Raw genomic sequence first — 67687 nt, 5'->3', positions numbered from 1 at the left:
TGACTCCTAGTCCAGTGATCTTTCTCTCATAGGAAGTCTCGCTAAGCCCTACCTCCAAGCCTTTCCAGCTCCTGTGGTGGCCCCAGGGGAAGATGTGACCATCCAGTGCAGCATTCCACCACACTCATACCTCAAGGCTGTAACATTCTTTCTACAATAGGGACAGGACCCAATCCCCTTACAAAACAAAGCTGGAGAGGAGACAAAGGTTGATTTCTTCCTTTATGCTGTGAGGAGAAAGGATGCGCGAACTATAGCTGCACCTACTGGGACACTCCAGGTTCTAACAGGGTTTCAGAGCCCAGTGAAACTCTGGAGCTCCGGGTAACAGGTGAGAGGGGGATCAGGACTGCACATGAGAGAGCAGAAGGAGAGTAATCATGGTCTAAAAGTGAGACAGGAAAGTATAGGAGGGGATACCATGAGGGGATAGTGTGAGCATCATGGGGCAGATAGCCTGAGAAGGGCAAAAGCGATATGGGGATGGGCTACCTCAGCCCACACTGCCTGACCCACATACTGGGGCAATGGATGAAGACAGGACCAACCTGCCAAGGAGGTCCAAGGAATAGGAGAGTTCAACCACTGCTCCTTTCTTGGGAAGGATCCCCTGAGAAGGCCCTGAAAATGAAAGCTTCTGAGTGATGAGTAAAGGGTCTCAGGAATCTTTCCCAGGATGGCCAGCTCCTGTGTCTTCACAGGGGAAATTGGACGTCTAATGTCTCTGCTTTGACTTTCAGATGTCCTACCCAAGTCCTTCCTCTCATCCATACCCAGCCAACTGTGGTTTCAGCAGCAAATGTGACCCTCTTGTGTTGGGGGCCAATTCGAGGTGTGAGATTTGCTCTCTACAAGCAGGGAGAGGAAAGTTTTGTGAGCATCAGAGAGACCACCCACCATGGGGCTGAGTTCCCCTTCAGCCATGTGAACATCAACAACATGGGGAATTACAGTTGCCGCTATTACCTTGGACCAAACAGCACTGTCTTGGCACCACCAAGTGATCTCCTGGAACTTACAGTGCAAAGTGAGGAAGAGTGAAAAGAAGTATCCTCTGGAGGGTATCCATGACCTCTCCCTTACCCCAGGATGAGAAATGTAGCCCCAATGCCATGCCCCCCCCCCTTTTCCTCTGATTTGTAAATCTGGGAGATGAGGCAATGTTTCTCGTGTATCTTTCCCTGGGCCATGTGGGCAGTGGATAGGGCCTGGGACCTGAGGATTCACCTAGATTCCCCCACTCCCCTCTTAGCAGGGATACACCCTGTCAGCACTCAGGTAAGACTGAGGCTAAGAAGCAGCACTTTCAGAGTTTGGGGATGAGGGCAATGTTCTCAGACCTCCCTGGTCCAAGCCCAGCACTAACTCCTGAAGGTGTTGATGGGCAGGATGGGTGAAAAGGGGAGAAGTGCTTGTGGACTGATCTTCACTTTCCCCCCACATCCCAGGGTCCAGATGTGTTCTGATCACATTCCGCCACATTTTCATCCTCTTTCTACTCTTTCTTCTTTTGGCAGTCTTGGTCCATCAACACAACCAGACAGGTGAGTTTGAGGACAGTTCTATCCTGAGACTGGAGGGAATAAGTACTGGAGTTGAGACTTGGGGCCTCAGATTCAACATCTGTGAAACCAAGGGCTTGATCTGGGCAATCTCTAAGATACCTTCCAGAGCTAACCTATAGGAGACTAACTGAAAGTGGCTCTCTCTCTGTCTCTGTCTGTGTCCCTCAGCAGTGACTTCACATCAACAGATCCCTAGAATGTTGAGTGGTGCAGCTGATCTTCCCCAATCTCCTTGACCTAATATTCTAATGTGACCCTGCACCATCCACAATGAGCATGTAGGGGTCTGAGCATGACTTTCTCCCTGCCTCTACCCCCATCCTGTTCTCTCCATGGATTTCCAGGTTACCTGAAAGTCTCTCAATGTATCTGCTTTTCCAATAACCCTGGAGATCCACATGTGGAGGGTCTTTTCCAATGACTTCTATCTTCCCATTATGTGTCCCAAGTATTTAAGTTTCAGCTTTTGTATTTGTCCTTTCTGAATAGTCTGAATAAATTTCTTTAAGTATAGACTGATTTGTCCACCTTACTGTCCAAGGGACTTTCAAAAGTCTTCTCCAGGACCACAACTCAAAAACATATGTTGTTTGAGGCTCAACTCCTCTCATAGCTCCAGAGTGACTGATCTCCATTGCTACTGGAAAGAATATAGCTTGGAGTCTATGGACTTCTTATTCATTTCTTATTCTGAGTGATAGTGCCAATGTGGGGATTTGGGAATGACAGTGAGGATGGCCAGCCCTCCTGCCAGCTCAGGGTGCCATGGGGCATGCTAGAAGGAGCATCCAGTACCATGGAGGGCATCATTGGCGGGGCCAGTTCTAGGAGGGTCTACTTGCTGTGAGTAGGTGGAGACAGTGGAGTAAAGAAGCTCAAGGAGAAAGGAGAAGTTTTTTAGGGAGTGATCCCAGTGATCATAATGGAAAGGGAGAGTAATGGAGGACTGGGTTTGGGGAAGGATGAATGTGCAGGGAAAAATGGCAGTAATGTGGTGGACAAGAGATTTCTGGTAGCAGTCAGAGATCCTGTTGCACTGAGATCAGGGGAGTGGGAGGCGTGAAGTTGCTGCTTACTGTACTGAGCATGCACCAGAAGGCTGGAGGCTTACTCTCCAGGGTTCTGTGGTGAGGGAGTGTAGCCTGGGTTCAGGGGCCAAGCTACCTACACTAGGGATTGCCCATTGAAACCTCAACTCCTCTGGAACTAGCCTGAATTCACACTAGGGGCCCACTCTTTGGTTTCTTTCTGACATAACCAGAAGACCCTTTGCAGAGAGAGTGTTCCCCAGGTGGTCAGGCAGGCCCTGTGTCTGAGGCCCAAGGCTCTCCATGGCCCTGTCTCTCATTTCCTGCTTCTCCCTAGGTGAGTATCAGGGCTGAGCTGGGGGAGGAATGACATGGTACAGAGATGGACACAGGGCCAGAGAGAAGGTTCTTGGCCTCACTAAATCCTAGGTCTGTATGGTCATCTGAATCTGCCCTACATTAATGTCACAGAAGAGTTGAGGGAAAGCAACTAATTTAAGAGAAATGGCTGGAAGCAGTTTGGAATCATGTATAATCTGAGCTTCTCTTCCAAGGCTATGTTACCTTTACCTGATTAGGGCACAGAGAGGTGAATCTTTCCCCCAAGCACCATCTTGTTGAGGTTAATCAGGGAGGGAGAAGGTGAAATGGGTCCAATCTATCTTTTTCCCAGGGCAATCAGGTAGGGAAAAGGGGGTGTCTATCCATCGTTCCCAGGGTAGTGAGGGAGGGAAAAGGGGGTGTCCAACCATCCTCCATCCATCTATTACTCCCAGGGTCATCAGAGAGGGACAAGACAGGGATGGATCTTAGATAAACGGGTATAGTGATTTTTTATTTTTATTTTTAATGTTCTACAATCAATACCATAAAACTTAGATTTTTTTCCCCCTTACTTACCTCCACCACCCCCCTCCCTCCCAAAGACGGCATACAATTCTATATAGGATCTACACATACTTTCCTATTGAATACGTTTTCACTATAGTCATGCTGTGTAGATGAACAAAAATAAGTCGAAGAAATCATATAACAAATCAAAACATAATACACACACACAGAAGAATGATCTGTTACATTCTGCGAATGAATTCCATAGTTCTTTCTCTGAGTGTGGAAGGCATTTTGCCTTAGAAGACCATTGAAATTTTTTTTTTAAGTTCTTGTGTTGTTACAAAGTTCCAAGTCTACCAGAAAAACTCTTGCACACTGTGGTCGTTGCTGTGCACAAAGTCCTCCTGGTTCTGCTCCTTTCACTCAGCATCAGGTCATATAATCCTTCCAGGCCTCTCTGAAGTCGTCTTGTTCATCATTTCTTATGGTGCAATAGTACTCCATTACATTCATATACCATAATTTGTTCAGCCATTCCCCAATTGATGGGCATCCCCTTGATTTCCAGTTTTTGGCTACTACAAAGAGAGCTGCTATAAATATTTTTGTACATGTGGGACCCTTTCCCATTTTTATGATCTCTTGGGGATACAGTCCTAGTAGAGCTATTGCTGGGTCAAAGGGTATGCACATTTTTGTAGCCCTTTGGGCATAGTTCCAAACTGATCTCCAGATGAGCTCACAGCTCCACCAACAATGAATTAGTATTCCAACTCTCCCACATCCTCTCCAACATTTATCATTTTCCTGTTCTGTCATATTTGCCAATCTAATAGGTGTGATGTGGTACCTCAGAGTTGTTTTGATTAGCATCTCTCTAATCAAAAGTGATTTAGAACATTTTTTCATACTATTATAGATATCTTTAGTTTCTTCCTCTGAAAATTGCCTGTTCATATCCTTTGACTATTTGTCAATTGGGGAATGATTTGTATTGTTTTATATTTGACTCAGTTCTCTATATATTCTAGAAAAGAGGCCTTTATCCTCGAGATTAGCTGTAAAAATTCATTCCTAATTTACTACATCCCTCTGAATTTTGGTTGCATTGGGTTTGGTTGTGCAAAAACTTTTCAGTTTAATGTAATCAAAATTATCCATCTTGCATGGTATAATGATTTTGAAGAAGGGCCAGAGTTTCATAAAATTTAGAATTGAAATTGGTCTAACCCCATTTTCCAGATGGGCACCCTGAGGTAAGACACATGAAGCAACTGGATTCCACAGGTATTAACTTAGGAATTACAAGCAGCTCTTCTGATCATGGACCTGGTGTTCTTTATACTCCAGCTCTTTAGCATCCCCTAGGCCTGTGCGAGAGAAGTGTTTCATACTTCATGGCCCTCTGAATGTAACCAACAGGAGGATACTATGCTGAGAAACCTCTTTGATTGAGTTATAGAATAATCCATCAATGGCATAGACCAAAAGTGACCAACGAGTTGGAGGGAAGCTTTTTAAACCTTTGAATGAAAACCTATGATGAAATGTTTTGACCTTGGTTGGAAGAATCAATTAACCTTCTGGAGCCAGGGCACTCAGAGGTGATCAGTACATGAGCATTCTGGCCATAGCCCAGAGTGAACCTTTGCAAGGCTCTGAGGAGGTGATGCTGTCACCTGCAGCCTGGGAGTGGGGCTTGTCACATTCCTTTGGGCTCATTCTCCCAAGACATTTCATCCTTTGGTGAATCTGATTTTGTCTGGGTTTCCTTTTCCTCTCTCCCAACTTAATTGTTCACCCCTAATTTATGGAATAATTCTACAGCTTAATCATAGAAGCATATCTTACCTGATCAGTGAGTGTAAGCGAAAAACGTCTAGCTAACTAAATCGATTGTGGTTGGGCAGGTGGAACAGCCCCTCTTATTCTCCTAGTACCCTCCTTCCTTGCATCTGTCAAATTCTTGCCTTACCATAAAACCCAGATCAGACTCTGCCTTCTCCATTGAACATTTCTGAACAGCCTCAGGCAGTAATAGCTTTGCCCTTTGTCCTTCTTGTAGCCGCACATCCATCCCCACTTCTTAAATGGATGTACCGTGGTGGGGTTTTCTTCTCAATCGTTCTCTGTTTCAGGAAACAGAATGTTGTGATAGGAGGAGAATGGAATTAAGAGGTTCATGAGCTGCCTTCCAAACCCAGCTCTGCTTCTAGGTTCCTCTAGGCTCATCAGTGCTCCTCTTTATTCCGTAGTTTACTGTTATGTAACATGACAAAGTTAGACTAGCCCATGTCTAAGGTTCCTCTGATTTTGAGACTGATGATGCTGCTTCACCCTAGAGACTATGGGCCCCTGAGGCTTGAGACTGAGTTTGAGCTAATTGATGAGCCTTCCTTACCTGCTAGGAGACAGGGAAGGAATCTTGGACTTAGAATGAGAAGCTCGAGTCCCTGGGATAGTGTGAGGAAAACCCTTGGAAACAGTTGAGATGTGCCCTAGATGTGGGTGGTCAACGTCATCACCAGAGCTGCCACTGAAGAAAAAGCTAAGGCTGGTTGGGACAGAGTGTGGCTCCATGAAGAGAGGTATGTGTGTGTGTGTGTGTGTGTGTATGTATGTATGCATGTGCACATGTGAGTAGCAGTGCACACACATGAATATGCTCACATATTTTTATAGACACGTACATTATGTGTGCTTATGTGAGTACAAATGTAAGTGCAATACATATACACATCATTGTGTGCATACATACATGTTGCTTTGTGTCATTGCATGCATTTACATATGTTCATGAGCACTGGAAACTTTGTGAGAATGCTCCATCTCTGTCTTCTTCTTCCATATTCACTACTCTTATTCAGAGACTTCCAGGGCCCAGAATATCTGTGAGGATGGGCCAGGCTGAGCTTAGTTATCTAGACATGTACAGTGGGGAAGGACTGGGCCAGGGGACTAAGGACATCCCTCTTCCTCCCTCTCAATCTCTCATCTGTCATTGGTCATTAGTGTTTGGGAAGGGATGGAGATTGCCTTTACAGATCCTTCTGGATCCAGTCCAGTCTTCTGATGCCTGAAGAGCTGGGGGAGAAGGGCAGTGGTGGCTATAGATCTGGGGCTAGATCTCAGACTTGGATCAGTCTGTCCTCTGGGGGTGCACAGCCCTTTACTTAAGACTGTTGAGGTCCTCAGCCCTGCAGAGACCTTAATGAACACTCTCTGTAGTGCCACCCTGTAAGGGATGGCAGGAACCAGAGCTGCCTTTCTTGTGAAGGGTGGAGTCACCAGGGCATCAGAGATCTGAGAGTCCCTGGGGATTGGTGGAAGGGAGCCTGGGAGAGTTTGGGCACTCACTGAGTTTTTAAGAGGCAGGAGAACCTGGGGCAGAGATCTCTGTGGTCATTGATCCTGAGACAATGGCCAGCCTGAGTTGGTGGGTTGGGGATGGGGGGGGCGAGCAAGCCAGGACTAGAGCTCAGGTCCTGGGGAGTGGAGAGAACTGGAGGAAGGGCAGATGCAGGAGCAAGTCATCTGAGGACCTGTTAATTTCCTTATCACTCTTGACAATTAGGCACTAAACCCAAGACGTGAGCACCCACTGAAGGAACAAGTTTGTAGTTGGTGCCTTCTAAAATGGAGGCTAATGGAAGGGATGCAATAGACAGAGCACCGGGGCCTGGAGTCTGGAGACCTGAGTTCATATGTGGTCTCAGACACTTGCTAGCTGTGTGCCCCAAGGTGAGTCATTTAAGCTTTGTCTGCCTCTGTTTCCTCAGTTGTAAAATGGCATTTACTACCCAGGGTTTTGAGGATCCACTGAGATAACATTTGTAAAGTGCTTAGCAAAGCACCAGGCACAGAGTAGGCACTATATAAAGCTAGTATTTTCATTATCAGTGACTGTGATGAAGATAATAAATTCTAGTCCATGAGATCCAAGACCTAGGCATTCTGCCCCAGTCACAGATTTGTCACTCACTGACTCTGGGGCTTTCTTTTCTCCCTTCCTATTCATATCCCACATATCTCTTTCTTCCCTTCCCCCTAGAGTCTCATTCCAAGCTGTTCCTCTCAGCCTTGCAGGGTCCTTTGGTGCCACCGGGGAGGGGTTTTCAGGGGAGGTCATACTGTGGTGCAGGAGGCCAGAAGAGGTATATGAGTGGTGAGTGACATTCAGTCTATGCAGGAAGGGACCCTGGGACCCTTATGGAAGAAGGACCTTGGCAATTCTCAAACTCATTTTTCCCTAAAGTCTTGGGGAGTCCAGGACTCTGGGTACTATGACAGCATTTACATGTGACAACAAGCCCACATGTTAAGTCTGAGCTCAGTGAAGCCCTGGAAATCTGGGTGATAGGTGAGAGAGAGGAGGACCAGGACTGGGACTCGGAGCAGGTTCTGGTTTCTTGGGGTGAGAGGGTCAAAGAACACTTTTGCAGAGGTCAGTGTGAAAAGTTATGGTGAGTGCCATGAGAGGACAGAGGGGGAGCCAGGGAAGAGACCATGTGTGGAGGGGGTGCTTTAGGCAATGCTGATTGGGTTAGGGTGGAGGCAAGGGCCAACTCTTTACTCCCAGAGAATGAGGAAGTTTGAGCATCTCCCCCTTCCAGGGAATATCTACCTCCCTCTCTAGCCCTTCAGTATTCAGGTAGTGCCCTGACCACAAGGTGGTCATGCTGGCATGTTGCTGACCTCACCTTGTAGAGGTCATGAACAGACCCCACCATTGAGGACTTTCTAATCAAACCTAGGAACTCAGAATGGGGATAGAGGCACTCTGATACTCTGCCGGATTGGAGTATGGAAGGAACTCAAACACTGTAACAGAAAAGAGAACAATCTAGATTTTCTTTTTTAAGGTTAGAGTTAAGTTCCCATGAAAGGAGAAGGGCAAAGAGGGTTTAGGGAGGGCAAGGGAAAGTCATCCTAGGTAACTAACTCCCGCCTCTCTCAGGGAAGACTTTGAGAGCTTAGTCTTTATGCTTTCACCTCCAGACACCCTTCCCAATCCTTCTCTTTCAGCCTGACCCAACCCCGTGGTGGCCTCAGAGAGGTATGTGACCCTCCTGTGTTGGGGGCCACCTCAAGGAGTGAGGTTGGCTCTGTACAAGGATGGAGATGAGACATCTATGACCACCAGTGACCCAACCCAAGATGGAGCTGAATTCCCTTTGATCCATGTGAACATCAACTAACGTGGAAAGTATAGATGCCTATATCTCTTTGCGGTAGACAGTCCTGTCTTGGCCCTGCCCAGTGATTCCCTGGAACTTATAGTTCAAGCTTAGGGGCAGATATCTGCATAGCTCCCTTGCCTTAAGACTTGGTACTTTGTAGGGAAGGGCAGGGGAGAGGAGGTTGGAAAGAAGGGAGAGAGCAAGAGAGAGAGTGAGAGAGAGCGAGAGCGAGAGAGAGAGAGAGAGAGAGAGAGAGAGAGAGAGAGAGAGAGAGAGAGAGAGAGAGAGAGAGGGAGGGAGGGAGGGAGGGAGGGAGGGAGGGACAGGGACAGAGACAGAGACAGGGACAGAGAGTGAATATGAAAAGTATTTAATTTTTATGTGCTAAATACTGTAAATATGAAAAGAAGTTAAAAAGCCAGTCCCTATTCTCAGGGAGGTGAAAATGGCACATATAAGAAATTACATGTATATATATGTGTATATTGTATACAAATCCACAAACACCCATATATACACACACATATACAATCATAAAGCAGGGGAAGAGAGGGTCACAGAATGTGGTAGAGTCTCCAGATTGAGAAGGTTGCGGACTGTGAGGTAGAGAAATCCAGAGTGAGCAGTGGACTTCAGAGTGAAGTAAGCATGGCCAAGGTTCCTCAGGAGACAGTGGTTGTGTCAGGGACTCTCCAGTCCTAAGAAAGCAGCTTGTAGATCTGACCTGGACAGAGGAAGAGACCCAAGAGAGACTTTGCCTTTCCCCTCGATTATGGGGCCATGTTCTGCATGGATGTCAGGCCGAGCACATGGCCATTCACCCCAACAAAGTGTCTCCTTCCTTCCTGGTAATATACATTTCTTCATTCATTATTTTAGGAATGCAGGGTGCTCCCTCTCAGGTGCCAGGTAAGTGTGAACAGATGAGGCAGAACTCACAGAACTGGGGGCAATATCTTCTCATCTCTTCAGGCCCAAACCTAGCTCTTACTACAGAAGATTGGTGGCTAGCCTGGTATCAATGTTCAGGAGAATGTTTGCAGGTTATTAAGGGATCAAAGGGAAGGATTTTCTGAGGTCATTGGAGTCTGAGGACTGATTTCTCCTCACCATCCCTGTCCCCACTCAGCAGGCAGCAACTTATGATCACCATTGCCTGCAGCTCCATCTTTTTCCTCCTTCTGGTCTTGGCTTTCCTTTGCTATCATCACACCCAGGCTGGTGAGTTTAGAGGTAAAGAGTGAACTCCATGAGTTGTAATTCACTACTGATGTTGGAATGAAGGCTGGGACCTGTGTTTCCCTATTGGTGAACTCCCTAGATTCTCTTCTAGCTTGAAATAACATGATCCTTACCACCCCTATTCTCCTTCTCCTTCTCTCTCTCTCTCTCTCTCTCTCTCTCTCTCTCTCTCTCTCTCTTTCTCTCTCCCTTTTCCTCTGTCTCTCTTTTTCCTTCCTTTCCTCCCTCCCTCCCCATCACTTTCTCTCTCTCTCTTTCTCTCTAATCCCTCTCTTCCCCCATCACATGAAGAATTCTATATCAGGACAGAAATAGTTTAGCTTCTCAATGGCTAACATCTTGCTGTGACCCTGTGACCTCAACTCTAGTAAGAGACTCTGAGGCAAGAGTATGATGAGGTTTCACTAAGCACAACATGCTTACCCCTCATCCCCTTCCTTCTCCACTCCCTTCCAGGCTTCCTATGTTATCCTTAGTCTATCTGTATCTTTCCCCCTAGACTTCAAACTATCCTGTGGGTAGGGGTCATTGATGTGTGTTAGGGCAAGAGATGATACCAGGAGCTCAGAACCTGACAGGACCTTCTTTTCCCTTTAGGTACAGAGTTGTTCAAGTGGAAACAGATGGAGACATCTCAGTGTTAAACCTATCCCATAATCCTTAAGTTGAACAACCCTGTCTTATCTTTGGTATCAACATTCTCCCTGACTCCCCCCACTGTATGCCCATATGCTTTGCCTCCTGGCTTTTTCTTTCCGCAATATCTAAATCATTAATTTTTCTTTCCCCTTTCTCACAACAGAGCCCTGTCACTCACTCATGAAAATCCCTTGGATAACGAAGTTTGAAGACACCCAAGGACTGGTCTTTACCTAGTTGAAGGTTCCCAAGTGAGAAGTGAGCAGCATCTTCTAAGCTTCTCACAGAACTCACATTTGATGCCCCTGGTTTTGCATTGATGCTCACACGTAAACCTCTTCTTTTCTCCAAGGAGTAGTAAGGAACCTAAAGCATATTAGCTTTTTCCACATGGATTATCTGGTGGAAGGTATACAGTTGTGTCTCTGACTTATTTTGTATTGACTTATATATAATTATAGTATATTTATATTGATTCATCATATCTGAACATGAGTACTGACCTATGAGAGAATTTTGTCCCTTCTGACAATACCCATGAAGATCTAAAGTTGTGAAAATGTGATGTGGCTTTCATTAGATATTATGTTATTTTAAGTACCCCAATACAAACTGTTACTCATTCTGACCATTTTGGTTCCATGTGGTGAATATGTGAGGAAGATAGTGACATAGATACGCAAAGGAATCAGAATTGAACCATCTCAAATTGCTGTACTGGAGTTTGCTAATGGACTCGCCTGTAATGCATTCTCACCACATTTTTCTCAATTTTTAAATTTTAGAAAAAATTATAGAATTAAATACTAAACATTAAATGCACAATAAGAAAGGAAAAATAAATGTTATAAAATTAAATATTAAACCTAAATCATAAAACAAAAAAAGAAAAAAAAACATGTCATGTGCAGAATAGAATGAAGGAGAGGATTCAAAACATATAGCAATAAATTTCCTTTTCTAGAAAACCTATGTTTTAAATATTACATGTTGTGTTAAGAACTATCCATCTTTTATTTTTGTAAATTGAAAATACAAATGTCTCAAGCAGTCACAGAAGCAATAAAAGACATAAATAGAAGAACTGTGTGTGGTTTTGTGGTGTGTGTAGTTGGTAGGAAAGAAAGATGGAAAAAGAACACACCAAGGAAGAAATAAGGAGGACAATGTATTAGAATATGTGAGAAGAAGCAACCATGGAGAAAGGAACAGGGGAGCATGCATTACATGAATGTCACTCTGATCTGAGTTGGACAAGGAAGGGGAAATCACAGTTCCATTGTGCTGATAGTATTCCTTCTCTTTAACAACCATCTTTTTCTATATAAGAGGAGGTTGCAGGGGAAGGACCCCAGTCTCAGCTTCTCTGGGAAGGAAGTGGTGGATCACCAATCCAGACACAGAAAGAACTGATAGAGAAAATTGATCAAGAAAAATAAAACAAGCAAGGCTTCCTAGAGACCAGATCCAAAATACCTCTGGAACAGTGGAGAGACCGAAGCTGGGAATGAGCATTGCTCTGTCTGAATAGGTGTCTTCAAAAGGGAAGATTCAGTGGTCTTTGTAGGAAACCTAAATTGGTGGGTACAAAAATAGAAGGAGAAGATAGATGACAGAAGAATTTCAGAGTGAGCTTTGATTGGCTGATTTAATTCAACAGACTTTTATTAAGCTCCTTTTAATCCGGATAGGAAGACATTTGTATTTTGAAGGGTCACTCATTTCTTTTTTCCCTACTGGAACAAAATGAAACCATCATCCACTGCCAAATTGCCTGCTGTATTTATCTTTTTAGGATTCTCTTGATTCCTTGGTACAAGTTTTGAAGTTTCTCTTCTAAGCTATTTATTCTCCTTCCATTTTTCCCCATTGAGGGCACTTATCACATGGACACATAACTCTACATGCTTCATTTCTTGCAGCTACTCCTATAGTCCTGTATTTCCCCCATGAGGGTTTATCTATCCTTGTACTTGCCAATTACTCTCTTCTAGCTTTCCTTTGGGGTAAATCTATGTCTATAATGTTTCTTTCTAGCATTCTATCCTTCTCCTGGTTACTCCTATCTATGGCCTCAGTTTCTGATTTGAAACCTTGTTCCAGGATAGATTCTGCTGCATTCTCTATTCTTAGATACAGTTGTTATGTGTTATGTGATCCTTATTTTGATTTCAGAATCTTCTATCAGTGGTTTTTTACCTCCTGTTTCTGTACCTGAGATCAAGGTTGTGAGAAACAAAAGAAAGAATCCTGTTTCCACAGAATTAAAAACTACTTCCAGGTTTTCAGGAGTGATAACAGGATGTAAGTCAGAAATGACTAGTTCTAATCAGATCTGCGACCTAGTAGAACCAGGCTTTTGATTATGTAAAAGGTCAGAAGCCTGCACACATGATTTAACAAGCTGTTTCAGGGGGAACATATCAAGTAGAAGAAATTGGAAGAGGTGTTCCAGGAAGTTGAATCTAGGCAATATAGAACAAAGGGGGAAATTTGAATTGGAAATAGGGCATAAATAGCCTTGCATTTTTCTGAGCAAATGTGCTCCATTAGGGAGTTACCCATTCACAAGGAATGCAGAATAAATATAAAATAAAATAGCTTTCCTGACTTCATGATGAGTATTTTCTCTCTTGAGCAGCCATGGTGCTCACAATTTGGGGGCTCACCCACGATCCAAGCATTGGAAAGGGGAATGCCTGCCATGGAGAATTGTTGATTCTCAACAGACTGATCCACAAGGACTGTTTCCCTGCTTTGGAGTGCAAACTTCCTGAGACTCATTGTTTTTTTTTTTTAGTTGCTGTGAACCCAGGAACATGGGTAAAATAGCAATAGAGGTATATATTATGCAATCAGAAGACTATGTGCACAGGTGAAGGTAGAGAAAATTGACTTTTATGTATCATTTTGACAGTGGGAGCATCCTACAAGTGTGAGAGGGGTTCTGGTAAAAGTGAGCAAAGTAAAGGAGGGTAGCCTATCTGGGGCCTGTCTCATAAAAAGACAGTGTAATGGTAAAGTAAAAAGGTCTTAGCCCAGGAAGGTAGGTTGGGGGAACAAGGAAAGAAAGGCACCATGGAAGGAGTTGAGGAAACCCGGGTAATCATCCTTTCAAAATAGTCACTTAGTGGAGGGTGGGGAAGAGACAAAAATAGGAAAGGAGCCAGTAAAACTTACCCAGCCTGATACCTTTCTTTTTCTTGATCTGGCTACTTCTTAAACAACCCTATTCAATGAATGGGCATTGCCTCACCCTAAGTGAGTACCTGCAAAGACCTTGGCCTAAAGGGCCCAAAGTCTCCCAGTGCATCCTGGGTCATCTCCAGTCATCCTGAGGAATATCAGGTCTCTGGATTCAGATGACTCTGGAGGAGAAGTGAGGCCAGTGACCTACACAACACTCCCTCACTCAAAACAAAGTCAAGTGCAAGTCATGTCATCACTTCTCTGATGGCATGGTCTTCTTCGGCAATGAAGGATGAACATAATTTGTTCCATATTATTTGCTATATAATTAGCAAAAAAAACTCCTCCAGCACCCAGCCAAGAGTGAAAGGCTGAGAGTTTTGAACTCAGGTTTAATTAGGTCTCAAAACTGAATTTGTATTTTAGGTTTAAATTAAATCAATGTATTTGATATGAGACAGTTTCCTTAAAATTACAAAATAAGAGGATTTTCTATCTTTAAAAATTTATCACTCTAGGATAAAATCTCTTTGCAGCAGGTTGGTGGAGAAATGTGGCTCTCTAGGTACATAAATTGCTAAGCATTTAACTCCCTCTAGTTTCTAAGGGGCAGAGAAGCAGGATGAAATTGCATGTGATCTTTTAAATTTTATTTGTTATATAAAAGAAAATGGAGGTAGTCTGAGTAAATATTAGGAAAGGGAGAGATAAAAGCTTGAATGAACATATAGAAGTTAGAAGAGAAAAAGGAATATTTTGGAGAAAGATGGATGTGGGCAATAATGAGCCCATGTGCTCTCAGTTACTCCCTCCCCCATCCTTCTTCAGATGATTTGGACATATTGAGTCTGATTTTGAAAACCAATAGACAAAGTTATGAAATGTTAGAAGGAGTTATGTCTATGTGCCTTTTGGGCTGAATCTGTTAGAGAGTTTTATTGAATTTAATTTGAGTATTGACTATGGTAAAAGTATTGGTTCAACTAATTAATAAGCTGCAAAGGTGTCTGCTTAGCGGGGAAGTTGAACACACCTTGTTAGCATTGATTCAAATTCCTTAGGTCTTTTTGTCTGGGCTAAAGCCTTTAGCTAATCTGATTCAAAACATTTTTCTAAAACGTTCCTAGAAGAAATGGGAGTAAGGAGTTGAAATTTCTAAGGCAGCTCTTTATCTGAAGTTTAAAAGGAGGTAGGACTTCAGTTATTTAAGGAAATAGAAGGAAAGTTTATTCAGAGACAGGAATATACATCCATGTTTCTTTTTATTTATTTTATTTTTTTTTAAGCCAAAGAAAACAAAGTTTATTAAGGATTTGCCTAATTGGGTTGCCTCTTAAGGAGCCTAAGTATTTGTAACGCTTGTATTCACAAGCTGGCCAGATAGAATCCCAGCTAGACAGAGTCTGAGCTGGATTGCATCTGAGCACCTTCATGGAGGCAAGGTGTGACTTAAATACAGAAAAGAGTGTAGGAGGGATCTGGGGGGGGCGGGGGGGTCTGGCAGTCCAGGGTGATGGGAGGAGGGGTTTAGGAAGGGTCTTGAGAAGTCCAAGGAGGGTCAAAGACTGGAAACACCTGGAGGCTATCACCATGTTTCTTTTTAGGGGAATAAATGAATTTGTGGATAATATTTCCTCTTAAAATGCCAGGAGTATTCGACTTAGTAATATAAATAAGTGAAATGCTTCCATATTGTTATTTGTTATTATGATTGTAAAGTGCTTGGCACAATGATTGGCGATGAATAAATGCTATCTGAATGTGAACTATTTAAATAAAATAACTTTATATGGGTTTTCTTAGATTTGCTAATGTTGATGAGATATATAACTTTCTGCATAAAGCATTTCAGAAACATGTCTGACTAAAAATCAAAGTCATCAGATGGGTAATTAATTTTGGTTTCAAGTTTAAATACATGATAAATATTTATGGCATTGTTATATTTCTAAATTTACTTTTACCGTGTAACTGAGTAAGCAGTTGTGTCATCTGTGTTAGAAAAGCAATTTCTCTTTTGGTCTAAATGTTATTAGATTAAGAATTGTACTGTTCAAGAAAAATGATGAATGAGTTAAGAAGTTGTTAAGTCATTCTATCTGACCGTGTAAGAAATTATAAATTTCCCTTTATACAAAAGGAAGTTTCAGTTAAAATTGTTTTGCTATAAATCAAATATTTACAAAAGTATATTCGTGAAATGAAATTTGGCAATTATGCAAAGACTTTGTTTAAGACCTCCTCTTGTGATTTTTGTCCATTATGTTCAAGACCAGAGAATTTAGGAACTTTGTGGTATTTAGGGTTTAATAGCATCAAAAGCTGGTTTTAAGAAAGGGAAATATTTTTATGAAGATATGTTTTGCAAAATCTTTTGTATAATTTTTAGAAGACCTATTAAATTTCTATTTGAAAGCCAATTTGTTGTAGTAATTTGATATTGGTGACAAATTATGTCCAAATCTACTGTGAATTTTCTGAGTTTCTGGGTGAGACCTTGACATTTGGGAAGTTATGCTTATATAGAGGCTTTATGGGGAATGAAGTTGGATGATGGGATAGGAGACAAGAATTTTATGGTCCAGTATTGGGGGAAAGTCGTGTGGTGTTTTAGGATAAGGGGAAAGATGCCTTCAGGTTAGAGAATAAACTAGGAAAGTGCCCTTAGGGCACTGTTTGTATCATCATCAATGTCCTCAGATTGTCTTTAAATGGGTGCTTTGAGAGAAACAGAATCATTGCTTCATGTTCTAAGTACCCCAAGAAAGGACATTAGTCTTAATCAGTGCTCCACTCTAAGTTTTTTAAAGGTAGAGGTAAAATAGGTGGAATGACTCAAGACCACTTAACATTCTCTGGAAGTTTTGAGATTGAGTAATGAGCCTTGAAACAGCATCCTTACAATTTTGTCATACCCTTCCCCCACTCTCTCCTCCTTAGCCAGGAAGATTGCCAACAGTCTCGGGGTTTTTCTATTTATCCCAGATTGGATTAAATAGAGAGAGAGATTTACCTTTGCCTACCTGGCAAAAGGGAAGGAGCAGCAGCTACAAGTGAGGGCCCCACAGGAAATGACCCTGAACCCCTGGGTCTGGAAAGCCTGGAAGCAAGACCTAAGCACCTCAAAATTAGAAACTAGACTCCCTCAAAACCTGGGTAAGCCTGCTCTCTTAAAGTTGTGGTCTTAACATATTAATCATAGCATGATGTCCCTGAGTGGCAGTAGGTTTTTTTCAAGTTTCAAATGGGTAAACTTTCATAGATGGAGATCCCAAGGAAGGAACTTGGTTGGCTGAGAATTTGCACATGTATAGAAATGATCTCTACTGATTAGCTGTTGGAAGCATAATGTAAGTACTTGAAAATTTTCTGTTTTCGTTGAAGCAGTTGGTAAATTGGTACTCTTGTATGAGAATAATTAGGTCATTGGAAAAGTAATAAAGATGTATGTCTGTATGGAATAAAGTCCTTAAAAGTTTCAGAATAATGTAAGAATAATTGGGCATCGGTACAACTGACTGAAGGACCCAGCTGTTATTTTATTAATTATTGAAACCAAATTACAGACATCTTCAGTTTGGGGAAAAATTTCAGTGCAATTTTCTTACAGGGTTGTAACTTGTGGAATATTTTTTCATTGATGGAAAAGTTAACTTCATTCAAAATTTGTTACTATTATATTTATACTGTGTGTTCTGTGGTACCCAAAGATCTAGAAAGTTTTATGGGGAGAAATGGGAAATTTGATTTTATGTTGTTATTTAATCAGGAACTAGCACAAGAGTGGAAACACAAGCAAACTACTTCTGGCTTGCTTTAAAGATGTTCCCTAAGCAATGTGAGATTATCGTCACACCTGAAACTCATTATTCGAACTTGCTATTCAAGACTTTATTGGATTGTTAACTGTTATTCTGAGTGTGACTCCAGGTTTGATTATCAAGAAATGCTGTTGAACTACTGACACATGATGCCAACAACCATATGGGATGCACCTAATGAAGTGCAGAGGGTGTTCTCATGGGAAGTTTGGGGGAACCACTATTCTGCATGAAGTGAGGTAGGATTCTCCTGACTCAATTTCCACACTGTGACACTTGGAATACTTTAAGCCTGGCTCAATGCAATAACTGGAATTGACTTCTTCTGCCTGGAATTTCCATGAAGTTAGGAAAATGTTGTTCCCTTCTTTTGTTATGTCCCCACTCTTTAAATGGCAAATTTCTACTATCAAAACTTTTGTAAGCACAATAGCAAATCCATTAAGTAATAGATTGTACTGGAACATCTAAAGTTACTATAGTAAGATATAAATATAAGATTGAGCTATTTGGTTTAGGACTTTAGGCCAAACAACAACTAACTATTTAGCCCTGACATCTATTACTAGTACATATTTCTGTTATCAGTTAGGGACTTTTAATGCTTCATAATGATATGGAGGCAATTAGGTGAAGAGCTTGTGAACTTGGGGTATTATTCTGCTATTTAGCTAATAGCATACTTTTACAATTATCCAGTATGATATTAGTTAATATCATACTTAATACAATTAGTTAATATTAAAAGAAAAATGGCTTGTCATCTATCTTGTGAATGCTTTAAAACAAGCATAACATCACCAGAAACTGGAATTGTTTTATGACTTGATTTGTACTGTGTTAAAATTGAGTACTCAGTGTATTTATGTATGTATTAGAGCCTGTTGTTAGGAAAATCTCATCCTTCTGATGGGGGAATGAATAATGGATTAATGTAAAGTATAAAAAACTGGGTTCTAATGAGTAGAGACATAAAGGTTGCATGATGATTTCAAATTATGTCAAGATCAGTTTTGTAGGAGAATGGACAGAAAAACATGGATTCCTATAAGAAGATGACAAGAACATGCTAAGATGCTGTGATGCTCTGCTGGGATGGGTGGAAGAGTGTCCAGACCAGCGAACTTCGTCAGATGATATTTCCCCTCTGCTCCACCTCCCTAGACTGATGTATGAGATGAGACTTTTAAATAGACAATTTATTGCTTTACCTTTTCTTTTGGGTCCCTGTATCTGTACTTACAAAAGGGACTGCCTCCTTTGATTGGTCAATGTGTCAGTCAACTTCTCCCCCTTCCCATATTTATTATCTCCATCTAAAGATGATATGGATGAGGAGAAGAATTCATATGAGGAAGGGAGTGAGGAACGAATAACTATGATGTAAGAAATATATGGAAACAGAATTTGAACAAAAGAAAAAGGAAAGAATTGTGAGAAAAAAAGAAAGAATTCTATTTCCTCAGGATTAATAACCACTCCCAGCTTTTGAGGAATGATAGCAGGATGCAAATCAAAGGTGACTGGTTCTAATTGGGGTGGTGACTTAGCAGAAGCAAGCTATTGATTAAGGAAAAGGTTAGAAGCTTGTATGCATACTTTAATGAGTTGTTTGAGGGGGGAAATATCAAGGAGAAGAACATGGAAGATTTTGTGCAGGAATTTGCATCTAGCCAATGGGAAACAAAGGGGGAAATTTGAATTGGGAACAAGACACAAATAGCCTTGCATTTGTCTGAGCAAATTTGTCTGCTCCATTAGGGAGTTATCCATTCACAATGAATGTAGAATAAATGTAGCATAAAAGAAGAGCTTGTCTCACTTCAAAATAAGCATTTCTTTCTACAGCAAGTATGGAAGAAGACTAGTCCTTGGTCCCGGGTTTTTGGTTGACTATCCCCAGTCATGGCATTGTTGTTGTCTTTTGCTACTTTGGGGCTTCCTACATTGGGACACTGGCATTGTTTTCCTATGTTTATGCCTGAGCTCATGCTGGCTTCCTGGTGGGCCCTCTTTTTCATCACTGGATTTTAGGGAAGTCTTTTTGTGCATTTGTGGAAGAAGCTATTTGGAGGAACATATTAGTCTTCTTTTAATTTCTTTACCATTAAAAAATATGGTATATTATTTTCAGTAATTGTTAAAGTACATATGAAATAAGCTAGTTTCTTCTATTTGCTTTTACACTGCCATCTGAGCTAGAACTCTCAAGAAATCATATTCATTGATAAAAAACATTGGCTTGGAACAGGAAATCTCAAACTCATAGTTACTCATAAGGCAACTCTTGAAGCTGGTATTGCCTTGGAAATTTTTCCTCCCTTAGAGAAGGCTAGATTAAGGAAGTATACCTTCTGAGGAATCAACCTATTCTCTTCAGTAAAGGTTAGGGTTCAAGAAGCAGTTTCCTTGGAATTGGTGCAAACACATGCCTTTTATGGTCATGTTCTTCAGCAGGAGCCAACTTTCATGTTAAAGACCCTCAGGGGTGGACTGATATTAGCTATCTAATAGTTACAGGTTCCATTTGTATAATCTGATGAGTTTATCTAAGGCTAATGTTCTATCATCCCAGAAAACTGACAGAGAAAAATTTTCAATTTGATGACAAACAAAAAATGGCCCTTGATTTTTTATCCATTTAGCATTTATGAAACTTCTAACTCTGCTGTTAAGTTTTTGAAAAAAACCCTCTGAATAAATGACAGCCTTTCTCAACCTTTCCTTCTTTCCTCCTCCCCCAACATTATCTATGTTCCACTTCTATTTAAGTATTGATTCCCTTTGGTGGTCCCTTTCTTATGGGAGGAATGTTTAGAAAATACCACACTGAATATTTGTAACTTAGTTCTGCGGAATACTTTGCATACAGAAGTTATCCCCAGTCTCTACTGAAGCCCAGTAAGTAAAGAAAATTTTTATTTGAATGAAGTATGGTTCTGAGCAATCTTGAATGATTTCTTGCTGCACAATGCCATTGACCTCTTCCTTTTTTTTTACTCTTTCACTGGAATCCTTGTGCAAGGCTCCATGTCAAATGTTCACCGAATAATGGCATTTTTGTATCTAGTATTACTCTATTTTTAAAAATGAGTTTTTGTTGGTCTTTTATTTTTTTACATCACCACTTCCCCCAGCAGAGTCTGTCTCTTTCCTCTTCAAGACAGCCATTCTATACAACAAATCATAATTCTGCAAATGAAAATGAAGAGGGAAAAATCAGCATAACTCAGCAACACAATGAAAAAAGTCTGAAAATACATTTTATAACAAGCATTTTATATTGTTATAAATGTGCATGTATAAATACATTTTATAAAATGCATTTTATAACGCTTATAGATCTCCCACATCTGTGAAAGGGTGGGATGGACCTGTCTTCTTATGTCTCTTCTTTCAAGACTTTCTTATATTTTATAACTGTGCAAGATTCATCTGTAAAAATTTTATCTGTGTATGTCATCATTATGTTTACATTGCTTGCTCTGCTGATTGTGTTCTGCATCAGTTCATGAAGATCTTTTTGTGCTTCTCTATGTACATCACATTCCTTATGTCTTATGGCACAGCTATATTCTCTCATATTCACATACCACATTTTTTTTTTACCATTCCTTAAATGAAGGACATCTATTTTGTTTTTGACTCTTCTCTCATACAAAGTGTTGCTATAATATTTAAGTGTATGTAGGGACTTTTTTCTTGTCAGTGGCCTACTTGTAGACACAAACATAGTAATAATTCTCTAGGAGAAAGGATGTATTTATATATATTTGTATATATGTATATGCATGTATGTCCACTCACTTGCATGAGTACATATTTTTGTATACATATATGTATATTTATGTATCTTATCTATCAAACTCTTAGCAGAGAAATTTGATGCAAAAATGTTTTCCCCATTTGATTACTTCCTTTCTTATCCTACTCGCATTAAATTTGTTTATTCATAAGCCTTTTGTCTTCATTAATCAATGTTAGCTCTCTTATCTTTGTGTTTCTATCCCTTTTTTCCAATAAAGACATTTCCTGCCCATAACTGGGACTATATAAGCTTCTTCTTGTGTAAGGTCACACATCCCTTTAGAATGGATTATTGAATATAATGTGAAGGGTTGGTCTAAGCCTAATTTCTGTCAGATTGCTTTCCATTCTTCTTCATTCATTATCAATAAGATTTTTCCTAAGTAATTTAATTCATCTGATTTGTCAAACACCTCGTTGCTAAGCTTCCTATTTTCTGACTCTCCCTGGCCCAGGTAATCCCACTGACCTTTTTCTCTCTATTTTTAAACCAACACTACATGTATAGATGACTACTGCTCAATAATGCAATTTGAGGTCCAGAAGTCCTATTACCCTTTGGTTCCCTGTGTTTTCATTCTTTTAATTTTTTTAAAATTTAAACTTAAGTACAAAATGAGAAAAAGAAATAAAGCATTGCCATATATACAGTAGACTGAGTATAAGAGAGGATTCAATAGAAAAAAAATGAATTTCCATTAAAAAAATATTTTCAAAGGTACCCAGTTTTTCTTTCCTTCATTTTTGGTTTTATTTTGTTTTCTTCTGTGCACTTTTAACTTTATTTTTCCCTTTCCCCCCCACTGGCACCCTAAGGAGGATTAAAATTAAGGATGGATATATATATATACCTATCTCTCAATTTATCTATAGACATAGACATAGACACTCATATATGTACATGTAAGACTGTACTATGCTTATTTCCTCCTATCATCTGTTTTTTCTGAAGTTGGAAAGCATCTTCCTTCATGGACCAAGTCTTCCTAAATTTTTCTAAATCACTCAGTTCATCATTTCCTACACCACAGCAATATTCCAACCCAATGACATCCTATCTGAGAGAATATCTATGAAAAGTTTTTCCCCAATGTTCTGCATTCCTTCTATCCTTGGCTACACAGGTTTTATTTATATGACACAATTTTAATTTAAAATAATCAAAATTATCCTTTTTACACTTCAACAGCACTCTCACCTTATCATATAGTTTAATGTCTGATATTGCTGAACTTACTTCCTTAGTATCTTTTTTCCTTGTTTTTTGAAATTTCTGACCTTTTGTTCTTCCAAATGAACTTTGTTATTAATTATCTAACTCAGTAAAATAGCTTTTAATAATTTAATTGGTATAACATTAAAAAAACGGATTAGTTAGATAAAATTGTTATTTTAAAATTATATTGGCTTTCCTTACTCATGAACTGTAAATGTTAGTTTATTTGTGATTTAAATTATTTAAATCTGAGTTGATTTGTAAAAAAAGTGTTTTAAGTTTATGTTCATATTGTTACTATGTCTGTTTTGGCAGGCATACATTCAAGTATTTTATGCTCTCTATGCAGTTTAAATGGTCTAAAACAATATTGGATGACCTTGCTAAACTACATAGTATAGTTTCTCTATTTTCCAGTTTTGATTAAATCCATTCTAACTTTAACTTGGCCTGAGCTTATGATTACTATCCTTGCTTTTTTTTACATACTATCTTCTACTCTTGCCCTTTATTTTTTGTGTGTATCTCTCATTTTCATAATGTTTCCTCAAAGCAACATATTGTTGAATTCAAATTTTAAATCTGCTATACATTTTGGTTTTATGGCTAAATTCATCCCATTCACATCCTAAACTACAATTATTTGTGTGTTTTCCTCCTTCCTATTTTCCCTCATTATTCTTCTCATCCTATTTACCCTATCTTTCCTCATTCTTCTGCTTTACTTCTGGTTGTTGTCCTTCATCCTCAAAGAGGATCAAAATTACATCACTGTGGTAGAGTCAAATTTCAATATGTTTGACTGTGGATGAACAGATCAATACAAGCTTGAAATACTGTACCACAGGTTAGGCAGAAATAGTCTGTATGAACATTTGGTGTGGATACTTTAAATTTGTGCATCCTGCATTTCCTTTGAGCTGTTTCAATTCTGCTTTGCTCATAGAGCAGAGCACCTTTTTTGATGTGGGCCCATCATGCTGAGTGGTCCTGTGCCCATGTCTCCCACATTGCACAGTCAATTCCAAAGTTCTTAAGGGAGATCTTGCAAGTGTCCTTGTATCACTTCTTATGACCCCTATGTGAATGCTTGTTCCGTGTGAGTTCTCCATAAAGCAGTGTTTTTGGCAAGTGTACTTTTTGCATTTGGACAACATCAGCAGTCAATCGGAGTTGCGCTCTCTGAAGCAGAGTGGGAAGGCTTGGCAGCTTAGTTTGAATAAGGGACTCAATGTCTGGTACCTCATCCTGCCAGGTTATGTTCAAAATCTTCCTAAGATAGTGCAGATAGAAGCAATTCAATTTCTTGAGATGGTGCTGCTAGACTGTCCAGGTTTCCCTGGCAAACATCAATGAGGACAGCACAATGGCTCAGTAGACCTTCAGTTTAGTAGTCAGTCTAATATTTTTTCTTTCCCATTCTTTCCTTTGGAGCGTCTCAAACACAGATCTAGCTCTGGAAATGCACGAGTCAACCTCATTATCAATGTGCACATCCCTAGAAAGTATACTGCCAAGGGAAATGAACATAGCATTCAAAACTTCTCTCTTTGCTGTAATAGAAGATTCCACGTATGGATGGTGTGGTAGAGACTGATGGAGAACCTGTGTTTTCTTTGCGTTAATTGTTCAGTCAAAATTAGAACAAGCAGCAGAGACCTGATCCATACTTTGTTGGATCTCAATTTCAGAGGCTGCATTGAGTGCACAATCATCTGCAAATAGAAAATCATGCACCAATACTCCCTCCACTTTGGTCTTGGCTTGCAGCCTTTCCAAGTTGAAGAATTTACCATCAGTACAGTAGCTGACTTTGATGCCATGTTTATCCTCTTTGAAAGCATTTGAAAACATCATGCTAAAAAGCATAGAAGCAAGCACACAGTTTTTTTTCACTCCATCAGTGACTAGGATGTCATGAGAGCATTGTCCGTTATCTAGAACAGAACCAACATGCTATCATGAAATCTATGTGCAGTGCTGATGAACTTCTCCAGGCAACCAAATTTTGACATAATTTTCCATAAGCCCTCATGGCTAATGGTATCAAAGGCCTTGGTCAGATCTACAAAAGTTGCGTACAGTTGTTTGTTCTGCTCCTGGAATTGTTGGGCCACAAACACCCTATCAACTGTTCCTTGACCCTTTTTGAAGTCCCACTGTCTCTCAGGTAGATGACCATCTTTGCAGGTGAAAGATCAGTCTATTAAGGAGGACTCTGGTAAGATTCTTGCCAGCAATGACTAAGAGACCCCCACTCCCCCCGACTGTCACAGGACAATCTATTTCCTTTACCTTTATAGAGAGAGACAAATAGAGGCATTCTTGAACTCCTGGGAGGTAACCTCCTCTTGCCATGTAACCTGGAATATTTCAGTCAGCTTTTGTATGAGCAATAGACCCCCTACCTTGTAAATCTCAGCTGGAATGAATTAGCAACAGGTACTTTGCCACATGAAAAGAGCCTAATGAGATTAAACACCTCTTTTTCAGTTGGAGATTCAGCTAGGGCGGGATTGACTTCAACTTGTGGTAAATAGTCAGTGGCCTCAGCATTGATTGATGATGGTCTATTGAGAACACTATGGAAGTGTTCAGCCCATCTCTCTGGGATCATGTCCTTTTCACTGATCAGTTGGCTCTATCAGCACTGAGTAGCTGACATGCACCACAGAAGATACATTTCTATCCACCACGTTGCCCTTCTATTCTTTAACCCACTCATCCCTCTAACAGTCCCTCCCTTGCCTTCTTCCTCGACCTTATCCCCTTGCCATCATTTCTTTCTGAATTTAGAAGACTTTTTATCTATCTATCTAGTTCCTGCTTTAATCCATTTCTGATGAGAGCAAGGTTCCAGCACCTTCTCCCTACTAGCTTTTATGTCTCATTTGTATGAAATAATTATGCCTTTTTATCTCTCCTGACACTGTTTTCTTTTCTTAGATTCACCTCATCATACTCAGCTCAGCCCACAGCTTTCTTTCAAACTATCTAAATAATGATGAAAATCATAAGAGTACTGCTACTATTTTCGCATATATGAAGTAAACAATTTAACCTTAGTGAATATCTTATAATTGGTCTTTCATGTTCACTTTATATTTCTCCTGGATGTTACATGCCAAAATTTCCCTTAAGTTCTGGGACTTTTGTCACAGAAATTTGAAAGTCTTTGAGTTCATCAAATGTCCATTTTTTGTCCCATTCAGAATTGTATTTAAGTTTGCTAGGTAAATTACCCTTTGTTACAACCCTAGTTCTTTTCTTTACTAGATCTAATATTCCAAGACCTGTGGTACTCCAATATAGTAGCTACTAGGTCTTGTGTTATCCTTGTTATCGTTTCATGATATTTAAATTGTTTTTTTGTTGCTTCCAATAATTTCTCTTTAATCTGGAAACTTTGGAACTTGGCTAGGATATTCCTTCAGGGCAATTTTCCTCAATAATTTCTTATAACATTATATCGAGACTCTTTTTTATCAAAATTTTCAAGTAGTCAGACAATTCTTAGGGTATTTCTCCTCAATCTCTTTTCCAGATTGGTTGTTTTTTGGATGAGATGTTTCACTTTCTCTTCTATTTTTCTTTTGATTTTATTTATAATTTTGTGATGTTTTAGAATATGTTAACTTCTGTTTGCCCAATTCTAGTTTTCAATGAATTATTTTCTTCATTAAGTTTTTGATTCTCTGTTTTTAGTTGGTTGATTTTCTTTTCATAATTTTCTTGATTTTCTTAAATTGCTATAATTCCTTTCCTATTTTTCCTTGATTTCTCTTATTTTATTTTTAAAGAATTTTTTAAAAGTTCTTCCAAGAATTCTTCTTGTGCTTGGGACTATTTGACATTTCTCATTGAAAAAGGAGTGGCTTTTTAGCTCCATTATCTTCCTCTGAATATGAACCTAAATATTCTCTATTCCCATAATAACTATCTATGGTTGGGGTCTTGTTCCTTTGCTTACTCATTTTAATTAGTTAAGTATTTTTCATTTTACTTTGTTTTTAGCAGTTATCAGTGTAATCAAGTTGTAGTCCTGAGGTGTGGGGAATGATGCTCTAAGCCTCAGGTCCTTCCTACTATAATTTTCTGACATGTGTCTTAGGGCCTAATCTTGGGCTCTCCTCTCCTCTTCCAAGCCACAGCTAGGGCCCCTAGTCACACTGTCCCAGAAATGATCTTGCTCCTTGTGGTCTCTATGATGGCTGCAAACAGCAACTGTCCTCTTTGTCCTGGAACTGAAACCAGGAACACAGCTCTCCTGAAATTGCCCACAGCCTGCAGGGTCTCTGGCTTTCCCTACTGCATTCACCATGTGTGCACTAGATCCTTCCCCCCACAATCACAGCTTGGTACATGTCTGGTAAGCAGAGCTGTGCTTAGTGTCCCTCCCCAGGGGAAGGTCCTTTAATCTTCTACTCAACTATCAGACCCCTACACTGTCTGGGAGAGGAAAGTTTCTAATGCTGAGGCTGCCTCTCAAGCCAGCTGCTCCCAAGGCTTGTTGTTTGTTGATTCTTCAGAGTCAACCTGTTCGTACTTCACTCAGACCAAACCTGGAAGACAGATTTTTCTTGGGGTTTTCTCAAATTGTCTTAGGAGGACAACTCCTTTACCCTGGGTTTATTTCTATTGCTCTGAAGTGATGCTCTGTCTTTTTGGAGAGCTAAAATTTTCTGAGCTATGCCATCTTCCCAGAATCCTCTCTTGTCTTTGCCTCTTTTCATCATGTTCTTTTATATGGAGAATTTCCTGATCTCTATCTACCTGCCATACTCCTTCATTTTCCTAATTATACATATATACATATATGTAAACACAATGCAATATGTATATTTATACATGCATATGTACATAGGAATGTATTTACATAATATATGCACATAAGTATATATACATACCACATGTGTATTGTGTGTATGTGTGCTTACATGTACTGCTAACATGCATATTTTCTTTCACCTGATAAAAGGTAAGCTCTTTGAGGGCAGGGAATGTTTCATTTTTGTCTTTGCTTTCTCATCATCTAGAACAATGTCTGTCACCTTCCTAATAAAAGTTTGATTGATTGAGTTTAACTCAAGGGACCCCAGGCAACCAAGTTCTCTGTTTGTGAACCTAGCTGTGTCACATTCATCACCCTTCTATGGGAAAGTTCCCAGTAGCCAGGAACAATGAGAATTAGTCCTTAGCTGACAGTTACTCTTCAGTGCATTTGCTATTTCCTGGAGTTGAGTTTAAGTATGGCTTCCTGATTTCTCATTTACCTCCTTTCCCTGCTCTTTTTCATTAGACTCTGGGGTCAGGTTCTGAATAAAATAAGACAGGGAGATTATCTTCCTGTCCTAGCTATAGATATAGGAGATCAGAGTTGTGAGGGATATCTAGGAGTGTGATAGTATTTAACAATGAGCTCTCTAAAAAGTAAACATGACACACTTAAATTTAATTGAAATCATTAACAGTTTCCCCATAGGTTTCTGAAGTACAGACATCCAGTAATTAAATCACTAATTGGAGCCTTTGCTGATTTCCAAAGTATAAATGCTCACACTGGAAATTTAATAATCTGCTTTATCAGGATGTAGCTCCAGTACAGCCATGGATCACAGTGTGTCTCTATACATCTCTTTTTTCCTGACTGGGGTGTCTGAAGCAATTTCATATTAATGTGGTCAGGACTAGGTTTTTATACCTTGGCCGGTGGTCTTTCCTCCTCTCTCCTTGCTTTTGATTCAGATGCCCATATTGGACCCATTTTCTCTTCACCTTACATGGCTTGGAACATTCTCCTTTACCTTGGGGGGGGGGGTACTCATTACTCAGATCGTACTGGATGTTTTTCCTGTTTCACTAGTTCTTTAGACATGGGGTACTAGAAGTGAGATCCTGGATCTCAAGGGTTACTGTCATCCATGTCTTTCCTCTTAAGAAATGCCAATGGCAGAAAGTAGGAGGGGTAATTGACCGTACTCCCTAGAGCTCAGCTATAAGAGTCTGAAATTCAGAGTAAGATAGCTCCCTGAGAGCCAGTTTTAAGGTTTTTGCTCTTCTTAACACTGGCATGATCCTTACAAATAGCTTGACGCCGAAGCTAGCCCATTTCTCCTTTTCTTATAGGTGAAGAAGGTTTGATCATGCTCCTATGGCAAGGCCTAAGGTACCCATGCTGCATCTCAAGTGGATATGGATACACAAAGTTGGCTTGGCTGGTTTTGACCTGGATCATGGTCATAGATTGAGGTCATACTCTTATTACCAGGTCTCACCTGTTAGCTAGGGTTGCTGACAAATGACCAAATCACTTAGGAAGCTCAAACTTCCTTTTTAAAAGCAGTTAACACTCTTATTCTGTGATTCAGGTTTTCATAAATTGAGACTAATAAAAACAAGACAGGTTTTCAGATGACCCAAAGTTGCAGGAGGAAGTGATAATTGATGAATAAGCAAAAGGAATGAGGATATTTCCTTTTCCCAGGGAAACATAAACACTATGATACATGAAAGACAAACTAATACAATAATGATTATCGATAATATCATATCTTCTTGTTCCTGGTAACCTCAATGTCCATTTTATCAACAGATTTTATTTTAAGTTTTCATTGTCACGTGTAGTTTTCTGGTCCCTAGAAACATTTTCTCTTGAAAATTTTGAAGTAGTCCTTATTGTCAAGGTAGCTCTAAGGGATCTTCATCTATCAGATCCTCCTTGGTTTCAGGTCACCTACAGAAATCCTCTAGGTAACATTGGTAAAATCTGCCAGTGACAACACATGATACAATTTGGGATTATCTCAAAAATTTGGTTTTCTAATAACTCATTCATGTAGTGAAAATCAGCCTGAACCTCAGTGTATTAAGAACAGAGATATAAGAAGAACATCAAATTACAATCTGAAAATTGACTTGAAAGTTCAGAGAATTTCAATTTTTATATATGCCTTGATCTTTCTGTCTTTACTCAAAACCTGTATGTGCACAACATAAAGAGGCTGAAGGAAGAATCCTTTTCTAACAACAATTTGTTTAGTGCTTTATTTTTCCCCAGTTACATGTAAAAATAGTTTTTAACATTCATTTTTTCAAACTTTGAGTTCCAAATTCTCTGCTTTCTTCTCTTCTCCCCACCTTCCACTGACAAGGCTAGAAATTTGATAAGGTTTATATGTGTAGTTATGAAAAACATTTCCATAATAGTCATGTGGTGAAAGAAAATATAACCAAAAAAACTTCTCAGGAAAAATAAAGTGAGAAAGGAAAATCTTAAAAGGAGAAATTACTTCACATAAATGGGCTTTTAGAGAAAGAATTAATAGAAAGGAAGCAGGTAGGGGTGGAGGACTGGTGGTATTGGAACCTTATTCTCATCTGGATTGTAGAGGCAACAATGTTTATATCTGAAAATTTTTAGAAGTCTTCTGAGCTTCCAGAGAGGTTATAAAACTGGGGGATAAGTGGTGGGAGGGAGAGACTTTTAAAAAGAATTACTTTAGGAGGGTGTGGAGACAAGATAAGGGAGGGAATTCTAAAGGGGTGGTTAAATAAGCAGTAAAAAGGGAAGGGGAGAAGATAAGGTAAGAGGGATAAACTAAAAAAGAGAATACTGAGAAGAAAAATAGTAAAATTAGAGTGGAGGGAAATTCCCAGAGAATAATCATAACTTTCAATGCAAATGACATGAGTTCACCCATAAAATGAAAACTGACAGCAGAATGGATTATATATGACGCTACAACAATTTTTATGCTTACCACATTGGCTAAAATGATAGAAGGGGAAAGTGACAAATGTTGGAGAGGTTGTTGAAAAATTGGGACATTAATTCATTGTTGGTGGAATTGTGAACTTATCCAACCATTTTAGTGGAACAATATGAAATTATACTCAAAGGTTTATTAAAGTACCTATACCCTTTTTCCCAGCAATACCACTACTTGTTCTACTTATAAAGATAACTAGGGAAAAAGGAAAATAACCTAGAAGTTCCAAAATGTTTATAGCAGTTCTCTTTGTGGTGCCCAATTAATGGGTATCCTCTCATTTTCTAATTCTTTGCCAGTAGAAAGAGCAGTTATCAATATTTTGTACAAGCAGGTCCCCCTTTTATCTCTTTGGGATACGACCTAGTGGTGGTATTGGGGAACAAAGAATACACACAGTTTTTATAGCCCTTTGGTTGTAGTTCCAAATTGCTCTCCAGAATGGATGGATTATTTCACAACTTCATCCACAATGGATCAGTGTGTCAATTTTCCCATATTCCCTCTGACATTCATCATTTTCTTTTTCTGTCATGTTAGCCAATCCAATAAGTGTGAAGTGGTATCTCAGAGTCTTCTTAATTTTTGTTTCTCTAATTAATAGTTATTCAGAACATTTTTTCAAATGACTATAGATAGATTTCATTTCTTCCATAGATGTAACTTCCAATCCATACTATTCAGGGTCACTTCCATAATTTGCATAAACAACAGCAAAACAACTTTTAAAATCAGATTCACTCTTTACTATAAGCAAACTTGTAAGTTATCTCACTTTATCTAGATGTGGCTTCAGTTCCGCATCGAACCACATCATTATTTTAAGGTTCTGTCACAGGGTTCATAAGATCTTTTGACTCTACCTGTATGGAAAGTCCCAAGAAACTTTACAAATAACAACTTCAGAGATCTGTAATGCTTTCTTTACCCCAAGTAGCTAATTATTATTGTTTATTTTAAAACAAAATTGGCAAAAATGGAAAATAAATACTTAATAGTTTCAAATATGTGAATACATTCTTTATCAGCTCAATTCATAATCTTGCTGCTTCCAGATCAAGAGAAGTTGCTTTCTAATGATACAAGTGCAATACTCCCTGGGTATCACTTTTCACTGGAAAAGTGTTTCTCATACAATGATTTTCCCTAAATCACAATACGAGAAGAGCTAGAAGCTTAACAGTAAATAGACAATATTATTCATTTAAAAAGTGTAACACAATTTCTTTGGCCCATCAAATAATATCAATTCATTTGAATGCAATTCTGAATCCTCTTGTATAAAAAATCATCATCCATCAATTTGACATTCTATACTAAGTGCATTCAAAAGCCAGTATGGAGTAGTAGTAATAGCAGTCATAGCCATAGTCATAATAGTAGAAGAAGAAGTAGTACTGTAGTAGTCACAATTGTCGTTTCACTTTTCCAGTTTGTGACCCCATTTTGGGTTTTCTTGAGAAAGATACATAAGTCGTTTGCCACATCCTTCTCCAAACCATTTTACTAATGTACTAAATGGGGTTAAGTGATTTGCTCAGGGTCATACAGGTAGTGTCTGAAGCCAGATTTCAACTGAAATCTTCCTGACTCCAAGCATAACACCATATCTACTTTATCAGCTAGCTGCCCCATAGAATTACACTTAAAAAAATAATAGCAGCTAGGATATATAAAGTAGTTCAAATATTCTACCACTGTGCTAAGCACTTTACAATTGCTGTCTCATTTTTTTTTCCTGAAAAGAACCTGGAAGGTAGGTGTTAATAATATCCCATTTTACAGACGAAGAAACTGAGACAAACAGATTTGCTCAAGATCACACAGTGAATGCATGTCTGAGACTGGATTTGAATCCAGCTTTTTCTGATCCATGCAGTTTCTAAGCATATGACCTCACTACCAAATAGTGACTGCACTTTGCTTTAAATTTTTAGAACTATACTAATCCCCGATATCTCATTGTAAATGAGAAAATGTTATGATTTAGTTTCAGGACAAATTTCAGCTAAATCAGATCTGGATTTAAAATTGCAAATGGATATATTAAAAATCTCAGTTTTCCCAAGTGTCATTAGTGGCTAACACCTGAAATTTTATAGGTTACTGTTTTCAGTTAGTTCACTTTCAAAGGCAAATTGGCAGTCTCATATTCCCATCCATCTCTTTTTGGAGTCCATTAAACTCTACAGATTGTGATCCATCCCAATGATCATTCAAAGGAAAACTTTTAGTATGCTACACTCAACTAGTTCCATGTTGCAAAATTTATTTCAATAGTTTACATTTGCTAAATATTAGAACTTGATAAAATGTTTATTTTCTGACTGAAATTGAGAACAGGCCTTTCTTCAAATCCTTTTTTTCATATTCTTCTCACTTCAATAACATAAAGGAAAACTTGCTCAAACCTCTCTCCAAAACTCCAAACCTTTAACTTCATGTTACCTTCCACTCACACTGTCAGTGTAAGGAGACTCCATGTTCCTTTAATGTTCTATCCTTATCTCTATTTGCTCAAACTTCTCTCTTGTGGCTCCTCCCACTGACCCCAGGCTTACATTAGACTTTGCCTCACAGGTTGTGTTTGCCTTTCGTTCTCAAAGCGGACCATGACATCTCCTCCTCTTCCTCCTGTGTTCTACCCAGAGGAAGGTACACTCCATCCCCAAAACTTGCCTTTTTCCACTGGGTTTACTGGCTACATTTCTTGCTCAAAGATCAAGCCTCAAACCTAATTCACTCTGGATCTCATAAACTGTGCAACAAGTCCCCACGCACATAGAACAGAGTGAATTTAAATACTAAATAGTAATTGTTTCTCTTTTACCCAGGAATCCTGAGGGTCTTCCTCTCCCAGTTTGATTTTTTTTTCATTAAAGGGGCCATCCCTTGAGTAACTGCTTAAAGAGGCCTATTTATTGAATGGGTATATCTCACTCAAAGTGTGAATCTCATAACATCTTAGCCTAACATGGCCAGGGGTCTCCCATTGTATCCTGGGCCATCTCCGGTAATCCTGATGAATATCAGGCCACTGGACCTAGATGGCTCAGAAGAAGAAAGTGAGGTTGGTGACTTTGCACAGCCCTCCCTCACTCAAATCAAAGTCAACTGCAAATCATGTCATCATCTTGATGTCATGGTCCTCTTTGAGAATGTTGGAGAAACACAACCACTACCACCACAAGACTTTGAGTATTAACTTCAGAACTGATTTTTCCTTTTTACTCTCATTGCACACTTCACTTTACTCTTCCTATTTTTCTCAAGTCCATCTCCTTTCATTTCAAAATTATATTCCAGTGTAACTTTACTCTGAATCTCTCTTGTATGCATTTGCTTATTCGGTACCAATTAATCACTATACATTACATATTGATTTGTACAGTTTAATTCAGCTTATATAACAACTACCAATATAAAAAATTTAGTACTTTATTTTCCCTCAATTGCACGTAAAACAATTTTAAGTTTTGTTTCTTAAAATTTAGAACCCCCAAATTTCTCTTTCCCTCCTTCCCCTCCATCCTCATTGAGAAGGCAAGCAATTTGATATGTTATACATGTGCAGTCATCTAAAACACATTTCCATATTAGTCTTGTTGTGAAAGAAAACACACAAAAAAGAAAGAAAAATATTTTTAAATGTATCCTTTGCTTTGTATTTATTCTCTCTATTTTTTATCTGGAGGGAGATAGAATTTTTCAGTATAAGTCCTTCACGTATTTTTTTGGACCATTGTATAGCTGAAAATGTCTGAGTCATTCACAGCTGATCATTGTATGTTATTGTTGTAAATGGTATACAGTGTTCTTCTGGTTCTGGTCATTTCACCTTGCATCTATTCATCTAAATCTTTCTAGTTTTTTTTTCTGAAATCTGCCTGCTTATCAATTCTTATAGCACAGTATCACACTCATACACTACAGCTTATTTAGTCTTTCTTTAATTGATGGTTATCCCCTCAATTTGTAATTCTTTGCCATGACAAAAAGAGTTGCTGTAAATAATTTTGTGCGAATAGATTCTCCCCCAGCCTTTTTTCAAGGTTTTAAAAATTGTTTTCTTCCAATTAATTATATTTTTCTAATTACATAGAAAGAGAGTTTTTAATATTCATTTTTGTTAGATTTTGAGTTCCAAATTTTTCTCCCTCCCTCCCTTCTCCTGCCCCTCCCAAAGCAAGCAAGCAATCTGATAAAGGCTGTACAGGTACCATCATGTTGAACGTATTTTCATATTAGTGATCGTATGAAAGCAGAATCAGAACAAAAGCTTTCCCCATTTTTCTCATCTCTTTGGTTACAGACCTAGTAGTGTTATCACTGGATTAAAGGGTATGCACAGTTTAATTGCCCTTTGGACATAGTTTCGAACTTTTCTCTGTTATGGTTGGATCAGTTCACAACACCACCAACACTCTCTGCTTGTGATTTGAAGGCAAGTAAGCAGCCCTTGAAGAGCTACTTTCAATCTACAGATACCAACTAGGCTCTGTAGACACTCACTGGTTCATATAGCATCATAGCCTGCATGCCTGGATCAAATTCCATTCTGTTAAAGGGTCATTGTGGTCAATTCTGAATCAGTTTCACCATTAATTTCTCTTAGAGTTTGACAGTTCTGAGGGGGAAAGGATGGGAACATGTGTTCCAAGTGTTTGACTGGGTTGAATGTGTGCCCAGTTCTGATGAGTCAAAGTCTGAGGAGGGTAAGGTCATGGTACTGCTGCCATTCAAGGACCTCTTTAGTCTGGCCAAATTAGAAAAGAGGTGATCCAGGGTGAGGAAGAGGTCTTGAAGGCATGGCAAAGCAGGGATTCCATGGAACACAATGAGAAGGGGTATGGTGGAGGAAGAAGGAAAGAGCAGAAGGAGAACCAAAGAGGTGCTAATTGTGGATAAAAGTAAACCTCAGGGAGGCTTGCCCACAGCAGACAAGACCTTTGAATCACAGGACTTCAGGGAGCAGGGAGGGTGAAATTGTTGGGAATAATGGATTAATTGGAGCCTTTTTCTTAAGATTCTTGTGATGAGGGAAGGTAGGTTTGGGAAGGTGAGTCCATTGTCCAAATATTAGTGTGCTGAGTGTAGTAGCAGCAGTGATCCTTGAGGTCTGTTGTGTTACTGGAAATCGGGGCTCCAGGGTCTGGGCTCACTGCTTACATAGGGCCAGGCCTGGAGCTTCATCCAAAGATGGTAGGACAAGAGAAATGGACCAAGAGGGCCCTCAGCTCTCAGAGAGGCCTTGTAAAGAAGGCTGAGCTCCTGGCAGCCATAATCATGACCTCAAAGAACTTCATCCTGATGACACTGAGTCTTATCATGGATGCCCTGGTGCTCTTGACACTAGGCCTCTCCCAGAGGTCCTGGACCTTTAACAGTGGGCATGATGACTTATGTCTTGGGTCTTTCAGGGTCTGCTATCTGAGACCCTGGTCCTTTGTAAGGTTTGATGTAAACCATCCTCTATCTGAGCTCTTTCAGAGCGGAAAATGTGTGGCCTGTCAGGGGTTGGGGTAGCAGTTCTTACTACCACATCCTGGCTCCAGCTCGTAGTTCCACTGCCTCTTCTTCTCTGTTCAGTTAAAGGCACGACCTTCAGACTGGACTGAGGAGCCAGCATGTCCCCCACTTTCATCTCCCTGCTGCATTTTGGTAGGTCCCAAAGCTGGGCTTGGAGGATGCCACTTTGGGTGAAAAGTCACTTTGAGGAAGACTTGACCAGAAAATTGGAAGAAAGAAAGTGACTCTGAGGCCTAGGGAGAAGCGTCCTGGACAGAGGAGAGATCAGGCATCCTGGCTCTCTCCCCTTGTTCCTGGCCAGGATTGACTGAGCCCAGAAATTTCTTTGTGGAGAGGTGAGGAGGGGCAGCTGTGAATTGGAGGAGACATACATGATCTGAACTTATTTTACAGGACTAAGCCTGGGTCAGACAGTGAAGCCTCATAATGGTAAGTGTTGCTTCCAGAACCATCCCCCCTCCACTCCCCTTTAATCTCAGTGTGTCACAGAGAATAACAAGAAGACAAGGTAGGAGAACATGAGGTGACTCTGGGAGAAGCCTGAGAACCTAAAGCTGAAGATGCCAGTGGGCAGGGAGCAATTTCAGAGAAGTCACGTTTGGCCTTCTCCCCACTGTTCCCTCTCTGGGCTGTACCCAGAAACTGTGACCCTATGGTGCCATGGGTCACTAGGGAATGAGAACTTAGAGCTGTTGAAGTTAGGAGATGTCTGAGAATTGGGAAATCAGGCAGGAAACTGATCTCCCTTTAGGGATTCTGGGAGCCAGAACCATGTACGGAGTTAGGGCTGCACTCTAGGCAGGGAAGTTGATGCTCCGAACCTCTTGAATACCATGGTAAAATGTGAGGGGAGAAGGAAAATTTTTTTAATGGGAGGGTGGTTTGTTCATGCTGAAAACTGAGTCCTAGAAGGAACATGTCTAACAGGCTGATAGCCCCCAGTGGCAGTGCTAAAGGCCCCATGGTCTTTGCTCCTGCCAGGACTTTGTTCCCACTTGTAGATACTGGGCTCAAGATTACAAGAATCAAAGACTTTAGTGTCAATTGGACAAAACAATATGGATCTTAATACACAGACCAGAAATATATTTTTAAAAAATGCAATGTACACAAGCTCCCACCCTCCCAAACCCCCATTCCCTATAGACACATGGACACACATACATGTATATATTTGTTGGGGAAGTTATTACTTACTGGTGGAGGAGGGAGCAGGGAAGGTATTTTGCAGGAGTGCTCACATAAACAGAGTTTTGAAGGAAAAGAGGGATTCTGAGAGGCTTAGCTGACATGGGAGTGCAGTGCAGGCATTGAGGACAGCTAAGGCGAAAGAGTGCATCAGGGAGATGTAGCATTGTGTGAAAAGAATGGTATGAATGTGGTGTTGGCTTCCCTGTAAAATGTGGAAAAAGGAGTAATGGGCAATCAGATCAGAAAGATAGATCAGGCCTAGGTCATGGAGGGTTTCTAAAGTTAATGAAAATGACTTTTGACATTTCACTGACAGGGAACCATTGAAGTCTGTTAAATAGTGGAGTGAGGGCATCAGATCTGGACCTCACAAAATTTGCTTGTGCAGTTGTGTGGAGGGTGGATTGAAGAAGAAAGAGGTCTGAAGTAGGGAGATATAAAGAGATGATTCTAATAATCCCAGTAAAAGGTGATGAGAATTAAACTTGGGAGTGGAGAGAAGGGAACAGATGGAGGTGGACAGGCCAAGATTTGGCAAATGTTTGTCTGTGTGGGGTGAGGCTGTCTGAGGAGGAGTCAGGTGTAACAGTGCTACCCTGGAGAACTTTTTGGAGAGCACCCAAGAACAACTCTAACTCTGATTGACTTGACATCCCCTTCCCCACCCCACTTGTCCTGATCAGGGTCCCTGAAAGTCAGGAGACTGAGCCTGGAAGCCAAGTTTCTCCTGAATAATGAAGACATCAGAAAGCCTGAAGGGGACCCTGGGAATCTCTCTACACCTATTTTGGAGTTGATGGGGACCTGAATTAGGGCTTCAATGTGGGCTAGTGAGGATGGGTAGGGAAAGCCCACTCAAGTTTCCCCAGTGTTCCCCAACGTGGCATTTTTTTCTGCTCAGAGAGTTAGAAGATAGCTTTGTGTTGAGGAAAAATGGGAGGGTTTCTATTTCTGTGCATTCATTACCAAAATGTGTAAGAACCAAAGCTTTCATAATAGTGAATATGTACTCTCCCCGCCCCACCCCCCCCCCGCCCAAGTATTTTCTTTTGCTCTGTAGCTCAGAAGGTCATGAATCATGGGCAGCACATGAAGCAGCTGGAAGGAAGGCAAGAGTAGGAATGATTTATAGAAGAGGAAACGCTGAGGAAACAGCTGAGCTGGTCCATTTTCTGTAGCCAGCACGAGCTCTTTTTCAATCACATTACAAAGTCAGAGCAATAATGTTCTACTCAGATGTGACAAGAAGTCAGATATTTGTGGAGTGCCGCTGAATGTTTGTTGCAGCACACAGTCTCACAGTTGTGGTCAGGAACTCAAAAATACATTTTAAACTTGAAGGGGTTTCCAGGTAACCCATAGTAATAGCAGTTAACATTTTTATAGCAGCCTAAGGTTGGCAAAGCACTTTATTTTTATTTTTAAATGCATTTATCACTTAACATGGCACTTGTAAATAGCTAGTAGAACAGTAAATATTTTACACCATAACTAGCTATTCATTTTCATTATTTGATTTTTTTCTCTCAGCCAGAGAGCTTGTAAAAATCCTTTTTTGGGGGGTCTTTCTGTTTTTAACTGTATTTTTAAAAAAATGAATTCCAAATTCTTTTTGATATTTCAGCTCTCTTCCTATCCAGTGAGAAGGCAAACAATTTATCAGTTATGTATGTGGAATCATGCAAAACGTGTTTTGACCTTGCAAAAATGGAAGATGATGGAAAAAAGTATGCACTGAGAGTTCATCAGTTCTCTCTCTGGAGGTGGATGTCATTTCTCATTATAAGTCCTTTGGAATTGTCTTAGATCATTGTTTTGATCAAACTCTTTCACAGTTGATCATTATTACAATACCGCTGTAAGTATGTACAACATCCTCCTGGTTCTGCTCACTTTAACTTGCAGCAGTTCAGATAAATCTTGCCTGGTTTTTCTGAAGACATCCCTCTCATCATTTTTTTCTAACACGATAGTGTTCCATCACAGTGTATGTCCAAATTTGTTTATCTATTTCCCAATTGATGGGCATCCCCTCAATTTCCAAGTCTTTCCCACCACAAAAAGAACTGGTATAAATATCTATGTGAATATGTCTCTCTCTCTCTCTCTCTCTCTCTCTCTCTCTCTCTCTCTCTCTCTCTCTCTCTCTCTCTCTCTCTCTCTCTCCCTCTCTCTCTCTGTCTCTCTACCTATCCATCTATCATCTATCTATTTTTATACATATATGTGTGTATATGTGTTTTTCCTTGTCTTTTTAGGGATATAGATCTAGTAGTGGCATTGCTGACTGTGGGCAACTTTATGCCCTTGTTTGAATAGTTCTAAATAGTTCAGAATGAATGGTTCAGTTCATAAGTACACCAACAATGTATTAGTTTCTGTATTTTTCCACATCTCCTCTTCAAAATTTGTCATTTTCTTTTTCTGTCATGTTAGCCATGTGAAGTCATATCTCAGAGCTGTTTTAATTAATATTTTTCTAATTTTTAGTGACTGGGAGAATTTTATTCATATAATTACTGATAACTGATTTTTTCCCTCTTGAAACTTCTTTTATTTCTTTTGAGCATTTATCAATTTGGAAATGTTTTATTTTAATCAACTTGCCTCAGTTTCCTACATATTTGAGAAATGAGGCGTTGCTTAGAGAGATTTGATGAAAATACTTCCCCATCCCCACCCAGTTTCTTGCTGCCTGTCTACTTTTGGCTTCATTGGTTTTATCTGTGGAAAACTCTTTTCATATCATGCAAACAAAATTATCCATTTTATTTCCTGTCATCTTCTCTTTCTCTTATCTGGCCATCAACTCTTCTTTAGTTCATAGATCTGACATGTACAATTTTGCATGATTCCTTGATTTGCTTATATAGCAATATATTTAAATCATGTACTCATCTTGACCTTCTCTTGACACATGATGTGAAATGTTGGCAAATACCTACTTTTCCCCAGACTGTTTCCCAATTTTTCCAGAAATTTTTGTCAAATAGTGAGTTCTTGCCCCAAATATTTGGATATTTGGGTTTAATCAAACACTAGCTTACTATGCTAATTGACTACCTTATATTGTGTACTTAATCTATGCTACTGATTCATCATTCTATTTCTTAGCCAGTATCAGTTTGTCTTGATAACTAATGCTTTGTAATATAGCCTGAAATCTGGTCCTGCTAGTCCACTTTCATTCACATTTTTTCCCTTGGTATAATTATTTAATATTTTATTTTTATCTTCCCCCAGTTATATGTAAAAACCATTTTTAATATTCATTTTTAAAACTTGAAATTCCAATTATTCTCACTTCCTCCCTCTCCACCACCCCTCCAACCCACAATGAGGAAGGGAAACAGTTTGATGTAAATATGTAATCATGCAAAATATATCCGTAATAGTGTAATGATAATTTAAAATGGGAAGGTCTTTCCCATTCATTTATAGGGCCATGTGACCTGCCTGGGTCATATGGAAATCTGAGTCGCATGAGTCTGAGTCACATGAAGCCTGTGGTAGAAGGAGCTTGTTGAATAGGTGGAACAGGAAGAGGCAGAGCTAGAGCATGGCTGAAAGGAAATTGGTCAGAGTATAGTCAGAGATAGGAAGGATGCAGGCAATCAGGCAGCTGGCTAGCATGAGTGAAAGAGCTTGTTTGTGATTTTGTTTAAGGAAGCTGGTTTGTGGGAAGCTTAGCAGAGGGAAGGCTTGGGGATGGTGTTGTCCTCTGCATTGTTATTGTGTATAGATTTTTGTTGTTATGATGGATTTGGCTTTCTGGTGTTGAGATTTGGCTTTCTGGTGTCTGAATAAATGTTTTGGTTCCGTCTTCCTTGTGGAGAGCCTGTTTTATTTCACGATTCGGAATTGCAGTGGGACATTTATGGCCACCATAGGCACTGTGAATATCACATTGGTGCTACAAATAGTCACGTTGTGAAAGAAAACATAGACCAAAATGAAGAATGTTAAAAAAAAAAAAAAAAGCATACTTCAATCTGTGTTGGGAAACCATCAATTCTGTTTCTAGGAATGGATAGCATTTTTGATCTTAAGTTCTTCAGAGTTGTCTCACATCACTGTATTTCTGTGAATAGCTAAGTCATTCACAGCTAATCATTTTACATAATTATTGTTAATTTGTGAGCACTTCATTTCACTTTGGATCAACCCATGTAAGTGTTTCCAGGTTTTTCTGAGAGCATCCTGCTCACCATTTCTTATACCACAATAGTATTCCATCATAATGATATGCCAGAACTTGTTTAGTCATTGCTCAGTTGATGGGCATCCTCTCTACTTCTAATTCTTTACTCCCAGAAAAGAGCTGTCATAAATATTTTTGCACATATAAAATCGTTTCCATTTGGTTTTTTATCTCTTTTGAGATACAGACTTAGTAGTGATATTGCTAGGTCAAAAAGTATGTGTAGTTTATAGTCCTTTCTATACAGTTCCTAGTTAATCTACAGAATGTTGGAATCAGTTCATAACTCCACCAACAGTGCATTAATATTATTTCCCTCACATCCCTTTCAACATTTTCAGTTACCGTTTCTGTCTTATTTGCCAGTTAGAGGTATGAGGTAGTATCTCTTAATCTGCATTTCTTCAAATTGTAGTGAGAGTATTTTTTCATGTGGCTATAGATGGCTTTGCTTCCTTTGAAAACTCATCATACATTTTGATCATTTATCAGTTGGGGAATGGCTCCTATTTTTATAAATTTGACTCAGTTATGTATATATACATATATACTATATATACATATATATGCATATATACTATATATACATATATATGCATATATACCTATATATACATATATACATATATACATATGAGAAATGAGGCCTTTCTCAGAGAAACAGGTTTAAAGTTTTTTTTCACATTTGTTATTACTAATTGTATTTCCCTCTTTCCTATTCACCAATGGCTTATTCTATTCTCTCTCTCCTTTCATCCCTTCACTCCTCAAAATATTTTGCTCCTGACCACCCCATCCCCTAATCTACTCCCCTTCTGTCAGCTCCTCTTCTTTTATTCCCTCCCACTCCTACTAAAATAGATTTTTTTAAATAACTAATTTGGTGTGTATCTTATTTCCTCTTTGAGGCAATTTTGATGAGAATAACGTTCACTCCCTCCCTCTCACCTGCCCCCTCTTTCCCTCCACTGAAAACTTTCTCCTGCCTCTTTCATGTGGGATAGTCTACACCATTCTTCTTCTACCTTTCTCTTTCTCCCAGTACCTTTCTTTCTCATTCCTGAATTTTGTTTTTCAGATATCATCCCTTCATATTCAATTCACACATGTGCACTCTATCTATACATACTCCTTTTAACTACTCTGACAATGAGAAAGTTTTTATGTTATGCATATCACCTTCCAATATAAAAATGTAAACAGTTTAAACTTATTAAGTCCATTATGATTTCCTTTTCCTTCTTTACCTTTTTATGCTTTTCTTGAATCTTGTATTTGAAAGTCAAATTTTCTATTCAGTTGTGGTTTTTCATCAAGAATGCTTGAAAGTTCTCATCTGATTGAATGTCTGCTTTCCCCCCTGAAGAGTATTTTTAATTTTGCTAGGTATTGATTCTTGGTTGTAATCCAAGCTTCTTTGTCTTCCCGAATATCATATTCCAAACCATCTTATTTTTTAAAGTAGAAACTGGTAAATCTTGTCTTTTTCTGACTGTGGTTCCACCATACTTGAATTGTTTCTTTCTGGATGTTTGAAATATTTTCTCCTTGACCTGAGAAATCTAGAATTTGGTTATAACATTCCAAGCAGTTTTTATTTTAGAATCCCTTTCAGCAATTGGTGGATTCTTCCAATTTCTATTTTACCCTCTGCTTCTAGAATATCAGGGTAGTTTTCCTTGATAATTTCTTTCTTCTTTCCTTCCTTCCTTCCTTCCTTCCTTCCTTCCTTCCTTCCTTCCTTCCTTCCTTCCTTCCTTCCTTCCTTCCTTCCTTCCTCCCTCCCTCCCTCCCTCCCTCCCTCCCTCCCTCCCTTCCTTCCTCCCTTCCTTCCTTCCTTCCTTCCTTCCTTCCTTCCTTTCTTTCTTCCTTCCTTCCTTCCTTCCTTCCTTCCTTCCTTTCTTTCTTTCTTTCTTTCTTTCTTTCTTTCTTTCTTTCTTTCTTTCTTTCTTTCTTTCTTTCTTTCTTTCTTTCTTTCTTTCTTTCTTTCTTTCTTTCTTTCTTTCTTTCTTTCTTTCTTTCTTTCTTTCTCTCTCTTTCCTTCCTTCCTTCTCTCTCTCTCTTTCTTTCTCTCTCTTTCTTTCTCTCTCTTTCTTCCTTTCAACATTCATTTCCACAAAATTTTGAGTTCCAAATTTTCTCCCCATCTCTCCCCTCCCCTACCCCAAATTGCCTTGCACTCTGATTGCCCCTTCCACCAATGTGCCCTCCCGTCTAACACCTCTCCCTTCCCTTATCCTCATCTTCTGTCTTGTTGTGTAAGGCAAGATAAATTTCTGTATTACCTGTATTTCTTATTTCCCAGTTGTATGCAAAAACAATACATTTGTTCCTAAAACTTTGAGTTCCAACTTCTCTTCCTTCATCCCTCCTCACCCATCCCCACTGAGAAGGCAAGGAATTCAAAATAGGCTATGTATGTGTAGTTTTGCAAATGACTTCCATAATAGTCATGTTGTGTAAGACTAACTATATTTCCCTCCATCCTATCCTGCTCCCCATTTTTCTATCCTCTCTTTTTGACCTTGTCCCTCCCCAAGAGTATTTACTTCTAATTGCTCCCTCCTCCCATTTGCCCTCCCTTTCATCATGCTCCCCACCCTGCTTATCCCCTTCTTCCTCACTTTCCTGTAGATTTTCATACCAAATTGAGTGTGGATGTTATTCCTTCCTTGAGCCAAATGTGATGAGAGTAAGCTTTGCTTTTTCCCTCTCACTTCCCCTCTTTCCCCCTCTGTTGGAAAAGCTTTTTCTTGCCTCTTCTGTAAGAGATAATTTGCCCCATTCAGTTTCTCCCTTTCCCTTCCCAATATATTCCTCTCTCGCCCCATAATTTTGTTTTTTTTATATACGATCCCTTCCTATTCAACTCATCCTGTGCTCTCTCTCTCTCTTTCCATATATATATATGTATGTGTATGTGTATGTATATGTGTATGTGTCCATGCATGCGTGCGTGCGTGCATGTGTGTGTGTAATCCCTCCAACTCTGGAATTTGACTACAATATTCCTAGGAGTTTCTCTTTTTGGATCTCTTTCAGGAGGTGATCAGTGGATTCTTTCAATATTTATGTGGCCCTCTAGTTCTAGAATATCAGGACAGTTTTCCTTGATAATTTCATGAAAGATGATGTCTAGCCTCTTCTTTTAATCATGGCTTTCAGGTAGTCCCATAATTTTACTATTGTCTCTCCTGGATCTATTTTCCAGGTCAGTTGTTTTTGCAATAAGATATTTCACATTATCTTCCATTTTTTCATTCTTTTGGTTTTGTTTTGTAATTTCTTGGTTTCTCATAAAGTCATTAGCGTCCATCTGTTCCATTCTAATTTTTTAAAGAACTCTTTTCCTCAGTAAGCTTTTGAACCTCCTTTTTCATTTGGCTAATTATGCTTTTTAAAGCATTCTTCTCCTCATTGGCTTTTTCAACTTCTTTTGCCAGTTGAGTTGGCCTATTTTTAAAGGTGTTATTTTCTTCAACTTTTTTTTTTGGTGTCTCCTTTAGCAAGCTGTTGAGTCACTTTTCATGATTTTCTTGTATTGCTCTCATTTTTCTTCCCAATTTTTCCTACACGTTTCTTACTTGATTTTCAAAATCCTTTTTGAGATCTCCATGGCCTGGGACCATTGCATATTTATTTTAGAGGTTTTGGATGCAGAAGCCTTAATTTTTATGTCTTCTCTTGATGGAAAACATTGTTCTTCCTTATCTGAGAGGGTGAGAGAAAATACCTGTTCACCAAGAAAGGAAACTTTATAGCCTTAGTTTTTCCCCCTTTTGTGGATATTTTCCCAACCGGTTACTTGACTTTTGGGTTCTTTGTGAAAAGTAGAGTATACTCTGGGGATCTGTAAGTTCTCAGTTCCTCCAAGGTGGCAGTTGTGTATGTGTTCGTCTTTCATTGCCAAAGAAGACCATGCAATCAGAAAAATAATGACATGACTTGCACTTGACTTTGTTTTGAGTGAGGAAGGGCTGTGCATGTCACCAGCCTTACTTCTCCTCCAGAGCCACCTGACTCCAGTGACCAGATATACATCAGGATGCCTGGAGATGACCCAGGATGAGGCAATTGGGGTGAAGTGACTTGCCTAAGGTCACACAGGTAGTGAATGTCAAGTGTCTGAGGTGAGATTTGAACTCAGGTCCTCCTGACTCCTGCATTGGTGCTCTATTCTCTGCACCACCTAGCTGCCCATTCCAAGGTGGCACAATCAAGGGGGGAGTGGTTTACTCTGTAGCCTGGCTTGTGGCTGAGATTCAGATCAGCTGCTCAATTCCCCCAGGGGCTTTAGGCAGGGGTGGGGTCACCACTCAAGGCTGAGGTTCAGATCAACTACTCAGTTCTCCCAGGGACTTTAAGTTGAGGCTCCAACAATGGATGCTGGCTGCTGCTGCCACAGCTGCCTGAGGCTGGGGCTAGGGTAGGACCCCACTCCCTTGCTACAGAGGTGAAAAAGCCCTCACACTGACCTTTAAAGCTACCTTTGGCACGTGTGGGTTGAGGGATCTGAGAACTTCTGATTCCATTGGGGATTCGACCCCTGAGGCCTGCTCCAGGTCTCCTCCTCCCAGCGCCACACAGCTAAGGTCAGGCTGCACTCTGTTCTGCATTCTGTGTGACAGACCTTCCAGGTCACCGTGGGCTGGAAATCTCTTTCACTCTGTTGTTCTGTGGCTTCTGCTCCTCTAGAATTTGTTGAGAGTCATTTTTTACAGGTATTTTGTGGGCTGTGGGGGAAGTGCTAGACTATATGTGTTTTTCTACTCCACCATCTTGGCTCCACTCTCGGTATCATTTTGTATCTTTCTACTTTGCTGAAATTGCTAACTGTTTCTACTAATGTTTTAGTTGATTTTCTAGGGTTCTCTAAGTATGCCTTTATATTGTCTTCTAGGAATGATAACTTTATTTTCTTGTTGCTTATTCTTATTCCATCAACTTCTTTTAATTGTCTTATTTCAATATCTAGCATTTCTAGTACAATACTGAGTAATAGTGGTGATAATGGACATCCTTGCTTTCCCAGTTACTTTACTGGGAAGATTTCTTGTTCATACCCATTAAAGATGCTTGCTCGTGGTTTTAGATAGATATTATTTAGCTGGTGACTGTCCTTCATACTTGAAGAAGACCAAAGTTGTGTTATTATGTTAGGGTCAAGATACAGTGTGTTCAACTGAGGTTGAGGAGAAGCTTTAGCATAGATGTGGCATTAATAGTCCACATCAATGTTTGGTGTGGAGATGTCTTTCAATCTGAACATCTCACATTTCTTTGGTGCTATTGCAATTCTGCTTTGCTAATAGGCTGTAGGAGCTTTGATTTTCTTTTCTTTTTCTGATTGTGCATTTTGATCTTCCTCGTAACTTTCTACAATCTGAGTTCTTTTCCATTGCTTGCTCATCGTCCTAGCCTATTGCTTGACTCTTAACACTTTGTTCAATTAGTCTCTGCTTCCAAAGAGAGTGTGAACTCTCCCAAGTTTCACGGGTTTTGTTTAGCTATTTTCAGAGATGCTTCTAGGGACTTATAAGTTTTCATTTCTTAACAGGTGTTAAGATCTGAGGAGAGATGGTTACTGATCTCATGGCCTGTGTTCTAATCTATGAGCAATCACAAGCACTCTTTTCTGCTCTGAAACTGTGAGCAGGGTCCCCCCTCCATGGTGGCCACAATCTCTGCTAGACGTGCTCCTTCTCGCCCTGGGGCTGCCACCCAGAACTGTGATCCAGACCCTAGTATAAACAAAACAATAGAGTCCTGACTCAGTGCTAGCAAAAGGACCCCTGTAATCTCCTTCTGGCCAATTGTTCTACCACTTTACCATCTGTGGGCTGAGAGCTTCAGAAACAGTAGCTCCCAATGCCTGCTCCTACTTTTTTCTGGCAGGGCCTGTGCTGTCATAGGTAACAGCATGAACCCTGGCATACACAAGGGGCCTGCAGTAGAAGTTCTTAGATCTGTTTTTCTAAAAGGAGAGCAACTTTTGAGGGGTCAACAATCTACTTTAATCAAACACATATATCATTCACTTAATTCAGGTAGAAAAGTCAGCACCCTGAACTTCCAAGAAAATGCAAACAGAAATTATAAGCAGGTCTGGCATGAATAGTCCACATGAAATTTGGAGTGGAGATGTCTAAATTTGAACATCTCACATTTTTTTGGTGCTACTGCAATTCTGTCCAGTGTACCACCAGTTATCATCCCATGTGTGCAGGGAATCTCTCTCTCTAACAAATAGCATGTGTCTCCTGAGTCATGCAGACTCTGGCCCAGCAGAGAGGAGATTTGATTTTTTTCCACATTAAGTCTTTCCCTACATCAGAGCTGACCTTCAAGATACATTTCTAAAACATGTGTTTATTTGCACCTCATGTTTAGAGTATCCCCAAAGGAATGAACAGAGGATCTTCTGAGAATTGTTGAAAAATGCTCCTCAAAACTTCTTATAATATAAAGCCTTAACTGTCATCACCTCTGCCTCCTCTCCCCTCACAAGTCAAAAAGTACCTTAAGGTGGTACTGCATACATTTCCCTTTCCTCTCAATCTCTAATGTCTTAGTAACAACACAATGCCCATACCACGTGGCTAGCCAAATCAGAGCTTAGGCTTTTAGCCTTCAGGATGTATCATGTGGTGAACTTCCCCTCCTGAGAAGCCATTTCGTCCTGGGAAGGAGACACCTGTTGATGGTCAGCATGCAGACACTCTTTATGTCTTAGATGCTTGAAGCAGCCATTATGGCTGGAAAGGTTCATCTCGCAAGGTCGTGGTTTGTTTACTTCTTCTGAGAAACAAGCAACAAAGACTACAAACCATAAGAGACTTGAGATTTGAGGTCCAGTCTCAGGAAGGCAAATATATTTTTGCTTCATTAAAGAAAAGATTATTTTAAAATAGTGTTTATTCTGTATCAGATTGCTTCCTATCTCAGAGAAGAACAATGGGAGGGAGAGACTGATAGAATTCAGAACTGAAAACTGAAAAGTAGCCTGAATTTTAAAAATTGTTTTTATATGTAATTGAGGAACAATAAAATATAGTGTATAAAGTAAATGGTGGATATTTTATCACCTCTTGTCATAAAATAATTCCATTTCTAAATATTTTCTAAAGTGCACATGATATATTAGTAAAATTTCAGGAATGCCCTTTGTAAGTAAATCATTTTTCATCTGTTAGGGATGTGTGCTCAAAACATTTTTTTTCTGATAAGATATCTAACCAAACTAACCAAAAATCAGCCACCAAACATTTGTATTGGAGAATACCACATTAATGAAAGGAGTGATAATCCACCCTCTCAAAGCCAGGTCAGAGGGCAATGGGGAGCTGGGGTATCTCTCTATATTAGCTGCTGGAGTCTCTTCTTTTAGGCTTTCCCAAGCCCCTCTCCCAACCCCCTCCCCATAAACCATCCCCCAGACCCATCCCCACTCTCTCCCTGAACCCCTCTCCCAACCTCCTTCTGAAAGTCCCTCCCAAACCCTCTTCCCCAAGCCCTTCCTCAGACCCTCCCTGAAGTACCTCCCCAGCCCCTCCCCAAGTCCCTTCCCCTCCCCTGTGTTGACTCAGTTCTGGTTGTGATTCAGTCTTCCATCAAAGAGGGGAGATTACCTCTGGTATTCATGGTGACCCTGAAGCCCCCTCTGAGCCTGAGGCCTATAGGAAATTGTGCTTCAGTTTCCCTAGCATCAGGGAGTACATATGGAGGATGATGGTTGGATAGAAAGCTTTCATTATGGGGAAGGCTGCTTGGAGCTGGGTGTCCCTACAGAGTGAAGCCAGAGGCTGCTGTTGACCTTTGGGGGAATGAAGGCAGAGAACAGAGTCATAGTTTGTCATCTTGGCACATGAGGCAGGAGGCATCAATTATTCCCTCAAATCAACTTTCTTTTTTTTGGTGAGGCAATTGGCGTTAATGACTTGTCCAGGGTCACAAGGGTCTGAGGTTGGATTTGAACTGAAGTTCTCCTGACTCCAGAGCCAATGCTCTATCCACTGTGCTACCTAGCTGACCCCCCAAGTCAATTTTCAAAACAAATAGTGAATTTCAGGGACTGGTCTATGGGAACTTAGGAAAAGATAGTGATTCTGATTCAGCTCCTTGAGAGGTGCCACCCTGGGTCAGGGCAACAGGGTGGGGTATGGGGGGGGGGCAGAGTGTCAAGCAGATCAGGCAGAATTTCATTTTCCTGAGATGCTTTAAGGTGGGCTAGGAGTAAGCACCACCTGGCAGCTTCCCATTTTCCTCTTTTTTTTTTTATTGGTTAAATTTATGCTAAGTGCCATTGTCTCTAGTGGCTGAAAAATCTAGTGATTTTAATGCCCCCTTCAATTGTGGTGCCCTTGTACCAAACCCTGATCACCTTACCCTAGTTTCACATTTTCCTTGGAGTGACTGGGTCTGGCATCAGATATTCTGGGTTCTTAGAGGGCACAGAGATGTTGGGATAGTGTCCACACAGGTTGCTCAAAGCTGGGAATTCTGCAGGGCTCTTGTTCATGGGATTAAGGGTGAGGACAGAGCTTGGGGTCAGGAATACAATCTCACAGGGACTGAGCTGGGAGGAATCTTTGAAGTGATGGAGTCCATGCTCATCATGTAATAGGAAAGGAAACAAGTAATAGCAGTGCTAGGGATCTGAGGCCAGGAGCTCTGACTCTCAGCATTGCATTTAAGCTTGGCTAAGACTATCTGAAACTTCCCCATGGTCCAAGTTGCGGGGGAGGGAATCGTCCAATGAGTTCCTCCTCTGAATCCTCAGATTCGGGGAAGAGAGAGTTGGGGTGCACCTTTCAATAAGGTCTCCTAATATTAGAAGTATCTGGGACCTGAGTAAACATCTATTCCAACCTTGTATTTTAATAGATGAAAAATCTGGGGCACAGAAAGGGTAAAGGACTTGTCTGAGGTCACCCAGTTCATTTTGGGTACAGATGGGACTTGAGCTTAGATCCTGACTCCTAGCCCAGTGATCTTTCTCTCCTAGGATGTCTCTCTAAGCCCCGCCTCGAAGCCCTGCCAGCTCCTGTGGTGGCCCCAGGGGAAGATGTGACCTTCCAGTGCAGCATTCCACCACACTCATACCTCAAGACTGCAACAGTCTTTCTATACAAGGGACAGGACCCAGAACACTTACAAAATAAGACTGGAAGAGGGACAAAATTTGAATTCTTCTTTTTTTCTGTGAGGTTGCAGGATGCCGGGAACTATAGCTGCACCTACTGGGAGAGTCCAGGTTCTAACAGGGTTTCAGCGCCCAGTGAGACTCTGGAGCTCTGGGTAACAGGTGAGAGGGGGATCAGGACTGGGCATCACAAGCAGAAAGACTGGAATCATGGTCTAAAAGTGAGACAGGAAGGTTTGGGAAAGGATGCCATGAAGGGCCAGTGTGAGCATCATGGGGCAGAGAGTCTGAGAAGGGCAGAAGGGATATGGGGATGGGCTGCCTCAGCCCACACTGCCTGACCTATATACTGGGGTAATGAATGAAGATAGGACCAACCTTCCAAGGAGGTACAAGGAATAGGAGAGTTCAACCACTGCTCCTCTCATGGTAAGGATCCCCTGAGAAGGCCCTGACAATGAAAGCTTCTGAGTGATGAGTAAAGGGTCTCAAGAATCTTTCCCAGGATGGCTAGCTCCTGTGTCCTCACAGGGGAACTTGGACTTCTAATATCTCTGCTTTGACTTTCAGATAACCTGCCCAAGCCCTTCCTCTCATCCATACCCAGCCAACTGGTGGTTTCAGGAGCGAATGTGACCCTCCTGTGTTGGGGGTCAATTCGAGTTGTGAAATTTGCTCTCTACAAGCAGGGAGAGGAAAGTTTTGTGAGCATCAGAGAGACCACCCATCATAGGGCTGAGTTCCCCTTCATTCATGTGAACATCAGCAACATGGGGAATTACAGTTGTCACTATTACCTTGGACCAAACAGCACTGTCTTGGCACCACCCAGTGATCTCCTGGAACTCATAGTGCAAAGTGAGGAGCAGAGGGAGGAAGAATTCTCTGCAGGGTACCCTGTCCACTCCCTTGTCTCAGGATTAAGAATTTAGCCCTAATGCCATGTACCTCTTTGCCTCTTATTTGTAGATCTGGGAGAAGAGGCAAAGTTTTCCTCATGTCTTTCCTAGGGCCATGGAGACACTGGGTAGGGTTAGAGACCTAATCATTCACCTCGATACCCTCACTCCCCTCTTAGTAGGGAACATTCTGTTTTTCAGGTGATCAAGATATGCCCTCTGAGCACTCAGGTAATACTGAGGGTAAGAAGCAGCACTTTGAGAATTTGTGGAAGAGGACAATGTTCCCAGACTTCCCTGGTTGAAGCCTGGCACTAACTCCTGAAGGATGGGGAGGTGTTGATGGGCAGGAGAAACTGGTCAGAATGGGTGGAAAGGTGAGAAGTTCTTTTGGACTGATCTTCACTCTCACTCCACATCCCAGCATCCAGAAATATTCTGATCATACTGAACTGCATCTGCATTCTCTTCCTCCTTTTGACATTCCTAGGCCAGCAACAGATCCAGACCAGTGAGTTTGGGGATGGTGACCTCTTGAGGTTGGAGGGAAAAATATTGGAGATGAAATGTGAGGCCTCAATTTCCACATGTGTGAAACTAGGGACTTTGCTTGATTTACAGTAATACTGACTCTCTGTCTCTGCACCTCTTTTTCTTTCCCTGCCTCCCTCTCATTCCTGATCTCCTTCCCTCCTGCCTGGTTGCCTTTCTCTGTCACCAGTGACATCACATGGACACTTCTCAAGAAGGTATGGAAAATCAGTTGTTCTCCCCCATCTCCCTGATCTAGTATTCTGATGGCACCCTACACCATTCTGATGGGACCTCACCACAGTGAGCATGTTGGGGTCTGAATCTGACTTTCTCCCTGCTTCCTCCACCTCATCCTGCTCTCTCCACAGGTTCCCAGAATGCCTGTGTCTCTCTCAATATACCTGCTTTTCCTCTCACCCTGCAACTTCCCAAGAGGAGCCTGTTGGTAAGTGAATCAGGCAGGAGGGAGGCATCTATCCTGGGCATGGGAAGGGCTGGTCCCATAAGCTCACAATCCAACCAAAGATTCTCTTCCTTATCAGATGCACAAACTAACAGAAGGAGACCAAGAGAGTTGGCTGTGAGTTAATCCTATTCCTGGAGAATCCTATCTCATCCTTGATCCCATTCTCCTCACAGATACTCATATTTCCAGTTTTTTTCATTTAACTTAGAAACTGTCTCTCCCCTCTCCTCTACCTCTCCTAAACTCTCTTTGTTCCCTCAACTTCCTTTTCTCTCTTACTGACCACTCAACATTTTCATTCCCAATCAGTTCCCAGGGGATGAAGACCTCCAAGAAATTGCCTACATACCGCTGGATAAAAGTGTTTGGAGTGAGGCACAAACAATAGTCCGTCCTAAGCCACTTCTGCAGCCCACCCTATATACTCCTGTGGCTATGCATTGTGGGGCAGAGGGAAACCTGTCACTGAAAAGTGAGCCTGTCCTCCAGGACCAGAGAAGAAGAAGCAATCAAAATTAAATTCCTTTGTCCTATGTGGAACATCTGCTGGGTAGAAAATATCTGGTTGCAAGGTCACTTGGAGCACTGGACCTGGAGTTTCATTGTTGTTGTTGAGTCATTTCAACCATGTTAACTTTCTGTGACTCCATTTTGGGGTTATCTTAGCAAAGATACTGGAGCAGTTGTCTATTTCCTTTTCCAGCTCATTTGACAGATTAGGAAACTGAGGCAAACAGGGTGAAGTGACTTGCCCAGGGTCACACAGCTAGTGAATGTCTGAGGTCAGATATGAACTCTTGAAAATGAGTCTTTCTGATTCCAGGCCCAGCACTCTATGTGCTGTGCTACCTACCTGCCCTGGAATCAGAATGACCTCAGTTAGGCCGGGTAACTCACTGCACCTTTGCCTCAATTTCCTCAACTGTAAAATAGGAATAAATAATAACACCCACCTCTCAGGGTTGTTGTGAGACACAGATGAGCTAATATAGGTAAAGTATTTTTCAGACCTTAAAAGAAATGCTGGTTATTGTTATTAACCTCAAAAATTTGTATTATTGCAACCTCTGGAAGAACACATCTCTTTCTATTCTTGGAGCAATAACTTTAGGAGCAGAGTTGCAAATTAGGACATGGATTTTAGCTTCCACAATATTGTTTCCCATTAGGGTCATGTACTTTCTCTTCTTTGGGACGTTTAAGGGTAATCATAAGAAAATGTTAATGTCGACCCAAAATCCAACCCAGAGGTGAGAAGCATGGGGGGCAGGCAGTGCCCTGTAGTCTAATAAGGTAAATGGAGTTCCTTGGCTTGGCATTTAAGGCTCTCCAGGATCTCACATCCTCCTCATCTATACTCTGTCTAAGCTTAGGCTTTCGTAAATGGAAGGAACCAGGAAGTAAGGGGATTGGGGCAAATACCTATTAAGTGATGGGGGATGGACACTGGGCATTTCTTCAACACAGACACTTCTGAACCCAAGATCCCTCAGTCTTATCTGAGACACTGCCTCTGTTTCCTCAGCCTTGCCTCCCTCTGCTGTTGTTGTCCAGTCATGTTTGATTCTTCATGCCCCCACTTGGGGTTTTCTTGGTGAAGATACTGGAGAGCTTTGCCTTTTTCTTTCTCTAGCTAAGTGGAGTTGGAGGAGATCTCCTGGGACATGAGGAGTTCACCTGGCTATCCTCTCTATTGCCTTCAAGTGGAAGTTCCAAGAAGTAACCATTTTTTTTGAAGGAGAAGGGGCCACAAGGTGGAGGGATCTTCTTGGGCGAGAAAAGTCTACTCCATGTAGTGGTGGAAATGTTTTCTGTGGTACAAAGATGGCTGTAACATGGTGGAAAAAGGAGGCAACAGACAAGTTTCCATTTATTTATTTGAAAGTAGACGAGGGTATAAACATGAAAGTGAAAGTTAAAGAACTAAGAAGAGGGTGGTGGAGGAGTACAAGGAGAGCCCTGGGACTATAACCCAAAACATGTTCATAGGTGAATCAATATGTTTTGCAGGATTAGAAAGCTGAATGCTAGAGTGCATCAATAAAGAAAAAGGAGGTGAATGAAGGAAGGGAATGTGTAATATACTCTGATCAAGTCCATGAGTGACCAACAATGGGAAGGTCACTCGTCATCTGTCCTCAAGATGAAGGGCTACAGGCAAATAGTGAAGGTAGCAAAAGGGAATGGAAATGAAAGGGGGAGGTCTCAGCCTACTTGTTACAGAGGATCCCACTGAAAAGTTCTCACTTGGGAGAAGTCTATGTCTATGATAAAATATGGGAAACTTACTTTGAATCTAGTTTGGGAAGAATTCAACCTCAGGAGGACATATAGTCTGTGAAAAAATGTGCCTTCACGGTATTTTGCTCCAGGAGGTAAGAAACTGGAGTTACTAGAGTCAACTGTTCTCTGGAAGGTGGCACATGTGAACGATAGGGATTATTCCAAGGCAGGTGGGACAGAGAATGATCTTCGGGAAGGTAGAGGGTATAATTGGACCACGTTATGGGTATTTAGGGCGGTTTCTACTATAGGATACTCTTTGTAGTCTCATGAACTGATACTTATAAATGTAAGGCATAAGAGAAAAGAGGGAAAATGAGGTAAGATATGCCAGTGCAGTAACACAGAAATTGACTAGAAGAGGGAGCTCAAATTTGGTACTTCAGAAGTTTTTATTCTATGATGAACAGAAAGAGATTAGCAAAGGAACAAATAAGTATATAGACCATGGATCAAAGAATAAAATTTCTGAATAGATAGGAAGGGAAGAAAATTAATGGAGAGAACAAGGTAAATACATTTTAAAAATGCTAACAAAGAACTTGGAGGGGAGTGAGGGAGGAGAGTTTTTGAATTAACCACATCTCAAAGGGGAAAAAAGAAATTCTGTATTTGTTAGTTACATACACAAAAGAAACTAAAAGAAATCAATGATTTAGGTAAAACTCCAAAACCATAGAAAGGAATGAAAAATGAGAGTGAGGATAATGGGAGCAGAGAGTCTATGGAACAGATGTATTTTCAATTGCTTTATGTAAAACTACTCAAAAGAATGCAATTTTGTCTTACAATAAGTATGGAGTCACAAAAAATTCCCAATTAAAAATAATTCTAAAAGAAACAAGTCTAACTCTCACAACTTTAAAAGTTAATTGATCAAACAATCCAATAAAGGGAGAGTAGCAGATTGGGCAAGAGCAAAAAGCCCCAAGGGAGTTAGTAGGAAAGAGAGAGTCCATTGCACGCATGGGTGTGGATCAGGAGAGATGACTAGTCTAAAAGCAGAGATGTAAATGAGATGACCTTGCGTAAAAGTAAAAAAAAAAAAAATAAATGAAGGTTGGTTATGTAAGAGTTCAAGAAAGAGAATAATATATAGTAAAGAGAGGTTGAGACTAGGTAATGCAGGGCTTTAAACCACTTCTCCAAAAGAGAAGAGAGCCCCACAGTTCATTGCTTAGAAGAAATGCTTCTTAAAAAGAAACATAAGCACGATAAAAAAGTGGAAGGTGGGAAGAAAAATTCAGTACACATTAGGTAATTAAAAAAAGAATTGCAATCAAGCTACTAAACAACATACAAACAAAAGAAACACAAAATAAACAGGGATACATAAGGACATCGTTGAGGTAAACGAAATCACATGTCTAAAAACGCATTCACAAAACATAGAAGATTAGTGGCTTTAATAAGTCAAATTAGAAACCCAAGAAAGAAACCCAAAGTAAGAACAAATTAGTAAGTCTTGATTACTAGAGGAAAAATAGATAAACTAAAACACCAAATGATGTCAATCTGATGAATAAAAATGAACATATTTGGTCAGTGAGTGAGTCTTATGAAAAGAAAGAGAACAAATTATAAAATGAATAAAATACCAAATTAACCATGTGAAATCACAACACCAGAAGAAATAAAAATGATCATCAGTATCTATTATGCATAATGATATGCCAGTAAAATGAGAAACATATGAAATGCGAGAATGCATAAAAAATACAAAGCTGTCATAGGAACAGAAGACCAAAGAAAGATATCACATAATTTATTCCCAGAAAACATAGTTTGAATTAGGTGTAAATGTGAAGCGAAAGGGAGAAAAACTCCCAGATATGAAGAATTTGTGAGAAGCTTCTATGAAATTTTTAAAGACTAATATATACCTACAATGTTTAAATTATTCTCAATTTATTTATTTTTTTTTTGAGAAAGAAAACATTATCCAACTCCTTTTATGTGACCAGTATAGTTCTAACACCTAAATCAATGCAGGGTAAGTCAACAAAAGAACACTGTGGGCTCATATCATTAATGAATATCAATTTTAAAAATTTAAATAAAATTCTGGCAAGAGTATAGCAATGTATAAAGAAAAAAGTTCATTATATGAAGTTAGATTTATATTAGGGATGCAAAGATGGTTCAATGTTAGGGAAAAATCAATATAAACAATCATTTTATAAACAGAAACTTTTGAATACACATGGTTATCTTAACAGATGGAGAATAAACTTTTGAAAAGTGCAACATACGTTTATGGTAAATACAAATAATACCCATAAGTGGGTCTTTTTTATGCAGTCCAAAATCATAGACCTAAAACCGACAGCAAGTATTATATACACTGGGGATAATATTAGAAACTTTCCCAATAAATATAGGAATCGGATATGGATGCCCTTCTCCCCAGTATTATTTGATATAGTTTTAGATATGCTCAGAACAGCAGTAAGTCAAGAAAAAGAACTACATAAAAAACACAACGATAGGCAAAGAGGAAGCAGAAATATTTGCTGAAAATATGATGACTTACATAGATTGAGGAATCATAAAAGACATTTCATGAGACAATAGCTTCAGCAAACGCCAGGCTACAAAGTACACTCATGAAAACAATGGCATTTCTTTCTGATAATATCAAGATTCTATAGGTAACAGAGATCAAAAAAGAAAAAAGAGGCATATATGAGCTCATGCAAAGTGAAATGGGCAAAATGAGGGGAACACTGTACTCAGTAACAGCAATATTTTACAACAATCAACTGTGAGTCACTTAGCTTCTGAGCAAGGTGATAATCCACAATTTTGAAGGACTTATGAAAAATGCTACCCACCTCCAGAAAAAGAACTGATAAAGTCTGAAAGCAGATCAGAGCATCCTTTTTTCACTTAGTTTATTTTTTTTCCTTTTGTTTTGGGGGGGGGGAGGATTTTCGTTTATCTCATGATTAATATGGAAATATGTTTTGCATGACTGAACATGTACAAGTTATGTCAAATAACTTGTCATCCGAGAAAAGCAAAAGGGGAAGGAGAATGGGAGATAATTTGGAAATCAAAATTGTAAAACATAAATGTTAAGATGATTTTTCCATGTGATTGGAAAAATAAAATATTAAAAATGATTCTGAGGGTAATAAGAGAAAAGGCAATTCCATTTTAGACAACTTCAACATAGATTAAATATGTACAAGCCAATCTACCATAATTCATCCAAAAAGAGTGCAAAGGTGGAGAGGCCAAGGAGTCCAATCCTTCTGAAAATGCCTAAGTGCTCAGTTGAGAAATCTCCATGTAGACTTAGAAACATATGGGACCATTCTATAGCACATTCTGGTCCACTAACCATGTGATAAAAAAGACAACTACAGGGCATTCAAAAAGCACTAGAGAAAGCCCAAGTCTTCCCTTGTTTTGGCTTTTGGCTTGGAGTGTTCAAGGCAGAAGACAAGGGCAAAGTATCTGGAGTGGAAAGACACCATTATTTTGCAATCTGGGCTACTTCTAAGAAATAAATACTCTCATATCTCTGTAAGGCACTTCCAATACATGTCATTGTGACTGCCTTGGAAGTTGGCCCTTCAACTTCTGCTAAGTTTTACTCAGTCAATCACAGCGATTCACTCTGCACATACACCAGGTCTGCATTATCTCTCTGTGTATGTGTGTTTGTGTCTATATGCATGTGATGGCAATAAATGGCATTATGAATTAGGGTTTGATTGTGCAATCAATGAAGTTAATAGTCAATAGTCAACAAACATTTAGAAAGTGTCTACTATGTGCCAGGCTCCATACTAAGTGCTGGGGATACATAAATGAAGAAAGACAGTCTCTCTCCTCAAGGGGTTCACAATCTAATGCTGTTAATGAAGGCTGTTGAAGACTACAGATTCCAGCTCAGGAAACTGGAAAATAGTATGGGAGAAACTAGGCCTAGACCAGCATGTTACACCATATTCCAAGATAAAGTCAAAATGGGTACATGATTAAGATATAAAGGTTGATACTATAAGCAAACTAGGAGAGCAAGGAATAGTTTACCAGTCACATTTAAGGAGAAGGGAAGAATTTATGACCAAACAAGAGATGGAGAACACTGTGAAATGCAAAATGAATCATTTTGATTACATTAAATTGAGAAGTTTTTGCATTGATGAAGACAATGCAACCACGATTAGAAGAGAAGCAGAAACCTGGGAATCAATTTTTATACCAAGTGTCTCTGATAGAGGCCTCATTTCTAAAATATATAGAGAACTGAGTCAAATTTATAAGAATACAAGTCATTCCCCAGTTGATGAATAGTCAAGGAAAATGAACAGGCAGTTTTCAGAGGAAGAAATTAAAGCTATCTATAGTCATATGAAAAAATGCTCTAAATCACTGTTGATCAGAGAAATGCAAATCAAAACAATTCTGAGGTATCACATCACAGCTATCATATTGACTAACACGACAGGATAGGAAAACCATAAATGTTGGAGAAGATGTGGGAGAATTGGAACACTAATGCATCGTTGGTGGAGCTGTGAACTGATGCAACCATTCTGGAGAGCAATTTGGAACTATGCCCAAAGGGCTATAAAACTTTTGACCCAACAATACCACTTTTAGGGTTGCATTCCAAAGAGATCATAAAAATAGGAAATGGACCAACGTGTACAAAACTATTTATTGCAGCTCTTTTGGTGGTGGCAAAGAATTGGAAATTAAGGGGATGTCCATCAATTGGGGAATGACTGAACAAGTTGAGGTATAGGAATGTAATGGAATGCCACTGTAGTATCAGATATGATGAGCAGAAGGACTTTAGAAAAACTTGGAAGGACTTGAATGAGGTAGTGCTGAATGAAGTGAGCAGAACCAGGAGAATATCGTGCACAGTGACAGTAATATTGTCCAATAACCAACTTTGATAGACAACTCTTCTCAGCAATGTGAGGACCTAAGACAACTTCAAAAGATTCATGATGGGATTGCTATCCACATCCTGAGAAAGAACTTTGGAGTCTGAATACAGATGAAAGCATACTATCTGCTCACATTTTTTTTTTTGTTTTATTTCTTCTTTCTTGTGTTTTCTCCCATTAGATCTACTTCTTCTTTACAATATGACTAATGTGAAAATATTTTAAATGTGAATGTATATATAGAGCCTATATCAGATTGCATGCGATCTCGGACAGGGAGGAGGACATCGAGAGGGAGAAAATTTTAACCTCAAAATTTTATGGAAGAGAATGTTCAAAAGAGTAAATAAATATTTTAAAAAGAAAACAAAAATGACTATGAATTCCAGTAAGTTTCCAGAACCTTTCCTGCATGGACAGTCAAAGCATTCAGGTTTTGTGACAGGTTTTGATCCTTTTAGTATTCTACTAATATTGGAATTGTTGGAATTTGTTCCGGTTGGAGATGACAATGGATCTTGGGTGTAGACATCAGAACCAGGTATTAGAGCCACGCTTAACACCAATAAAGTATCAAGGAAAATTTATTGCTGCAGAGTTCAGAGGAATTGAACACCTCTGGCCAGAAGTAGGCTCAAGCCCCGCACCCACACCTTAGGAAGGAAGAGCACTGAATACAGAATATACACTGTTAGTTCAAGAGAGATGCTCCCACCAAGAGACGGATTGGTCCCTTCTCCATTAGGTCGCCATCTTCTCTACATGCCCAATACATAACCACCCTTGGTGTGATTTCCCCCTCCCAAACATGCTTTAACATAGGGCCCACGATCAGAAAATGGAGGGGCAATTTTATGTGGGGTATGTCTGCTTATATACATGAGGTTCATTAAGCAAGTGCAGTGAAGAAACGCTTTCTCCAGGCTTTCTCCTGTCATATTCCCCTACTGGTTCAGGCTGCTTTCATCAAAAATTTTGTGACATTTTCAAGAGCACTGTCTGTCTCCTGATTGGTTGACTCCACCTGAAGTCTGCTAACTTTATTATTATCTGACTTGTTCTTAATAACTTCATCAACTAATAACTTCTGTGGAAGCTTAACTTTTTGCCATCTCTGACACAGAGACCAGCAATTTCTATAAGAAATTGCAATATTACCCAAATATAATCAAGTAAAGTTTTGTTACTCAGTCCTCCAAGGACAAGTCTTCCTAGAAGCCATAAAGGTATTTTCTTCAACTATTTCATAAGACCAGCACACACTTGTCACTTTGTGCTCCACTGTCTAGGAGAGCAATGAAGGTCCACACAATCAGCCTCAACTATCACCTCCCTCCTATGTGCCAGGATTCTAGGTCAAAAAGAGCCATTGAGAGTTCATGAGGGGGCCGTGCTCCTTGCTCAGGGGTGGCGGACATAGGGCCATATACTTCTCTCATTGCATTTCTCATTTTTTTGAAGATGATCCCCTTGTTCTTAGCTTCTGCATTTCTCCAGCTACAGTCTCTCCATAAGTACATATGAATGAATAAAATATTTATTGGAAGGCCTTCTTTGTGCAAAGTGCTGTACTCAGCTCGAGAGATACAAGCAGCCAAGCAGGAGGCTTCCTGCTGTCATTCTAATGAGGGAGAGAACACTATTTGAAAGGTTTCTGCCATGAGCCAGATGGATAAGTTCTATGATCCTTGGGGGCTAGTGGCAAAGACATTTCTTTAATGAAATTATTTATGTCACTATTACCAGTGTTCTTGGGTTCAGGGTCCTAGGCTGTGTGTATCAGGGACTGAGGCTGTGTGTATCAGGGTCTGAAGGGAGATGTTGGTGGGGTTTTCACTTGCCTGGCACATGCTACCTCCTGTCTCTCCCTCAGGGGCCTCCCAGCTTCAGCTTGATGGGCTACTCTACTAAGTACAATGCCTGGTACATAGTAGGCGCTTAGTAAATGTTTATCCCTGGATTAGCCAATGGTTGATCATTGGTAGGGAGACTATCCATTTTCCATAAGAGTTGCTTCCCTAGAGAATGTCTGTGAGGGCTGGACTGCAGGTAGGACAAGAGGTCTGTGGTGGGCTGGTGGGCTTGCAGTAATGAATTCCACCCCATTTTACTCCCCTCAGCTTACAGGGCCTTTGGATCACAGGGATTCAGGGATAGAGAGGGTGAAGTTGCTGGTCACGACTTGTGGATAATAGGTTAGTTTAGCCTTTCTCTTCAGGGTCTTGTGATGAGGGAGGGCAGGTTTGGGAAGGTGAGTCCACTGTCCAAACACTAGAGAGTTGAAGGTACTAATAGTAGTGATTCCCAAGGGCTATTGTGTGACTGAAGATTGGGGCTCCAGGATCTGGGCCAACCTCCCATGTGGAGCCAGGCCTAGAGCTTCATCCAAAGATGGAGAGAGACAAGAAATGTGCCAAGTGGGCTCTCAGCTCTCAGAGAGGCCTTGTAAAGGAGATTGAACTCCCAGCAGCCATAATCATGACCTCAAAGAACTCAGACCTGATGATTCTGAGCCTTATCATGGATACCATGGTGCTCTTGCCACTAGGTCTCTCCCTGAGGTCCTGGGCCTTTAACAGTGAGCTTGATGACTCACATCTCGGGTCTTTCAGGGCCTGCTGTTTGAGACCCTGGTCCTTTGTAAGGTTTGATGTAAGCCATCCTCTATCTGAGCTCTTTCAGAGCAGAAACGTGTGGCCAGTCAGGGGTTGGGGCAGCAGTTCTGGCTACCATATCCTGGCTCCAGCTTGTAGTCCCACTGCCTCTTCTCTTCTGCTCAGTTAAAGGCACAACCTTCAGACTGGACTGAGGAGCCAACATGTCCCCCACTTTCATTTCCTTGCAGTATTTTGGTAGATCCCAAAGCTGGGTTTGGGAGATGCCACTTTGGGTGAAAAGTCACTTTGAGGAAGACTTGACCAGAAAATTGTGAGAAAGAAAGAGACTCTGAGGCCTAGGAAGGAGTCCTGGACAGAGGAGAGACCAGGCATCCTGGCTCTCTTTCCCTGTTCCTGATCAGGGTTGACTGAGCCCAGAAGTTGTTTAGTGGAGAAGTGAGAAGGGGCAGTTGTGAGTTGGAGGAGGAGACATCCATGATCTGAACTTGCTTTACAGAACTAGGCCCGGGTCAGGCAATGGAGGAATATAATGGTGAGTCTTTCTCCCAGAACTTTCCCCCTCCATTCTCCCTTAGTCTCAGTGTGTCACAGAGAGTGACTAACAGAGAATCAGGAAGACAAGGTTGGAGAACATGGGATGTTTCTGGGAGAGGCCTGCAAAACTTAAGCTGAGGATGGCAGTGAACAGGAAGGAATCCCAGGGAACCCATGCTCTGCCTTCTCCCCAGCATTCTGCCTTGGCTGTACACAGAAGCTATTACCCTCTGGTTCCAGGGGTCACTACGGAATGACAACTTCCAGCTGCTGAAGTTGGAGATGTCTGAGAATTGGGAAATGGGGTAGGAAACTGATCTCCCTGTTGGGACTGTGGGAGCCAGAGTCATGTAGGGAATTAGGGCTACCACCATAGGCAGGGGACTTGATGCTCAGAACTTCTTGGAGACCATGGAGAAATGTGAGGAGAGAAGAAAATCAAAAATTTCTTTTAATGAGATGTGAGTTTCCTCATGCTAAAAATAGAGTCCTAGAAGCCTGTGCAGGAGATGATAGGTTGACACGCCTAACAGGTTGATAGCCCCAGTGCCAGTGCTGAAGGCCCTAGGGTTTTTTCTCTTCCTAGGACTTTTTTTCCGATTTGTAAACAGAGGGGTTAGAGTTATGATAATGAAAAAGTTTAGAGTCAATTGGGCAAAACAGCATGGAACTTAACACACAGACTGGAAATGTTTTTTTTTAAAATGCATCGCACACATGTATATAGATATGTGTGTGTGTGTGTGTGTGTGTGTGTGTGTGTGTATGTTGTGGAAGTCATTAGTCACTGGTGGAGGAGGGAGTAGTGAAGGTGTAATGCAGGAGTTCTCACATAAGCAGAGTTTTGAAGGAAAAGAGGGATTCTGAGAGGCCTGGTTGACACGGGAGTGCAGTTCAGGCATGGAGGACAGCTAAAGTGAATGAGTGGATGAGGGAGATGGAGCATTGTGTGAGAAGAATGGTATGAACGTGGGGTTGGCTTGACTGCAAAGTGTGAAAAAAGAAGCAATACACAATCACATCAAAAAGACAGACTGGGTCTAGGTCATGGAGGATTTCCAAAGGCAATGAAAATGACAGCTACCAGTTTAAATGACAGGGAGTCACTGGACTCTGTTGAAAATGGGAATGAAAACATCAGATGTGGACCTCACAGCATTTGTTTGTACAGTTGTATGGAGGGTGGATTGGAGAAGAGAGAGGTTTAAGCAGGGAGATATGAAGACATGATTCTAATAATTCCAGTGAGAGGTGAGGAGAGTCTGAACTTGGGAGTGGAGAGAAGAGGCCAGATGGAGGTGGACAGGCCAAGATTTGGCAAATGATTGGCTGTGAGGTGAGGCCAACTGAGGAGGAGTCAGGTTTAACAGTGCTGCCCTGGAGAGCTTTGTGGAGGGCCAGCACCCAAGAGCAGCTCTAGCTCTGACTGACTTACTTCTCCCCCTCCACTTGTCCTGATCAAGGCCCCTGAAGTGAAGGAGATTGAACATGGAAGCCAAGATATCAGGAGCCCCGAAGGGGACCCTGGGCACTTCTCCAATCCTACTTGAGAGTTGATGGGAGCTATATTAAGACTTCATTGTGGGCCACTGAGGGTGGGTTGAGTGTTGCAGCTCAGCAACTAGGGAAGGTTCACACGAGTTCCCCCAACGTTCCCCATTTGTTTTCCTCAGAGAGTTATAAGATAACTCAGTATTTGGGAAAATAAGAGAGCTTGTATTACTGTGTGTTCTTTTCCTCAAACATGGATAAGAATGAAAGCTTTACTAATAGTGAATATGCAGACCATCCCTAGTGCTTTCTCTTGGTCTGTAGCTCAGAAGGTAATAAGTCATGGGTGAGCACATGAAACAGCTGGAAGGAAGGATGCTGTGGATGGAGACACCCTCTCACATCTGTTTGTTTTCAGTGTTTGTGATAGATTGTTCGATTAAGTGCATTGATCAATTGTGAGACCTAGTGTTTTTTAATGTATGTGACAAAATGGACAAAAAGATTTCTATAAAGAGATCGCATTATGAAAAGAATAGGAATGATGTGTGAAAGATGAAACACTGAGGAAATGACTAAGCTGGATTACTTTCTGTGCCCAACATGTTCTTTTTTTCAATCACAGTACAAGGTCAAAGCAATGATGTTCTCAGCAGATAGGACAAGATGTCAGATATTTGGGGAGTTCCTATGAATGTCTGTTGCATCACACAGTAGCCCAGGTGGGCTTTGAGCCAGGGACTTAAAAGGACACTTTAAATTCAAAGGGGAGTTTCTCAGGTAACCCCATGATACTAGCAGTTAGCATTTCAATAGCAATCTAAGGTTGAATGCAAATCACTTCATTTTTCTTTTTTAAAGTACACTTATCTCTTAAAATCACACTTGTCACTAGCTAGTTGAAAAATATTTTGCATCTTAACTAGCTGTTCATTTTCATGGATTATGTAGCTAAAGAAATGGATTTCTTTCACTCAACAAGAGGTATTGTAAAATTCTTTTCTTTTTTCATTCTTTTTTTAACATTCATTTTTCAAACATTTGAATTCTAAATTTTCTTTCTCCTTTGATTCCTCTCCCACTCTTTGACAAGGCAAACAATATATCACTTATATATGTGAAATCATGTAAAACATATTTTGATCCTAGCCATGTTGAAAAAAATGAAAAAATTGAAGCAAGTATTCTTCAGTTGGCACTTAGAGTTCATTAGTTCTTTCTGTGGAGATGGAAAGCACTTTTTTAATTAATTTATTTAACTTTTAACATTCATTTTCACAAAATTTTGGGTTCCAAATTTTCTCCCCTTTTGTCCCCTCCCTCCACCCCAAAACAATGAGCATTCTAATTGTCCCTATCCCCAATCTGCCCTCTCTTCTATCATCCCTCCCTTCCCTTGTCCCCATCTTCTCTTTTGTCCTGTAGGGCCAGATAACTTTCTATACCCCTTTACCTGTATTTCTTATTTCCTAGTAGCAAGAACAATACTCAACAGCTGTTCCTAAAACTTTGAGTTCCAACTTCTCTTCATCCCTCCCTCCCCACCCATTCCCTTTGGAAGGCAAGCAATTCAATATAGGCCATATCTGTGTAGTTTTGCAAATGACTTCCATAATAGTCATGTTGTGTAAGACTAACTATATTTCCCTCCATCCTATCCTGGCCCCCATTGCTTCTATTTTCTCTTTGGATCCTGTCCCTCCCGAAGAGTGTTGACTTCAAATTGCTCCGTCCTCCCCATGCCCTCCCTTCCATCATCCCCGCCCACCCTGCTTATCCCCTTTCCCCCCACTTTCCTGTATTGTAAGATAGGTTTTCATACCAAAATGAGTGTGCATTTTATTCCTTCCTTTAGTGGAATGTGATGAGAGTAAACTTCATGTTTTTCTCTCACCTTCCCTCTTTTTCCCTCCACTTAAAAAGTCTTTTGCTTGCCTCTTTTATGAGAGATAATTTGCCCCATTCCATTTCTCCCTTTCTCCTCCCAATATATTTCTCTCTCACCGCTTAATTTCATTTTTTAAAGATATGATCCCACCTATTCAATTCACTCTGTGCTCTCTGTCTCTCTCTGTCTCTCTCTCTCTCTTTCTCTCTCTCTGTGTGTGTGTGTGTGTGTAATCCCACCCACTATCCAGATACTGAAAAGTTTCAAGAGTCACATATATTTTCTTTCCATGTAGGAATGTAAACAGTTCAACTTTAGTAAGTCCCTTATGACTTCTCTTTGCTGTTTACCTTTTTGTGCTTCTCTTCATTCTCGTGTTTGACAGTCAAATTTTCTTTTCAGCTCTGGTCTTTTCATCAAGAATGCTTGAAAGTCCCCAATTTCATTGAAAGACCATTTTTTCCCCTGAAGTATTATACTCAGTTTTGCTGGGTAGGTGATTCTTGGTTTTAGTCCTAGTTCCTTTGACTTCTGGAATATCCTATTCCACGCCCTTTGATCCCTTAATGTAGAAGCTGCTAGATCTTGTGTTATCCTGACTGTATTTCCATAATACTTGAATTGTTTCTTTCTAACTGCTTGCAACATTTTCTCCTTGACCTGGGAACTCTGGAATTTGGCCACAATGTTCCTAGGAGTTTCTCTTTTTGGATCTCTTTCAGGAGGTGATCAGTGGATTCTTTCAATATTTATTTTGACCCCTGGTTCTAGAATCTCAGGGCAGTTTTCCTTGATAATTTCATGAAAGATGATGTCTAAGCTCTTTTTTTGATCATGGTTTTCAGGTAGTCCCATAATTTTTAAATTGTCTCTCCTGAGTCTATTTTCCAGGTCAGTTGTTTTTCCAATGAGATATTTCACATTATCTTCCATTTTTTCATTCTTTTGGTTTTGTTTTGTGATTTCTTGGTTTCTCATAAAGTCATTAGCCTCCATCTGTTCCATTCTAATTTTGAAAGAACTATTTTCTTCAGTGAGCTTTTGAACCTCCTTTTCCATTTGACTTATTCTGCTTTTTAAAGCATTCTTCTCCTCATTGGCTGGGAATCTCTACCTCCATTGGCTTCTCCTCTTTTGCCAATTGAGTTAGCCTATTTTTCAAGGTGTTATTTTTTTCAGCATTTTTTTGGGCTCCATTGGCAAGATGTTGACCCGCTTTTCATGCTTTTCTTGCATCTCTCTTATTTCTCTTCCCAGTTTTTCCTCCACCTCTCTTACTTGATTTTCAAAATCAGTTTTGAGCTCTTCCATGGCCTGAAATGATTGAATATTTATTTTGGATTTTTGGGATACAGAAGCCTTGATTTCTATGTCTTTCCCTGATGGTAAGCATTGTTCTTCCTCACCCTAAAGGATGGGAGGAGATATTTGTTCACCAAGAAAGTAATCTTCTATTGTCTTATTTTTTCCCCCCTTTTTGGGCATTTTCCCAACCAGTTACTTGACTTTTGGGTCCTTTGTCAAGAGTAGGGTATACTCTGGGAATCTGTAAAATCTCAGTTCCTCCAAGGTGACACAATCAAGCGTGTACACTGATCTGGGTGCAGGGGGGGATTTTTGTGCCCAGAATCTTAGCAGAGTTTCCTCTCCACAGCCATCTGGCCTCCAGTTCCACCAAGCCAGCACTAGGGGGCTGGGATTCAGTCAT

General features: G+C 40.2%; 1 protein-coding gene across 2 annotated transcripts; it reads left to right on the top strand.

The window, feature by feature from the left end:
- Nucleotides 1-16634: 16634 nt before the first annotated feature.
- Nucleotides 16635-55379, top strand: LOC140503520 (uncharacterized). 2 transcript variants are annotated; one of them, XM_072607581.1, is made up of 10 exons: nucleotides 16635-16833; nucleotides 16940-17027; nucleotides 50418-50515; nucleotides 50924-51211; nucleotides 51454-51483; nucleotides 51677-51763; nucleotides 51974-52001; nucleotides 52155-52231; nucleotides 52329-52366; nucleotides 52562-55379. In XM_072607581.1, coding segments are annotated over exons 2-10 (858 nt in total). In that variant the 5' UTR covers nucleotides 16635-16833; nucleotides 16940-17025; the 3' UTR covers nucleotides 52772-55379. The 2 variants fall into 2 exon arrangements, with proteins under 2 accessions (XP_072463682.1, XP_072463681.1); XM_072607580.1 differs by having other exon boundaries at nucleotides 51454-51495.
- The last annotated feature ends 12308 nt before the right edge of the window (nucleotides 55380-67687 follow it).

Source organism: Notamacropus eugenii, chromosome 5 (assembly GCF_028372415.1).
Source record: "Notamacropus eugenii isolate mMacEug1 chromosome 5, mMacEug1.pri_v2, whole genome shotgun sequence".
In the NCBI taxonomy this organism is placed as follows: Eukaryota; Metazoa; Chordata; class Mammalia; order Diprotodontia; family Macropodidae; genus Notamacropus; species Notamacropus eugenii.
The sequence above is the reverse complement of the archived record's forward strand: the minus strand, read 5'-3'. Positions and strand labels throughout refer to the sequence as shown.

Coding starts and splice junctions, on each gene's coding strand:
- LOC140503520 (XM_072607580.1), top strand. Junction 51,212..51,453: donor CCTGGAACTCATAGTGCAAA/GTGAGGAGCAGA, acceptor TCTGTTTTTCAG/GTGATCAAGATATGCCCTCT. Junction 52,232..52,328: donor TTCCCAAGAGGAGCCTGTTG/GTAAGTGAATCA, acceptor CTTCCTTATCAG/ATGCACAAACTAACAGAAGG.